The sequence below is a fragment of the Hyperolius riggenbachi genome, chromosome 11, assembly GCF_040937935.1.
Source record: "Hyperolius riggenbachi isolate aHypRig1 chromosome 11, aHypRig1.pri, whole genome shotgun sequence".
NCBI lineage: Eukaryota > Metazoa > Chordata > Amphibia > Anura > Hyperoliidae > Hyperolius > Hyperolius riggenbachi.
The window spans coordinates 102,714,326-102,786,414 of record NC_090656.1 but is presented as its reverse complement, the minus strand read 5'-3'; the positions used below and the strand labels follow the sequence as shown (position 1 = coordinate 102,786,414).

Genomic DNA, 72,089 nt, shown 5'->3' with positions numbered 1-72,089 from the left:
TGCATGGCGGTACAAAGCATGCTATCCGCACGCTTCTTGTCCTCATGCAAGGCCTGGGTTGTTGTGTCTCACAAAGCGTGGCCTTCTCCTCCTGCGCCACCCTCCTCCTGTTCCATCACATGTGCTGCTGCTGGGTTAGCGTTACCGGTCCCTTTTCCTGGAACCTCTTATATGTATTACATTTATGACTGCATGCCGACAAAAAGCATGTTACCTGTGCAAAGAAAACAGACATTTCCCGCATTTAAAAGACAGTTTTCCCTTTGAAACTTTAAAATCGATTTTCTCAAAAACTATAAGCTCTTTTTGCTAAAAATTTTTTCCTCTTGTACCCACTCCAAAGGTGCACATACCCTGTAAATTTGGGGTATGTAGCATGTAAGGAGGCTTTACAAAGCACAAAAGTTCGGGTCCCCATTGACTTCCATTATGTTCGGAGTTCGGGTCGAACACCCGAACATCGTGGCCATGTTCGGCCTGTTCGGCCCGAACCCGAACATCTAGATGTTCGCCCAACACTAGTAAAGGCCTCCAGAATGGAGAAAGGAGTAAGATGGGGCGCATGCGCAACAGATGGGCCGTGGAAGTACGATAAAAAAGGGGAGACAGTTTACCATCACCAAAGAAATAATAATAGATCAATAAAAATTAGAGTCTAGGTTGACGAGATTGCCCTATTGAACGAAAAGAGAGGATAGATTATATATGTATATGTATAATGTACGAACATTCTAAAAGGGATTAGCCTTTGGTAGCAATATAAGATTTCCTGCAGGAAGGACATCTAGTGGACATATATATAATACATACAGAGAACTTGAAAACCAAAAAACAAAGCTACTGAACACACAAAAATGAATAAGTAAACATCATAATGTGTACAGATCCCAGACAGCTTCCTCTTAATCCAGACTCTCTCTTGAGACCAATTTTAGTGGCTACAATGTGCCTGCTGACTGTGATGTAGAGGGTCAACGTTGACCCTAATGATACACTATGGGGGAGAATCGAACTTCAGGAAAAGTTTGCAGTTCTCCGTGAACGCGAACCACCGAAGTTCACAGGAGAACCGTTCGGGCCATCTCTAACCCTCTTGTGATCCTCCTCTGTCCAATTGTGTCCCTCTCTGCCACTTGTCCTCTTCTATCCCTGCTGTGTAAGCCGACAGAGGCGCCAAAAAAATACAATTTTCTAAAAATTTTAAAATGAGATGAGGCAGAGGTGGACCTACCTCCTCCAAGCAGACATAAAAGACTGTTGTATTTATTCAAAACAACAAAGGTTTATTTGTATACTCCAGGAAGTGCAAGTGCAACACGCTTCGCAGGCATCTCCCGCCCCACTAGGCAATACAAATGGAGCATATACCCATACAGGTCTGGTGCAAAGCTCAGTGCCTCTGCTGATATTGTGGTTACCTGGATGGTAACCCTTGTTTGTGAGTAGATCTACATACTTACCTTTACATATTCATCCTACCAGTGCATACTACACTATAATGGGCTCTCGGTTTCTCTATCTCTCTATCCCTGCTGTGTTCTCCCTAGCCACTCTTAATACTTCTAACAGTTGTCCTCCAACCTTGTATCCAACATTGGAAGTATTGTCTCGCACTCACTAATGGCTCAAACCCATAGTCTTTAAGGGGAGTGCGACAGCTGAAAAGAGGGATGATGCCCTCTATGCAGTATTCAACAAGGAAGAAAGCTGGCACTTCCAAAATCAATCTTTTAGTTCCATGTAAAAATATGGCCATATTTTTACATGGAACTAATAAAGATAGATTTTGGATGTGCCAGCTTCCAACCATGTGTCTAGCTGCTGCTCTAAGCAGCGTACACATGCTAGTACTCCATCTTCATTCTCCAGTTAGCAGGGATAAAAGAGGACATGGGGACACAAATGGACTGGTGCAGGGCCGGTTCTTTTGCTGCCTGAGGCAAACTTGTGAGGATGCCGCCGCCCCGCCTCCCCCCATAGTTACTTTGACCCCAGTATCTCTGGAGGGGGTAGCAGCCAGGACATGAGAGCAGCAGGCACAGTGGTGAGAAGGGGTGTCAGACCCTCTGGTCCAGACTGCATTCCACCACCGCATCACTAGGGAGCCCCAGGTGTGAGAGGGTCTGACCCCCTCCCCGCCACTGTGCCCGCTGCCCCCACATCCTGGCTGCCTCACCTTATGGGTGGCCCGGGCCCTGGTATGGTGGCTGCAGCAGGGCACTTGTCAGGGAAACCTTTAAGCTGGACCATAAGGCACACCGACTTTCCCCCCCACTTTTGAGGGAGAAAAGGTGCTTCTTATGGTCAAAAAAATACGGTAATCTACTTGCATCCCTACAGATTTTCTGTGTTTATTCCAATGGCACATTCATTTCACAGGGTGGAGGCATCTGCCTCTGTGTACACACTAGTTGTGTGTAATCACTACCATCTCAGTAACAGAGAAGAGTCATGTAAATCTATTTTCCAGTGAAACATGAGTAAAAGTTCACAGCATTGGCTAAAGTGAACACAAGAGTAAAAAATAGGTATGTCTTTATAAAAAGCTTGTTAAATAATTTAAAATGATGATAGTTTTTGGTCCGTGACTGCTCTGGAACTGCTTGCTCATGTTTCTCAGTCCAATAAGTCCATGCTCTGCTTGAAACTCTATCAGTTTCTCCTATCCATAAACAGCATTCGAGAAGTTTATCCTTTTTCATGTTTATCAACTTTATTTGCATTTCTCTATCCATGCACAGTAGTCCCCCTCCTCCCCATATGTAGCCATCTGCTTGCAGAAATCTGGCCCTGATTAGCAGGAAGGACATATGAGAAAGGACATTTTTATTTTGTAAAATAACAAAAACAAACACAATGTATGGATATTGTCAGTGTACGAAATAAAACTAAAATAATATTAAAGTTAAAGCAAACCTGTCATATGAAATAGTTAGATACTTTAGTATAGGAAAGCTTTTGTATAGTCCAAAGGCTACCCTGTCCACCGCCACTGGGCAGGACCCTCTCCTAGTTCAGAGAGCTTCCCTTTGTGTAAAAGCAAACAAACAAGCGGACGTGTGTGTTTGCACACGCGCACTGACTGGCGGTGGTGGCGGCAGGAAGGCACCTAGAGTCCATTTTTAAACGGGCTTAGGTCAACTAGTAGTAACATAAAGCCACTCGTGAATGGGATGTGTTCAGAGGATCTCTCCACAGCAAAGGTCTATCCATAGGCTTCTCATCTATCTATCTATCTATCTATCTATCTATCTATCTATCTATCTATCTATCTATCTATCTATCTATCTATCTGCAGTACCTAACTACATTATCTATCTATCTACTGTAAATATTGCAGGCTTGCTTCAAATCAGGATTAAACTCTGCTTTTCAAATAATAAAAAAATAATTCTGCATTGATTAAAATGCATAGAAATCGTAGCGCCCCCCCCCCCCCCCAATAATTACACAGTCAGGAGAATTTACCTGTTGGAACTTGCAGTCCCTTATTTCCAAAGCTGAGGGAGAGGAAGTTCTTCTTCAGCTATTGCAATTTTGGGAGCGATTTTTGATACAATTGCAAATTTTTGCTGTTTTTTGGAGCTATTGCATTTTTTATGCAAAATTGAACTCAAGATGGATGCTCACCGAGGATGAATATAAAGAGAAATATTTACCAGGGTGTCAGGCTTTGGACACAGGAAAAGGTGTTACAGGTACAGTAAATCGGGCCAACGCTACAACCCCAGCCCCCCCCCAAGACCGCCAGACCCAGCATCACCTTCTTCCCCCAAGCTGACTTCTAGTTCCTTCCCCAGCAAAATCCCCTAGCTGACCTTCCAATACCCCTGTTCACTACTGTAACTATACCTTGCTGTGTTACTCGATGCCTGTCTATTGTGCTAGTCAATCATCTGTATTACTACCAATGCCTTGCGTACCACAAATATTTCATCAGTATGAAAACAGTCACACTTGACGAATAAATCTGATTCTGATGTTTATTGTGAGGGTGTCAAAACATGTTTGTTTGTTTTGTTATATTTATCATATATGGTGTTTAATCCTGCTTTAAGTTCATTTTTATTTTAAGCATGATAACAAAACTATATGTTAGCGATTTCACCCCTGAAAAGTAATCACAAGCCTACTGTTATTGCACTCTGAGATTGATAAATAGTTCATTAGTCCTTATACTTGTCTATATGTTTTGAAAGAATGTGCAGCTGTCAGACTCTGAGCGCCTTAATGGATCAAACCTAGTGCTTTCTCTGTGGTTAATGAAAATGTAAACATAGCCCACCATCTTCACCTGTCTTTAAAATCGGTGACATGCCTGGATGTGATAATGGCTTCCCATTAGATGGAATATACATTTAATATGATCTCCCTGGATACCTATCAGATAACAGGCTGTGGCAAAAACAAATAGACATCCCACGTCCAGTTATTATTCTTTCAGACGCTATACAGAATGGAATCCATCAAGCAAGTAAACAAGAAAATTCATATTTACTGATAAAGAAGATGTATGAAAATGTAATGCCATCTCGAGCCATGGTTAGCGGTGTAAGTCAATTCTGCCATTATGGTACATTGAAATACCTCTGCGCTGCTAGTGTGCTCAATGTATGGATCTGCCGAATCATTTAATGCTTGAGGAAACAGATGGAGTCATCAATCTCAGGGCTAGCGACTCGATTTAGTTATTATTTCATACAGAACATATTGTAAATGACAAAGGAGTCTGCATTCTAGAGATTTATGCTAGGTTTGCGGTAACATTTAAGTAAGAAGAAAATGACAACTTCCATATGTAAATAAACTGCAGCAGGGTATAGATAAGGAATATGCTGAAAAGGTCACAGCCAAACAATGCGTCTCAGAGTAATGAAACGCCCTCCATAAAATCCAATGACGTTGATTGTTTTAGAAAGGCTTAAAAATCAACTCATGCGTTTTGAGCATCTTAAAAGGATCACTGTCGTGAAAATTTTAAAATTTAAAATACATGTAAACACATGCAAATAAGAAGCATGTTTCTTCCAGAGTGAAATGAGCCATAACTTACTTCTCTCCTATGCTACTGTCACTTACAATAGGTAGTAGAAATCTGACATTACAGACAGGTTTTGGGCTAGTCTATCTCTCCATGGGGAGAGCATGGCCTTTATTCTTTATAAAGACATTCCCTGAAAAAGATTTATAAAAAGATGCTGGTCAGCCTCCCTGCTCACTGCACACTTTTTTGGCAGTTGGACGGAGCAACTGCCATTCACTAAGTGCTTTTGACAATAAAGAGATGGGTTAGTCCAAAACCTGACGGTTCTGTCAGCTCTCTACTACTTACTGTAAGTGACAGCAGCATGGGAGAAAAGTAATTTATGGTGCCTTTTACTCTGAAAGAAATGTACTTTTTATCTTTATGTGTTTACATATAATTTACATTTTAAGATTTTCGTGACAGTGGTCCGTTAAAATAATCCGGCAGTACCATAGTGTATGTAGCATACTTGGAGGCAAACTTTGAAAGCTAGAAAAATGTATGCTGGCCACAAAAGTGATGGAAAAGATGTTTCAAGGGGTCTAACACCTGGAGGGGGGCATGGTGGAGTGGGATACAGGCCAAATGTCCCCGGGAAAAATCCGGATTGATTACAAAGCAGCGTTTTAAGGGAAGAAATCACACTGAATGCTAAATTGCAGGCCTAAAGTGCTTTGAAACATCTTGCATGTGTATACATCATTCAGGGAGTGTAATTGGAGTACTGCTTCACACTGACACACCAAACTCACTGTGTAACACACTGCAAACAGCTGTTTGTGTAGTGACGGCCATGCTGGACTGGTGCGCACCGTGGCCAGAGTGTAGGCCGTGGCGTTTTTCAAGCCCATATGGTCGCCGGGCTGTGGTGGCTCAATGATAGAACAACAGTGACTGTCCAGCTGATCAAATTTGGTCTGTCCACAATGAAGCAATGACCTTATTATCTTTGGTGTGCCACCCCCCGAGACACTCATATAGCCGGCGGTCATTGCTTCATTGTGATACGCAAGCCCCTTCATCGCGGCAAGGTAATGATCACGAAGGCGAATGGGCACATGTACATGCCTTTTGTTTTGTTGTTGCAGCCGCAGTGCAGCCAGAAAAATTAGGCAGGCATGTACACGCACCAGAAAAATTATTATAGCGGCCGCTGCTAGCAGCGGCCTTAAAAATTCAGGAATCCGCCTGAGGTCCTGGACCCTGTTGGTGGCAGAGAAGGCAGTCAAGCGGCCTGCAGGCAGAGATGCTGTGTGGGGAGTGACTTAGTCTTAGGGCAGGCAGAGATGCTGTGTGTGGGGACTGACTTAGTCTTCGGGCGGGCAGTAGCCCTCTGGGATCCATGCCTCATTCATTTTGATAAAGGTGAGGTACTGAACACTTTTGTGACTTAGGCAACTTCTCTTCTCACTGACAATGCCTCCAGCTGCGCTGAAGGTCCTTTCTGACAGGACGCTTGCAGCAGGGCAAGAGAGAAGTTGGATGGCAAATTGGGACAGCTCTGGCCACAGGTCAAGCCTGCGCAACCAGTAGTTCAAGGGTTCATCGTCGCTGCTTGCAGTGTCTACATCCACATTTAAGGCCAGGTAGTCGGCTACCTGCCAGTCCAGGCGTTGGTGGAGGGTGAATCCGGAAGCACTAAGGTGAGGCGTTGGACTAAAGAATGTCCGTATGTCTGACATCACCATGAGATCGCTGGAGCGTTCTGTCTAGGGATGGGACGGCGAATCCACGAATCCCTCGAATATTGGGAAATATTCGAGATTCGTGAATTCGAATCCCAATGTCATTTACCGCTATCCACATCCGCCGAATCTCGACGCTGCATCCCCACGCATCCGCCGCTCGCACTCGTCCTCCTACTACCTCCCTGCGCCTCCTCCGCTCGCCCACCTGCATAGTTAGTTCAACTCACCTATCCAGAGCGGAGCGCAGAGCGGCAGACCTCTCACTGACTTCCTGGTTCCCTCTAGTGACGGCCTTTACAATGACGTCATCAGTAAAAGCCGGTCCGGCCACTAGGGTGAACAGGGAAGTAACGAAGAGGTCTGCCGCTTTGCGCTCCACGGGAAAGGTGAGTAGATACTTATTTATGCAGGGAGGGTGAGCGGAGGAGGCACAGGGACGGAGGAGGCCGTGGGGGGTTGGGGGGGCTACCTACCTAAAGGCCCCTATACATACCTACCTAAAGGCCCCTATACCTACCTACATACCTACCTATACTTAAGGCCCTATACCCTGCTACCTATACTGAAAGTCCCTTTACCTACCTACCTAAAGGCCCCTATACCTACCTACATACCTACACTTAAGGCCCTATACCCTGCTACCTATACTGAAGGTCCCTTTACCTACCTACCTACCTAAAGGCCCCTATTGCAGTTTGTGCCTTTTCTCCATGTGCCTTCGTAAGGTGTGTGTTGGCCTTTCCAGGGCTCAATTATTGGAGGCAGAGAGAACAGATGGCTTTGCTCCGATCTGAGGCAGACACATTAAAAATTTTCCAAACCGCGTAGCCCCCCCAGGGGTGATGGCACTATGGTGGCAGCTGACGTTGAAGGGCATGTTGGCTGGCTGTGCACAGGGCTGATCAGAACAGCTGAATTCTGATTTCGTCAAAATTCCGTGTACCGCATGCGAAAACCGAATTTCGTGTTCCGAATTTTCATGTTCCGAGTACATTTTTATTGAAGTCAATAGTGCCAACTTCTGTGGTTAATTGTAAAGCCCCTGTACATGCTATCATCACCAAATTTGACATGTATGTTAAGCAGATGGGTAGGAACATTGTACAGAAACAAATTTGTGAAAAGACCTTATAGTTTTTGAGCAAATCGATTTCACAGTTTTATAGGAAAAATGGATTTTAAACGGTGTAAAATGACACTGCTGCAATACAGGTTACTGCATTCCGAGTAGTGATGGGCGAACACCTGGATGTTCGGGTTCGGGAAAGTTCGCCGAACATGGCCGAGATGTTCGGCATGTTCGGGCCGAACCCCGAACTTCCCGAACATCCCGCTTTTGGGGGCCCTATGGGGTCGCAGGCATAAGGGGGGAGCATGCCCCGATCGCGGGGGGGGGGGGTCGGAAATTCCCCCCACCCCCTCCGCTAGCGCTAGGAGTCCGGAGAGTGACGTGTTGAGGGAGGCCGGGCAGCGGGCGGTTCAGCGGTAGTACCCTTGCGGTACTTCCGCCCTTTCTCTGACCTCACGCCCGCTGCCCGGCCTCCCTCAATGCGTCACTCTCCGGACTCCTCCTCCTCACTCCACAGTGCCACTGCCAGGCCATCCACTACCGCAGGTACTTTCCTTAAACTTTTGTATGGGGAAGCGGGCAGAGGGGGGAGCGCTAGCGGAGGGGGTGGGGGGAATTTCCGACCCCCCCCCCGCGATCGGGGCATGCTCCCCCCTTATGCCTGCGACCCCATAGGGGGGCCGTATTGCGGCATGTTCGGGCGAACAGGGCCCTGTTCGGCCGAACAGGGGCCCTGTTCGGCCCTGTCGGCGGCCATTCAATAGTTCGGGCCGAACCCGAACTTAAAAGGCCGAACACCATCAGGTGTTCGGCCGAACTCGAACATCACCCGAACAGGGTGATGTTCTGCAGAACCCGAACAGTGGCGAACACTGTTCGCCCAACACTAATTCCGAGTTCTGTATACATATTGTATACATTTCATGAAAACAGACAGGGTGGGGTCCCCCCTCCCAAGCCTCCTTAACCCCTTGTCCCCCATGCAGGCTGGGATAGCCAGAATGCGGAGTGCCGGCCACGTGGGGCTTCGCACCCTGAGCTATACCAGCCCGCATGGTGCATGGTATGGGGGGGCTCTGGAGGAGAGGGGCAGCCAAGCCTCCCCCTCTCCCCCCCGAGCCCTTGTCCAATCCATGGACAAGGGGCTCTTCCTTACCTCCGGTGCCCCAGGAGGAGGTGGGGGCCGCTGATGTCCTGGGGGGTTCATGGTGCCATCCGGGGGTCCCCTTTAACAAGCAGACTCCGGAAGCCACACCCTCCCCAGGAGAAATGAGTATAGGGGTACACGGTACCCCTTACCCATTTCAGCAGAGTTAAAAAAAAAGAAATAAAAACACGACAACGAAAAAAGTCCTTTATTATTCTAAATTAAGCAGGGATACTTAACTTGCGAAAATCCCGCGCCAGTATTCTTAGGAGTGGTCCCACGCCAGTATCCTCTTAGGACATCTCACCACCCTCCCACACCGACGAACTCCCACCACTGAATGGTCACAGTCAGCCTCTGCATCTGTATAGCAGAGGCTATGAACACGAAAATGTTGCCTTTGAAACAAGAAATTTCGGCAAACAGTGATGTGATCAAAATGGCCACTGGGAAATCCCGGAACGCTGGAGGCCACACTAGAGTGGCGAAACCAGCCATTTTTCACATAGATGGTGGGTTCAGGTGACCAGAGCAGGAGGTGCCCTGGTCCCCTGGACCCACCTATTTATGTAAAATAACGCTCAATCTGACACTCTGAGGTGGCCTCCGGGGAACGGGGATTCCCCAGCAGCCATTTTGTTTATGACACTGTTTGCCGAAAATTCTTGTTTTAGCAAACAGTTTTTCGTGTTTCTAGCTTATGCAATACAGATTGCAGAGGCTGTCTATAGCCATTCAGCCCCAGGAGTTGGGCGGGTGCGTGGGACCACTCCTGAGGATACTGCCGTGGGACCACTCCTGAGGATACTGCAGTGGGATTATTGCAAGGCAAGTATCCCTGGTTAATTTAGAATAATAAAGGACTTTTTTTCGTTGTCGTGTTTTTATTTCTTTTTTTAACTCTCTGCTGAAATGGGTAACTCATTTCTCCTGGGGAGGGTGCGGCTTCCGGAGTCTGCGTGTTAAAGGGGACCCCCGGATGGCACCATGAACCCCCCAGGACGTCGGCGGCTCCCACCACCTCTTGGGGCACCGGAGGTGGGGAGGAGCCCCTTGTCCATGGATTGGACAAGGGCTCGTAGGGAGAGGGGGAGGCTTGGCTGCCCCTCTCCTCCGGAGCACCCCCCCATACCATGGACCATGCGGGCTATTATAGCTCAGGGTGCGAAGCCCCAGGTGGCCGGGACTCCGCATTCTGGCTATCCCAGCCTGCATGGGAGGAGGACCCCACGCTGTCTGTTTTCATGAAATGTATACAATATGTATAGAAAACTCGGAATGCAGTAACCTGTACTGCAGCAGTGTCATTTTACACAGTTTAAAAACCATTTTTTCTATGAAACTTTAAAATCATTTATTACAAAAACTATAAGGTCTTTTTACAAAACATGTTTTACCATGTTCCTACACATCTGCTTCATATACATGCCAAATTTGGTGATGATAGCATGTAAGGGGGCTTCACAATTAACCACGGAATTTGGCACTATTGACTTCAATGTAAACGCGAATTCGGTACTCGGAATTGCTGAATTTTCGAGTGCTTGCCAAATTCCGATGGCAAACTCGAAATTCGGAATCCGAGAGCTGAGCCCTACCTGTACATAGGTGGTGATACATGGCGCCGGACACTGCCACCAGCTGTTTCTGATGACGAGCTCCCCCTGCTTCTTTCAGGAACTTGTCTCCTCCTACTCCTCTCTGACTCCCCCTCTGAACTGTCCCCTTGGTCATCTTGTCTAATAGGAACCCATTTGGGATTCGTATCATCATAATCATCCTGCCCAGCTTCACTTGCCTCAGACACCTCCAAAACTGCACCAACAGCAGGTACTTCATCATCCTCATCCTCACACATTACGTCCATTGTGTCGACGCCTAACTCAGACATATGAGGTGGTGTAACTTGCTTAGCGCCTTCATCTGGTTGTAAGAATAATGGCTGTGAATCAGTTAATTCCCCACCACTTAACTCCTGCGACACATCAAATGCAACAGATGTGGTGCTTGTAGTAGCGCTGGTGGCTGTGGAAGATGAGGTGTTCTGTGTTAAATAGTCAACCATGTCCTGACAATCTTGGGAGTTGATGGGACGTGCCTTCTTTTGAGCACTGTACTTTGGGCCAGGGCCGCACAAAATAACATCAACATGACCTCGCACAGACCTGCCGGGTGGCCTTCCTCTGGGTCTGCCTCTACCTCTGCCTGTTTTGTCCGTTGTGTCCATATTGGGGGGAATGAAGTGAAAGGTGTGCACTGACTTGACTAATACAATGTGCAGTCACACAGGTGCAGTTAACAGGTATGCACGGAGTGGTATATCACACTGTGTGCACTCAACAGGTAGGTATATGCAGTGATGAGGTGGGTACACTGAACACAACAGGTAGGTATATGCAGTGAAGGGTATTATAATGTGCACCTGTCACACACAGAAAGGTACCGGACAGGCACAGTGACACTGTGTGCGCCTAAATCACGTAGGTAGGTGGGTGGGTGCACTGTGAACAACAGGTAGGTAGTTATATGCAGTAATGGGTATTACAATGTGCACCTGTCACACACAGACAGGTAGCGGACAGGCACAGTGACACTGCGTGCGCTCAACTCACGTTGGTAGGTGGGTGCACTGTGAACAACAGGTAGGTATATGCAGTGATGGGAATTACAATGTGCACTTGTCACACACACAGGTAGTCACTGAATGTGCAGAGCCTGGCAGTGGCACACACACAGTATGAATTATCAAGGCTGTCTATGCAACACAAGTGTCAGTGGGACACACAGAAAAAAAATAGATCACAAGTACAAGATTATCTCTCAAAAGAGCTGTTGTGGGGTGCTATTTTAGCAATAAGAATCAGCAAGGAGCAAGCTAAGAAGCCTACAAAAACCTAACTAATCTTTCCCTATGAGAGTCTGCAGCAGCAGCAGCAGGTGTCCCTTCTCTATTTACTTCAGGCACACGAGTGAGTAAAATTGCCGGTGATGCCTGCCTTTTATAAGGGGGGGAGTGGCTCCAGGAGGGAGTATAGCCTAATTGGCTACAATGTGCCTGCTGACTGTGATGTAGAGGGTCAAAGTTGACCCTAATGGTGCATTATGGGGGCGAACCGAACTTCCGCAAAAGTTTGCGGTTCTTTGCGATCGCAAACCCCCAGAAGTTCGCCGGTGAACCGTTCGGGCCAGTCACTGCATACCTGTTTAGTGCACGTACGTGACCATACGCAGTGTTATATTATATACCAGTCATTGCATACCTGTTCAGGATACCTGTGTGTGTGACAGCTGCACATTTGTAATACCAGTCACTGCATACCTGTTAACTGCACCTGTGTAACCGCACATTGTTATACCAGCAGTCACTGCAACCTCTTCACTCCACCTGTGTAACCGCACATTGTATTAGTCAAGTCAGTGCATACCTTTCACTTCATCCCCCCAATATGGACAAAACAAGAGGCAGGCCACCTGGTAGGTCTCTTTTCGAAGTCGCACTTTCGTGCAGCCCTCGTCGACCAAAGTACAGTGTTCAGAAGAAGGCATGTGCCTTCAACTCCCAATATTGTCAGGACGTAGTTGACTATTTAACACAAACCACCTCATCTTCCTCAGCTTCTGCATGGAAGCATGACATATCTTCCTCCTCCTGCTCTGAATCTGGCACCCCACTTAACACTCCGTTGGCAGCCATCACCAAAGTGCCATCATCCCAGGGCTCAGTCGTGTGGAAATATTTTTATGTGTCTGCCTCAGATGAGAGCAATGCCCTCTGTACTCTCTACCACCAAAAAATGAGCCGTGGAAAGACCAAGCCCCGCGCAGGGACAACTACCTTATGAAGGCACATGATTACAAAGCACAAACTGCAATGGGATGACCACCTGAGGAAAAGCATCACACAAAAGCAAAGCCACACACCGCAGTGTAAGATACCATCATGCAATTATTTCTCAAAAAAGGCGATACCCAAACTGTACCGTGATGTTGGGCAAGTGGTGTTGTCTCTGGCACACAGCGTTGGGTAAAGGGTCCATCTGACCACAGATGCCTGGTCTGCAAAGCACGGTCAGGCCTGCTTGAAGACTAAGTCAGTCCCCAAACACAGCATCTCTGTCTGCCTGCCCAAAGACTAAGTCGGTCCCCACACAGCATCTCTGCCTGCAGGCCACTTGACTGCTTTCTCTGCCACCACCAATAGGGTCCAGGACTCCAGGCGGATTCCTACATTTTTAAAGCCGCTGCTGCTAGCAGCGGCTACTATAATAATTTTTCTGGTGCGTGTACATATCTGCCTAATTTTTCTGGCTGCACTGCGGCTGCAACAACAAAACAAAAGGCATGTACATGTGTTAATTCCCCTTTCTGATCGTTACCTTGATGATGGGTGATGGGGCTTGCGTATCACGATGAAGCAATAACCGGCTAAATGAGTGTGTTGGGGTTGGGGGAAACACCTGACCCAAGAAGATACATAATAAGGTCATTGCTTCATTGTGGACAGACCAAATTCGATCAGCTGGACACTCAGTCACTGTTGTTCTTTAATTCACAGCTACCTCAGGATGACCATATGGGCTTGAAAACCGCCATCGCCTGCACTCTTGTCATGGTGCGCACCAGTCTGGCACGGCCGTCACTACACAAATAGCTGTTTGAGGTGCGTTACAGTGAGTTGTCAGTGTGAAGCAGTACATTAATTACACTGATTGATGTATACACATGCAAGATGTTTTTAAAGCACTTTAGGCCTTCAATTTAGCAATAAAATGTAATTTCTGCCCTTAAACCCTGCTGTGCGTAAAATCCAGATTTTTCCCCGGGACTTTTGGAGTGTATCCCACTCTGCCATGCCCCCCTCTAGGTGTTAGACCCCTTGAAACATCTTTTCCATCACTTTTGTGGCCAGCATATATTTTCAAAGTTCGCCTCCCCATTGAAGTCTATTAGCGGTTCGCAAGTTCGCACGAACACGAACTTTTGCGGAAGTTCGCGTTCGAGGTTCATGAACCTGATATCGGAGGTTCGAGCCATCTCTATCAGACAAGCTGGTGTATTTTCAAAGTGGAATCGTCTACCTTTACTAAAAAAAAAAAAAAAATCAAAATCCTTGTACCCATTTAGCAGTGATAATACCTGGTCTCCCTGCTTTCTGTAAGCTAAACTTAGGTTCTGTAAATACGTCTGGTAAATCATCATAGTAGCTTTGACCGTGGGAAGGATACTGGGATATCATCTTTAATTAATCCCTACCAATACCTATATTATTACCATTATTTAACAAAGGATCAAATATCAAGATAATATAAGAATACGATATAAATCTATGTGAAGAAAAACCTTAATATTAGCTAACTATCATTTCTCTTCACTTCTATCACTACTCATATATATGTAAATTAGCGTGTGTATATGAAATCACACAAAATAGCTATAGAAAGCATGTCATGCTATGGAATTAAATGCAATTTAACTGCTAGCTGACCATGTAAGGCCAATTGCCATGAACGCGGTGGCAGCCCCTGGACTGCTCCACGCCAATTGGCGTGAATTCCTGTGGTGAGGCTTTGCAGGCGATCGCGGGCGCTAATGCGCACCCATCTCCGCTTGAATGACGGAGCTCCTCTCCATCATCAGTCTCCCAGTGGCGATTGCCACTAGGAGACTGTTAGATGGTGAAACCTCCGTCTATTTACACAGTACAGTGATGTGATCTACGGCAGAGCTCTACTGGGGACAGCCGTCAGCCGTGTGACACGGCTGTCCCCCTGGGGGAGACAGAAGCGATCGGCTCTCATAGGCTATTGCCTATGAGAGCCAATCGCTGTCATAGGCTGGCAGGGGGAGGGAGGGGGAGAAAAAAAATATGAATAAAATAGCTATATTTATTTAAAAAAATAAATAAAAAAATACAAATAAATAAACAAACATTGGGGGAGTAATCATATCCTACCAACAGAAAGCTCTGTTGGTAGGGAGAAAAGGGGGGGTAATCACTTGTGTGCTGAGTTGTACGGCCCTGCAGTGAGGCCTTAAAGAAAACCTGAACTGAAAATGAAAAGTCAAAATAAACATACACAAGTCATACTTACCCCCCATGTAGTCTACTTCTCAATCTCTTTCTCCTTTCCCGCATCCTATTTGTCCACTGGGATCAAGGTAATTCTCTGTCCTCCATTTTGAAAATGGCCATTACCCCATAACAGCTTCCTGGTCAGCACACTGTTAAACCGTAACATCGCCCACTTGAACCATAGGGAAACTGAAACATCTGCACTTGCGGGCAAGCAGGGTGTCTACGCAGCCACCTCAGTTCCCTGCTCGGAGGTTTTTTCCGTTCCGCCGGCATCTAGCGGGGACGGAATTGTCATAAGCACATAGGGTTGCTTTATCGCGCAGCCGTAGACAGGACCTTTATGCTGGGAGGAGGCGCGTCAGCTGACCCGCTGGTCGGCTGATGTCAGAGGGGACTCACGCCACTCAGGATTGGCTCATTGGTAGTGGGCGCGGCCGTGGGGTCTCCTCTGCTTCAAAAGCCTTCAGTCTTCAGTCGCAACCTGTCTGCTGTTGCAAATACATACGTGTTAGCACTCAGACCTTAGACTAGTATCCGGTGTGCTTTGATCTGGGGGGAAACCAGGGATTTCATACAAGACTAGGACTATTGCTTTATTGTATATTATTGATATTCTGTGTATGACTCTGGCTTATCTCTGACTCTGCTATTGCTTTACATTTCTGTACTTCTGCCCATCTGATCTAGTTGCTAGACCTCTGCCTGAATACCTACTACTCTTTTGCTTACTGATTCTGTACTGTATCTGCCTCTCAGTTGCCGAACCTAGCCTGTCTGACCTCTCTGCTCACCAGTGGGCTCTTGCCACTGGTGAGGTGCTCTTCTGATAGTACCCACCAGCTCCTCTGGTGAGGTTTAGTTAAAGCTACTCAGCTACTGTTTCTGATAGTACCCACCAGCTCCTCTGGTGAGGTCTCATTAAACTAATCCGTTACTGTTGCACCAAGCACTATGCACCTTGCTATCCTGTATGCTATATTTGCATTATTGGTGATACTGAAGATCGCCACATAATCAGGTATAGCGTCTGTATTATTGGTGATTCTGCAGATCACCACATAATCAGACGTCTGTGTTGCTACACCAATCGTTGCACAATCATTACAGAAACATGGACATTACTTGGCACATCAGTTGTCCTCTCAGCTATAACTGACAGCAACTGATATATTTCAGTTCTGACAAAATGTTGTCAGAACTGGAAGGGATCATTGTCAGAAAAAAATGGTGAGCTTCTGAGAGGAACTGATGGCAAGGTAACTATGTAATGTTCATTTGAAGTTACATCATGTGTTTATTTTAAATCATTTTACACAGTACAGATTCCCTTCAAAGCTGCAGTGGCCTAATTTGGAAAAAATAGCCTGGTCACTAAGGGGGTGTAAGCCTACAGTCCTTAAGTGGTTAAAATCTCAGACTAGTGATAAGTGGAGCTAAATGATTGAACATACAAATGCATACTAAATAAAAATATATTTACCCATACAAGCATGCAGGGGCATAACTACAAATTATGCCCCCCCCCCCCCCCAGCAAAACTTTGATGGGGGTCCCTTAAAGTTTACAGTCCTACCTTTGCCTACCCTTGGTGATCCTCACAGTCTGGGGGGCCCATCTTACAAGACTCACAAAACAGGTGTGGCCATCAGAATCTAGCTGAATGGCTTTACAGGTGTAGCCACGAGCACTTTTTACCCACATGACTACAAACCAGCCTCTTCACAAGGCCAGCTTATGGTCCGATGGGAAGCATACAGTTGCTTCCATAGGCAAAGGCTCAGACAAAGCATGATCCAAGGGTAGGCTTGTTTATTGAAATTAATGCTGAGCAGCATTGCTCTGCAAATTGTCTCCAAGTTAATTTTTGCATCGAAAATGCTAATTTCAATTTGAAGGAGATATTTGCAAAAAAAAAAAAAAAAAAAACTTTGTATTTTCCAAATATAGTAAAAGAAAACCATTTTATTCTTTCTAATGCGAAAATATGTTATATTCACTGTGAAAATTTGCGATAATCGCTTATTGTAGCTTGAAAATTAGTATAAAATGCATAACATTATAAAATCACATACTTATTACAAAGTGATTTTTGATGGCATTTTAACTAGAATGTCAAATATTTCATTATATTTGCGAACATTAATGCAAAAAGAATACTGTCGTTTTCTGATGCTGAGGAGGGTTGTAAGGCTGCACGTACTTCATTTTCACCTTTTAACACTGTGTCAGAACAGCCACTGATTCACTTTAAATACAAATGTCTCCTTTAATTAAAATGTGCTTTTGATATTAAATTAGTTTGGCTCTATCTTGCTTAATTATTTTGTGCTAAGTTCTTGCTACGCACACCATCCACTGTGTAATTCTCAACAGTAAGAAATATGTATCTGCAAGATGGCTTGTGACATCTGACATCTGCTGTTAGTTATCGTTGTTGGATGAATATTGTGACAGATGAACTATGAGCCTGATCCAGCACGATCCATCTTCCTGTGTGATTCATAGCAGCGGGACAGTCTGCCCATTGGCTTTATTTTATCTTCCGTCTGTAACTTGCATTTTTAATTTCATCACTTTTCTGCTTTCTTCAGCCCAGTCAGTTCAGTATGGCTAACAGTGTTGCGAATTAATCATTTCATCTAAAGTTGACGACTTTTGCACTTTGAAAGGTTTTTTGATTTATTTTTATTTTTTGGGACGGAAAAATCTGCATATTATACAAATAAATGCTTATAGCTCGGTGCTCAGTGCAGCTCGACAGAAGTGTGCAATTGGAACCTATTTTCCAGACGAGATTATGAGCATGGCATTTTTTTAAAGCAAACCTGAAGTGTAAAAGACCTTATAACATAATGAATTGTATGTGTGGTACAGATAACGAATAGAGATGGCCCGAACGGTTCGCTGGCAAACGGTTCCCGGCGAACTTCCGTGGTTCACGTTCGCGGAGGACCGCAAACTTTTCCGATTCGCCCCCATAGTCTATCATTAGGGTCAACTTTGACCCTCTACATCACAGTCAGCAGGCACATTTTAGACAATCAGGCTACGCTCCCTCCTGGAGGCCCTCCACCCCTTTTAAAAGGCAGGCAGCGTCAGGCATTGGACTCACTCGTGTGCCTGCAGTAATTAGGGAAGGGAGAGCTGCTGAAGACATAGGCAAAGCTTAGTTAGGCTCTTGTAGGCTTGTTAGCTTGCTCCTTGCTGATTCTTATTGCTAAAAAAGCACCCCTCGACAGCTCTTTTGAGAGCTAATCTTGTTCTTGTGATCTATTTTTTTTTTTTTGTGAGTGTGTCCCACAGACACTTGTGTTGCATGCACAGCCTTGGTAATTATAACTGTGCCACTGCCAGGCCCAGCACATTCAGTGACTACCTGTGTTTGTGGCAGGCAGCTGCATATTTGTAATCCCAATCACTGCACATGTTCACTGTTTAGTCCACCTACCTACCTACTTACGTTAGCGCATGCATTGTTAATACCACCAGTCATTGCACCTGTTCACGGTACATGTGTGTGTGTGTGTGTGTGTGACAGGTGTACATTTGTAATACCCAGCAGCACTGCATATACCTACCTACCTGTCGTTCAGTGCACCCACCTACCCACATGAGCGCATGCAGTGTGTTATTTAATACCACCATTCACTGTACCTGTTCACGGTACGTGTGTGTGACAGGTGCACATTTGTACTACCCAGCAGCACTGCATATACCTACCTGTCATTCAGTGCACCCACCTACTCACGTGAGTGCATGCAGTGTTTTATTTAATACCACTAGTCACTGTACCTGTTCACGGTACGTGTGTGTGACAGGTGCACATTTGTACTACCCAGCAGCACTGCATATACCTACCTGTTGTTCAGTGCACCCACCTACCTACGTGAGCGCACGCAGTGTGATGTACCAATCCATGCATACCTGTTCACAGAACCTGTGTAACCGTACATTTTATTAGTCAAGTCAGTGCATACCTTTCACTTCATCCCCCCCCCCCAATATGGACAAAACAAAAGGCAGAACCAGAGGCAGGCTACCTGGCAGATCTGTTCGAGGTCGCACTGTTATGATTTTGTGCGGCCCTTGACCAAAGTACAGTGTTCAGAAGAAGGCACATACCATCAACCCCCAATATTGTCAGGACGTAGTTGACTATTTAACACACACCACCTCATCTTTCTCAGCTTCCGCACGGAAGCGTGACATATCTTTCTCCTCCTGCTCTGATTCCGGCACCCCACTTAACACTCAGTCAGCCACCACCACCAAAGTGCCATCACTGCAGGACTCAGCCTTGTGGACATTTTTTTTGTGTGTCTGCCTCAGATGAGAGCAATGCCATCTGTACTCTCTGCCACCAAAAATTGAGCCGTGAAAAGACCAAGACCCGCGTAGGGACACCTTACGAAGGCACATGATTACAAAGCACAAACTGCAATGGGATGACCACCTGAGGAAAAGCAGCATACAAAAGCAAAGCCACACACTGCAGTGGAAGATACCAGGCCGCAATTTTTTCTCAAAAAAGGCGATACCTAAACTGTACCGTGATGTTGAAAGGCAAGTGGTGACATCTCAGGCACACAGCGTGGGGTCAAGGGTCCATCTGACCACGGATGCCTGGTCTGCAAAGCACGCTCAGGCCTGCCCGAAGACTAAGTCAGTTCCCACACACAGCATCTCTGTCTGCAGGCCACTTGACTGCCTTCTCCGCCACTACCAACAGGGTCCACCAGGACTCCAGGCGGATTCCTGAATTTTTAAGGCCGCTGCTAGCAGCGGCCGTTATGATACATTTTCTGGCTGCACTGCGGCTGCAACAACAAAACAAAAGGCAAAACAAAAGGTGCGCACCAGTCCAGCACGGACGTCACAACACAAATAGCTGTTTGCGCTGCGTTACACAGTGAGTTTGGTGTGTCAGTGTGAAGCAGTACTCTAATTACACTCCCTGATTGATGTATATACAGGATCTTCTCAAAAAATTAGCATATTGTGATAAAGTTCATCATTTTCTGTAATGTACTGATAAACATTAGACTTTCATATATTTTAGATTCAAATACACACAACTGAAGTAGTTCAAGCCTTTTATTGTTTTAATATCGATGATTTTGGCATACAGCTCATGAAAACCCAAATTTCCCATCTCAAAAAATTAGCATATTTCATCCGACCAATAAAAGAAAAGTGTTTTTTAAACAGAAAAAGTCAACCTTCAAATAATTATGTTCAGTTATGCACTCAATACTTTGTCGGGAATCCTTTTGCAGAAATGACTGCTTCAATGCAGTGTGGCATGGAGGCAATCATCCTGTGGCACTGCTTTTTTGGAAGATTTTTATGGAGTTTTATGGAGATGAAGATTTCATTTTTCAGCATGACCTGGCACCTGCTCACAGTGCCAAAACCACTGGTAAATGGTTTACTGACCATGGTATTACTGTGCTCAATTGCAGGGCCGGATTTAGGGAAAGGCACCCGAGGCTGGTTCCTAGGGCGCCAGAATGTTTGGGGCGGGTGGGGAGCCGCCTCTGCCATTTCCCATCCCCACAGTTTCCACAGACCGTTCACAGTTTCAACCACAGCCGCCCGCTGTGCACACTGCTGCCTGTCCGTGTGTGTTTGCAGCCAGCGGGCGGCTACAGAGAGGAGTCTGGGGAGGAGTGGCAGCGCTGTTACAGTGGCCAGTCAGTCTGCAAGGAGGGACACAGCAGCTGCGCCTGCACGGAGATCTCTCACGCCGCTGGGGCTACACAGATAGCAAGCCAGAAACCCCCCGGGCTCAGTCAGGCAGAGAGATCTCCGTGCACAAATCCGCAGGGCCACAGCAGCTGTTTGTCCATCTCACCTCCCTTCCGAGTCCCGACACAGCCACACAGGAAGTCAGTGGGGAGGAAGTGATCAGCTGCTCGGATGTTGTGTGTGGAGCTCACATGGTGGGAAGAGCCGAGGCAGAGAAGCATGGCTCTGGGTGCAGCTTTCACCATACACAGAGAAGAGAAGAGGCACCTCAGTGCAGGAAGCTGGAGGATCGGATTACTGGCTGGGAATACATCCTGTGACTACTGCAGCAGCTGCCAGCTTGTGAGTTCCTGCTATGCTTGTAGCTTCTGTGACTGCATGCTTGTCCCCCATACCCCTCTAACCTCTCCCCCAGCACCACTCCATATCATGCTCCCATCATGCCCCCCCTCCCACTCCACAGAGGCACCACTGTTCCCAGCATGCCCCCCAACTCCTTAGAGGCTACACTGTGGTTCAAGCATGCCCACCCCCACTCCATAGAGGCACCACTGCTCCCATCATGCTCCCCCTCCCACTCCACAGAGGCACCACTGTTCCCAGCATGCCCACCCCCACTACATAGAGGCTCCAGTGCTCCTATCATGCTCCCCCATACTCCATAGAGGCACTACTGTGCCCAGAAAGCCCCCCCCCCTACTCCACAAAGGCACCACTGCTCCCAGCATGTCCCCCCACTCCACAGAGGCACCAGTCCTCCCAGCATGCCCACCCCCACTCCACAGAGGCCCCACTGCGTCTAGCATGTCCCCCCGCTCCACAGAGGCACCAGTCCTCCCAGCATGCCCACCCCCACTCCATAGAGGCACCACTGCTCCCAGCATGCCCCCCCCCCACTCCATAGAGGCACCACTGCTCCCAGCATGCCCCCCTTCCCCACTCCATAGAGACACCAGTGCTCCCAGCATACCCACCCCCACTCCATAGAGGCACCACTGCTCCCAGCATGTCCCCCCACTCCACAGAGGCACCAGTCCTCCCAGCATGCCCACCCCCACTCCACAGAGGCACCACTGCTCCCAGCATGCCCCCCTCCCCACTCCACAGAGGCACCAGTCCTCCCAGCATGCCCACCCCTACTCCATAGAGGCACCATTGCTCCCAGCATGCCCCCCTCTCCACTCCAGAGGCACCAGTGCTCCCAGCATACCCACCCCCACTCCACAGAGGCACCACTGCTCCCAGCATGTCCCCCCACTCCACAGAGGCACCACTGCTCCCAGCATGTCCCCCCACTCCACAGAGGCACCATTGCTCCCAGCATGTCCCCCCCACTCCACAGAGGCACCACTGCTCCCAGTATGTCCCCCCACTCCACAGAGGCACCAGTCCTCCCAGCATGCCCACCCCCACTCCATAGAGGCACCACTACTCCCAGCATGCCCCCACTCCATAGAGGCACCAGTGGTTCCAGCATACCCACCCCCACTCCATAGAGGCACCACTGCTCCCAGCATGCCCCCTCCCCACATCATACAGGCACCAGTGGTTCCAGCATGCCCCCCACTCCATAGCGGCACCACTGCTACCAGCATGTCCACCCCCCCCTTGTAGAGGTACCCTTGCACCCAGCATGCTCCTCCTCTCCAAAGAGGTACCACTCCTCCCATCATGCTTCACCCTTCACTCCATAGAGGCACCACTGTGCTCCCCCCCCCCCCAATAGAGGTACTGCAGTTCCAAGCATGCTCCTCCTCCATGTAGTATTGGCATGTCCCCTAGAGCTGACTGGCATAACCCCCTGGTCTCAATTCACATTGTAGGAGGTCTGGCAGCCAGCTCCGGGGCCCTGGGGGACAACACGATACTATAAGGAGACGGAGGGGCATGCTAGGAACTGTGGTGCCTCTGGAAGGGGAGGAGCATGCTGGGAGCTGTAGTGCCTATGTGGACGGGGGGCCTATGATGAGAACGGTAATGCCTTTATGGAGGGGTAGGGGCATGCTGGGAGTTGTGGTACTTCTATAGAGGAGGGGGCATGCTGGAAGCTAAAGTGTCTCTATAGAGGGGGGCATGCTGGGGGCTGTTTGCAGTTTGCCCCTATGGAGACACTGACCCTGGCTAGACCATATATTCTTACCCTACCCTGGCAGATACCCCTTAGTAGTGGGGAGCCTCTGGACATTCTCTAGAGCCATACCTCCCTATACCCCACTATTCTAGTGCTGTATCCCTCTCTGGACGAATAGGTATCTTCAGTACACAAGCGAGACCGTATCTGTACTGGGCATGTGCAAATAAGGTCCGCACATGCCCAGCAAAATGAAATGCATGGAGGAAAACAGCTACGTGCCTTAGTTCTACTGGGCATGCACCAAACTCACTTACGCATACCCAGTGTGGACATACTTGTCCTCAGCCACGCTTGCACAATAAAGAAACCTATTCGATCAGAGAGGGACCCACTGCTAAATGGTGGGATATAAGAGGGGGGTTATTGTGTTTTGCATTTGTGTATTGATATGGTTGGGGGGGGGGGGCGGCTGGTGGCAATGGGCCTAGGGCGGTAAAAAGTACAAATCCGGCCCTGCTCAATTGGCCTGCCAACTCTCTTGACCTGAACCCCATAGAGAATCTGTGGGATATTGTGAAGAGAAAGTTAAGAGACGCAAGACCCAACACTCTGGATGAGCTTAAGGCTGCTATCGAAGCATCCTGGGCCTCCATAACACCTGAGCAGTGCCACAGGCTGATTGCCTCCATGCCACACCGCATTGAAGCAGTCATTTCTGCAAAAAGATTCCCGACCAAGTATTGAGTGCATAACTGAACATAATTATTTGAAGGTTGACTTTTTTTGTTTTAAAAACACTTTCTTTTATTGGTCGGATGAAATATGCAAATTTTTTGAGATAGGAAATTTGGGTTTTCATGAGCTGTATGCCAAAATCCTCAATATTAAAACAATAAAAGGCTTGAACTACTTCAGTTGTGTGTATTTGAATCTAAAATATATGAAAGTCTAATGTTTATCAGTACATTACAGAAAATAATGAACTTTATCACAATATGCTAATTTTTGGAGAAGATCCTGTACATGCAAGATGTTTTAAAGCACTTTAGGCCTGCAATTTAGCATTCAATGTGATTTATGCCCTTAAAACGCTGCTTTTGGCGTGTATCTAACTCATCCATGCAAAAACTCAGATGTTGGACCCCTTGAAACCTCATTTCCATCACTTTTCTGGCCAGCATAAGTGTTTCTAGTTTTCAAAGTTCGCCTCCCCATTGAAGTCTATTGCGGTTCGCGAAAGTTCGTGCTAACCGAACTTTTGTGGAACTTCGCGTTCGCGATTCGCGAACCGATAATCGGAGTTTCGGGCCATCTCTAATAACGAATAGAGCATTAGTAGCAAATAAGTCTCATCTTTTTATTTTCAGTTATATAGGGTTTTTTTGTTGTTGTTTTTTTAACATTGCATTAACTCTCACAATTTTAACCACTTCCGGATACCGGGTGGTTTGGCTGATCTGTGCTGCGGGGGCTCTTCAGCCCGCAGCACAGATCAGAAATCGTGCAGGGCGATCAGACTTCCCCCCTTTTTTCCCCACTAGGGGGATGTCCTGCTGGGGGGGTCTGATCGCCGTCGCGCTGCTGTGCCTAGCGGGGGGGGGGGGCTCCTCAAAGCCCCCCTCCGCAGCGCTAGTCCTCCCTCTGCCGCCTTCCCTCCCTCTCCCGTCCCCTGTATGCGGCGCAGGACGGAAAGCCGTCCTGCGCCGGATAGGATAGGCTTTAGCCTATCAGATGCCGGCGATCCCCGGCCAATCAGAGGCCGGGGATCGCCGATCTCCGTCACGGCGCTGCTGCGCAGCAGCGCCGTATGTATGTAAACAGCGGGGAAGATCTTCCCCGCCTGTTTACATTTACCCTGCGAGCCACGATCGGAGGCTCGCAGGGTGTTCACGGAGACACCCTCCGTGAACTGACATGGAATGGCCGCTCATTCGAGCGGCCGTTTCCATGGAAACCGCTTCAGGATTCAGGGGCGTACATATGCGTACGCAGAATCCTGAAGTGGTTAAAACTACACTTTGTCTTTTAAGCTATAAAACAAAGCAGAAATAATTACCCTTAGAACTTTCCTGCAGTGAAACCTTGTCTCAAGTTGTCTCTCACTGTTTCTTTACTGTTTAAGTGCTTCAGAAAGCAGGACTTTACTTGATTCAGTGGGTCAAATAGCTCAGAGAAGCTCTTTTGCATAAATAACAACTTAAGTTTTTTTTTTTTACTCTTCCTGTACTGGAAACAACATGAGACTTGTTTCTTTTCTACTAATGCTCTATTTCTTAGCTGCACTACACATACAATTCATATATCATAAGTTTATTTTCACTAAGGACATACATAACATTTTAGCATATTATCTAGGTTATTTGACTTTTACATGAAAAACATATATTTTATACCAAGAAATTGATTGTTTCTTGGACAGGTTGTCCTGTGATTGTACAATGGAAGTATTCACTTTCAATCAACAGGCAATCTATCAGTTTTGATTGGCATGGTTGTTGATTAAATATTGGCTCAAGTCTTACAGCCCTAACATTGTAAGAGCTAAGTCAGTCAGCAGCACTGGGTCCTCGGTTCGAGTCCCAGCCAGGTCTACATCTGCAAGGAGTCTGTATGTTCTCCCTGTGTCTGCGTGGGTTTTCTCCAGGCACTCACGTTTCCTCCTACATCCCAAAAGCATACAGATAAGTTAATTGGTTTCCCCCTAAAATGGGCCCTAGACTACGATACATACACTACACGATACATATATAAACATAGGACTAAGGTAGAGATTAAACTGTGAGCTCCTCTGAGGGACAAGACAATATACTCTGTACAGCGCTGCCGAAGATGTTGGTGCTACATAATTACTAAATAATAATAAAGTACCAACCCAGACTCAAGGACTAGCTTTGTTGTTCCCTTTGGACCAATCTAGTAGCATGTAAAGCTTTCTTAGACTGACAAAGCTCTAAATGAATATCTTTTTTAGATAGGATGTTTAACATTTATCTGATAAAATAAATACATTAAAAAATGCTGCTTCATACTAAGTCTAACAAATACCATATTTTTTGCTCTATAAGACACACTTTTTCTCCCTCAAAAGTGAGGAGGAAAAGTATCTGCATCTTATGGAGAGAATGCTGCATCTCTGTAAGCCCTGGCAGGTCAGCGGCACTATCTTTCAGTGTGGCTGTACCATGTGTCACCTCAGAGGGGGTGACACCAAGCCGGAGCTAACAAAACTAAAGCTCTGCAAATAGGCTGATGCCTGATGCAACCCCCCTTCTCCCTTCTGCTTTTAAAAAAAGAGATGAAAGTGAGAGAGGGAGAGAGGCTCTTCCAGCCCCCCCCCCCCCCCCCACTGTGGAGCAGTTAGCAGAAAGGAGTGGACAGGTGTGTGTGTGTTGTATGCACATTTATGCAGTGTGTGTATATCTGTATTGTGTGTGTGTGTGTGTGTGTGTGTGTGTGTGTGTGTGTGTGTGTGTGTGTGTGTGTGTGTGTGTGTGTGTGTGTATGCCAAGCGTACGATGTGTGAATATGTATGGAGTGCGTGTGTATGTATATATATATATGTATGTATGCTGTGTGTGCATATATGTATGGTGTATGCATGTAAGTAGGCTGTGTGTAAGATATGTGCATATGTATGCAGTATTTGTGTGTCATGAGCGATGTGATCGGGCGTCGCCCCTTTCGTGCTACTCTAGAAGACACCCCTGTACCTTGAAGACACACCTGGTTAAGAATATTTTTTTCTGGAGTTCCTCCTCTAACCCTAGGTGCGTATAATGGCCCAGAGCGTCTTACGGAGCGAAAAATCAAAACTGAAGAAAAATCACTATATTTAGCTTCAACTCTTTCACTGCCAGAGACTGCATCGTACCACTAGACATTGTTACGAACAAGTTAGAGCTGAAATAGCAAATAACAGGTTTTGTTTTTTTTTAATCAAGTAATTTGTTTTTTTTCCCGCTATTTGTGGAAGTAGTTTTGACAATCCACTCTATAGCTACACATCGATAAAACTGTTCAATTTTGTTTTTTCAAAACATTTTTTATTATTAGTGGTAAATTGTTCTGTGTAGTTTTACTTTCAGTTGTTTGGAATTTTGTACTGGCTTTTTTCTTTTAAGCATTATTAAGACCCTGTACAGAGTCACTTGTTGACTAAACACTGAGAGTACTTAAACATAGTTTTTAATATCTTTTGTGCAAGAACAGAAATACTTTCATGGAGACAATATATCATGCTCCTTGAAATAGAATGTAAATCCACTCCCTGAATTCACCCTTATTCCTGTGGACCAGCTCCACCTGCTGGTTTGCCTGACAAGTTTTCAATCTATAAAAAAATCTTGTCTTACTGCGCTAATAAATGAGTTATAAGCTAAGTCTCCTGACATGGTGGCTGGCACTCAGTGTTTTTCAGTCTAGACATCTATAAGTCTATCTTTTAGGCAATAAAACCTAAACTCTTTCTAGATACTAAGCCTGGCTGCCATTCATTACCGCAGTTAGAGCTCCCAAGTCCCGAAGTGTACAGATATGTTGATGTTATTTTGTAATATTTGGTGGTGTTCTCGTACTTTCTCTATATGCCATCTGTCTCTTTTGGCTTTCTTCCTCTGTGTTCTCTGTTTTCATTGCATTTGCTCTTACTCTCTCTTTTCTATGTTGCAGTATATCTCCTTCTTTCTCTATACATCACTTGCTGTACATTATTTCATTTGTACCCCCAATGGTAAAACTTTTGAAAAACTACACACTAAAAGCAGACAGTAAAGAAACTCGAAGATTAGAAACAGATAGATTTTACCAACCAAGATGCTTGCAATAATATCATTAACATTGGAGGTGCTCATACCTGGTCTGGATCTTTACAAGCTCCATATACTGCCTGATGAAGCGGGATGTAATCCGTAAAACGGGTTGCTATTACTCTGGAGTCTATTTGAATATTTTTCAGTGAATAACTGATCCTGTGTCTACTGGTGGGAGGGAAGTCCACCCCTACTTCCCCCTTTTTAAACAGTTTTTAACAATTTTATCCTTATCTGGCACCTCCGTTTTGAGCAATTGTTTATTCTATCTTTTGAGGGTGCCCACATCACTCACTGAGTGCTGCTATAGCTGTAATTTCTATTATGGCCTATGGTGGCACCAGCTGCACTTAAATCTCCTGCTCTGATTTTACAGCGCTCGCTAGTGGGGCCAGGCCTGACAGATTAAAGCAAAGTGAAATTAATGAGACTGAAGCTGCTGGTGGTTTTTAATTGCATTTTCCCTCCAAATGTAATAATCAATTTTCTCAAAAACTGTAAGGTCATTTTTAGAATTTTTTTTTAATAGGTTCCATGGATTTACTTTCATACACATAACCTTTGGTGTCCATGTCATGTGTGGAGGCTTTGCAGGGCCCATCAGTGAATAATGGCGCAGAGCGCCTATGCATAAAAATGGCGCTGCATTAAAAAGATACGCTTATCGCTATTTATCGTCAGTACTGCATAATAATGGCGCACAGGGAAAAAAGAAGAAAAATAGTGCTGTTCATATGCCAAACAGCAGACGTTATTGTGCACAGTAACGTTATTTATCAATAGCGCCCTACATAAGCCAAACTGCAGACGTTATTTAACTGCAAAACAGTGAATGGATTTAATGTAACACTGTCAAGGTTAGGGTTAGGCACCACCAGGGGAGATTTAGGGTTAGGCACCTCCAGGGGGGGTCTTAGGGTTAGGCACCACCAGGGGAGATTTAGGGTTAGGCACCACCAGGGAGGTCTTAGGGTTAGGCACCACCAGGAGGGTGCTTAAGGTTAGGCACCACCAGGGGGGTGGTTAGGGTTAGGCACCACCAGGGAGGTCTTAGGGTTAGGCACCACCAGGAGGGTGCTTAGGGTTAGGCACCACCAGGAGGGTGGTTAAGGTTAGGCACCACCAGGGGGGTGGTTAGGGTTAGGCACCACCAGGGGGGTCTTAGGGTTAGGGATAGGTACAGAGAGGGTTCTGTGTGTTAACGCTAAATAACATTAAGGCTTAAACGTTAAATAGCGATAAGGCTTTAACGTTAAATATCGATAAGCGTCAAAAGGATTAGCGGCAACACCATGTGCCATTATTTGCAGGCGCCATTTTCAGATGGACCCTTGCAATCAGCTGCAAATATTAGCCAAATAGACTTAAATGCAAATGTGTAAAATTGGCAAATTTTGACGGCACTTTTATAAAATTGTTGAGAAATGAAAATAAGCCAAATTTGCAACAAAATCAAGTTAGGGATTTTTTTTGGTCTGCTCATCCCTAATCATGAGCAATGCTGGTGGCATCTGCACTTTGGCTTCAGTTCATGAAGGGCTCCAGCCCACTAGCAGCTTTTTCTAAGCGCAAGTGATTTGACAAAACTCTTGCTAATGCAATGCTATGGGGATTTTATAAAATTGTATCCGTTAAGTGGGTTCACACCCATAGCATTACATTACCAAAAATGTTCAAGTCACAAAGCACTCAGAAAAGCACTCCTAGTGGGCTCCAGGCCTAAGGCTAGGTTTACAGTTCTGTGGTGCAGCATAAGGCCTGGAACCCACTAGCAGCGCTTTTCTGAGAGCTTTGTGACTTGAAATGCTCTTGCTAATGTAATGCTGTGGGTGTGATCCCACTTGATTTATAAAAATCCCCCATAGCAGTGCATTAGCAAGAGCTTTTTTCAAATCACTAGCACTTAGAAAAGGCTGCTAGGGGTTTGAGCCCTAACGGCCATTTTGAAATGCAGTTTTGCCACACTGCAATGCACCACCTATTCATAGTGCGGCGGGTTTGTTATGGTATGATGGCATACAGTGCATTACAATGCCGCATGCCTTTCATTACCATAAAATGTGCACAGTGACCATGAAACATACTTTTTAAAGGTCACATCAAAGTCTTTTAAAGGTCAAATCAAAGTCTGGATCTGACTTTGTTCAACACACTGCAGAAATATGAAATCATCTGTGCTTGAAAAGAAAAGAAAATCCTCAGACATTGCACAGTCACAATACATTTTGCAGAGAGGAGTGAGAAACAAAATGTCTAATTCTCAGATGACCACCATACAATGTTGTAGACCCTGCATAAGGTACACATTTTTTTCCTGCCCATATCCTAATCATTACTTCCCCATGAAGACACTTTCCTCCAAAAACAAAACAAAAAAAACAAACAACTTATACAATTCTTACTAAATATCCAGCTAAGGCATCACTATTTCTGGCCCCTGCTCCCCACACATTTCAGGAGGAGATCCTCTATGACACCATCATGTCAACACCTTAGCCTCCCAGATAATCATTTGAAAGAAGGTAGTAGTACATGGACCAATGACCCTATCTCTCTCCTGCTCTTGGCAATGGAAGGGGGGATGGTTTCTGCCCTGGATTCAATGGGATAAGCCAAGGACAGTTATGGGATGAAGCACACAAGGGTTTACAGTTGTAGTTGAGGTCAGTCTTATTTGCCATTCTTCTTACTACTATTGTTCCCTATAGGAGGGAAGCATGGCTTGGGGTTGGAAATGGTGATTGGACAAACAATATGGTACTGGGTTAGCAGTGCAGTTCACTTATATTGACAATCTTCTTGGCGAATGTAAGGAAGATTTTGGCAAGTGAGGGACCTATTTTATTCTAGGTGGGAATGACAATTGACAATTCTGTATGCTCTCTAAACCGAAGCAGGAAATGTGTGCACCGCGTAGCGCCTTGTGATTTGGGTGCTATTGTACACCACATTGCTAATTGCTGCTCTAATGGCACCCAGTGTGTAATTAAAGCTTGGGGTTGTAGCCACCAGCCAGTGGGGACTAACATGCAGGCAGGAGGGTTCATTTTAGAAGTATTCGGGGGGGGGGGGGGGGGGGGGGGGGGGTGGGGGTTATGGTTAGTAATAGGTACAGAGAGAGGTGAAGCCTTTGTGGCATATCGGAAGTCTTTGCAATATCCTTCTATCTGCTTCATCCTGTGCCTAATTTCCCGGTGGCCTTTTCCGATGTACAACCCCAAACTCCACACAATGCATATGTAATATGGTGCTGCCAAGACTCCACTTAAACAGAAACTGTAGTAAAAATTACATCATGAATAAAATTACTTATTTTTTACAATATTAATTTATAGATTAATTAGTCAGTGTTTGCCCATTGTAAAAACTTCCTCATTTTGATTTATTTTCCGATATTTATCACTGGTGGTGGCATACTTAGTTCTGCCAAGTGATCTGTACGGAATGTTCGTTACTGAGGAATTTTATGCACAGAGGGAGATATTGCTTGTGAAATAATCTTACCTGTGGGATCCAGTGATGCATCTGTCCCGCCGGCAGATTTCCGCGCCCTGGCTCTTCCGAGTTTGCACAGCTCTCACGTGCGCACTGCTTCTCCTGCGTACATAGGAACAGGGGCAGGTGCACGCATCCTGTTTCTTCTAAGGGACAGATGCGGCTGGTAAAGCGTCCATACTGTTTTTGCTAGGAGATGGGGTGTATGTGTCCCACGCGCCAGTCCTATGCTCTCAGATGCCTATGTGTTAGTGTCAGCTGACACTTAGGCAGGGCTGTTGTTGCAGCTACTGATTGATGCTTGTGTGTGTGGCCGGCCACTGATTAGAGGATGCCTGATATATTTATACCTTCTGTGTCAGCTGTGCAAGTGGCCTGTGATAGTGTTAGCAATAGCTAGTCTAGCTGCTGGGTGTGTGATCCTCTTTGGAAACTGCTACTTTTTGGATTCTTGGATATTGACCTCTGCCTTATTGTTTGACCATCCCTGTTTGCTGCCTAGACCGACATACTGCCTGTTTCTTGTTTTTGCCTATTTGCTGCCTGGACTGACCTTGGAAACCCTTTGACCTTGCTTCTGCCTAATCCTTCTGTACTGTGACTCTCTGATTACTGTGTATGACCTCAGATTGTTCCTGGACTTGCTTGCTCTGTTTGGTCTTGATCTATTTTACCCACCCTGCATTCAGCTCCAATACCTTGCCCCCTAAAGATCTTGGTTTAACTGAGGGAACGTGCTACACAATGCGAAGACATTGGTGATAGATTGATGCATTGAGCGGATTCATGGGTGAATGGGTTGCCAGGCCTTTTTATTTCCACAATGCAACAAGGTTCACAGACAGCAAACTGTCAGGACCGTGGTCATGACATCATGCTTTGGGAGAGGTTTCACCACAATATCAGCCATAGAGACCCCCCCCCCCCCCCCCCCCCCCCATGATCTATTTGAGAAAGGGAAAGATTTCTCGTGGAGGAGGGGGTATCGGCTATTGAATGGAATGAGATTGAATCCTTGGATAAAGTTTGTCTGCAGAGAGTGTGCAGATTTGGCTTGTGCAAAATGTAAAAACAACTTTCAGGCCTGGTTCACAGTGTCTGATCAGCTGGTCAGCTGCATTGCAGAATAATTCTGCATGTTAACTCACTGCCTATACAGTTCTATTGGCGCCTTTTCACAGTAACGGACACATTTTTCTAACCCACTGACATTCAGGCTTTGTATTAAAGTCTATGTCCAGTCTCCTTTGCAGTTTACACACATTTTAATTTGTGCGTTACGCAACTGACCACTGTGAACCTAGCCTCAAACATTAATAAAGCATTTCTCCATACACCTGGATCAACCATATGGGTATCTTTAGGAATGCCTGTACCACATGTTCTACATTTGAGACTAAAAGAACACTACAGTTAAAATCTGTCAAGTGATAATACTATTAATTACTTTTCTGCTTCTTGATGGAAGAAAATATGCATAAATTCATAATAATGGGATGCTTGTGACTTAAGCAGACATAAATCAAGTAAATTTGAAGAGATAATAGTCCAAGCTTTCACAGCCCATCAGCATCTTCCTACAAAAGATCTTGTCAGGCTGCCACAATAATTGTTTTAAATGTGATTTGCTACAACATCTTTGCTGCTTTCTGATCAGTCCTGCTGTGCTGGGGAAAAATGAAGTAAAATAATAAACATCTTAACAGTAAATTGTTTGCTGTAATAAAAGTACCAAAAACAACTTAAAGAGAACCCGAGGTGTGTTTAAAGAATGTTATCTGCATACAGAGGCTGGATCTGCCTATACAGCCCAGCCTCTGTTGCTATCCCAAACCCCACTAAGGTCCCCCTGCACTCTGCAATCCCTTTATAAATCACAGCCGTGCTGTGAGTCTGTGTTTACCATCTGTAGTGTCAGTCTCAGCTGCTCCCCCGCCTCCTGCATAGCTCCGGTCCCTGCCCCTGTCCCTTCCCTCCAATCAGCAGGGAGGGAAGGGATGCAGGCGGGGACCGGAGTTCTGCAGGAGGAGGGGAGAGCAGCAGACTGACACTATAGAGATAAACACAGCCAGCTCTGACAAGCTGTTTGTCAGCAGCGTGGCTGTGATTTATGAGGGATTGCAGAGTGCAGGGGGACCTTAGGGGGGTTTGGGATAGCAACAGAGGCTGGGCTGTATAGGCAGATCCAGCCTCTGTATGCAGATAATATTCTTCAAACCCACCTCGGGTTCTCTTTAAATTGGTTTGTACAAAATAACTTTTCTTGTTCACATTGCGTTCGGCTCGCATGTCCGTCCACGATGGACTTTTATTCTGTGTTTTTTTAAAGTGTTTTCTGGTGATTTTCTTGCGCGGTCGCTCTTTTTTGTGGGCGTTTTTGTAAGCGCTTTTGCAGAGTGCTTCCGTCTTTTGATCCGGAAAAATAAATACAATGTATTTTTTTTTTTAACTATCCCGCAAACCGCTTGCCAAAGCGATTTTGTGAGCATTTAGCATTTTTCCTATACCTTCCATTGAGGCAAATCACCTCAAAAATGGCCCAAGCACCGCTTTTCAAAGCGAATCGCAAACAAATTGCTCTGATATGAATTTTCTCATAGAGAATCATGGCACAGGGGTTTTCAGGGTGATTTTGAAATTCGACCATGCTTAAAATTTTACAAAAACGCCTATAATGTGAACAAGGCCTCAGTAAGGTAGTTAGGGTAGAAGTGTGGCCACAGCCTAGCCTTACACAGTACAGAAATGGGAGATTCCACTTCCCTGTCAATGTAAGGTGAACACTTTTGTGACACATGTAAGTTTAATACTGAGAGCTTCCTTACTATTAGAGATGGTCCAAACCTCCGATTTTTGGTTCGCGCAAACTCTCACCAAACGTTTGATTTGCGCAAACTTGCACGAACCGCAATAGACTTCAATAGGCAGGCAAACTTTGAAAACTAGAAACACTTATGCTGGCCACAAAAGTGATGGAAAAGATGTTTCAAGGGGTCTAACACCTGGAAGGGGGCATGGCGGAGAGGGATAGACGTCAAAAGTCCCGGGGAAAAATCTGGATTGGACGCAAAGCAGCGTTTTAAGGGCCAAAATCACATTGAATGCTAAATTACAGCCTAAAGTGCTTTAAAACATCTTGCATGTGTATACATCAATCAGGGAGTGTAATTAGAGTTCTGCTTCACATTGACACACCAAATTCACTGTGTAACGCACCGCAAACAGCTGTTTGTGTTGTGACGGCCGTGCTGGACTGGTGCACACCATGGCGATATCAGTGATATCAGGTAATGTCTGACTGCCTTATCAACTTTCAATGGTTCTTTCTCTACCATTGTTAAAGCTTACATCTATTTTTTTAAATACTTGTTCTGCTTGCTGTTCAGTACCTGCAACGAGAATCTGTTATGGAGGGCAAGTCTACCATTGTGAGTGAGTGACCACGGGTAATGGCCGGGGGAATCCTGGTTTGACTGCGGTCCGAAGTGGGAGCCTAAGAAATGGCTACCACCCCCACACATCCAAGGAAGGCAGCAGGCATGGCATGCACGTCCTGAGGTAGTGACCAAAAACAACAATACAGGAGTACTTTTGAGGCCCTGCTATATATCAGATGAATCAACTTTAAATCCTTTAACAAGAATCTGTTATGGAGGGCAAGTCTGCCATCCATTCAAGTGAAAGGTATGCACTGACTGCCAGGTATAATGCAATGTGCAGTCAAAGATGCAGTGAAAGGTATGCAGTGACTGCAAACAGCTGTTTGTGTAGTGACGGCTGTGCTGGACTGGTGCGCACCATGATGAGAGTGCAGGGGATGGCGGCTTTCCAGCCCATATAGTTGGGCTGAGGTAGCTGAATGACAGAATAGTGACTGTCCAGCTGATCAAATTTGGTCTGTCCACAATGAAGCAACAACCTTATTATCTTTGGTGTGCTACCCTCCGAGACACTCACATAGCCGGTGGTCATTGCTTCATTGTGATACGCAAGTCCCTTCTCCGCAGCAAGGTAATGATCACAAAGTGGAATGGGCACGTATACATGCCTTTTGTTTTGTTGTTGCAGCAGCACTGCAGCCAGAAAAATTAGGCAGGCCTGCACACGCACCAGAAAAATTATTAAAGCGGCCGCTGCTAGCAGCGGCCTTAAAAATTCAGGAATCCACCTGGAGTCCTGGACCCTGTTGGTGGTGGTGGAGAAGGCAGTTAAGTGGCCTGCGGGCAGAGGTGCTGTGTGGGGAGTGACTTGGTCTTGGGGCAGGCAGCCAGTCACATGGCGTGCAGGCAGAGATGCTGTGTGCGGGGACTGACTTAGTCTTCGGGTGGGCAGTAGCCCTCCGGGATCTATGCCTCATTCATTTTGATAAAGGTGAGGTACTGAACACTTTTGTGACTTAGGCGACTTCTCTCCCGAGTGACAATGCCTCCAGCTGCGCTGAAGGTCCTTTCTGACAAGACGCTTGAGGCAGGGCAAGACAGAAGTTGAATGGCAAATTGTGACAGCTCTGGCCACAGGTCAAGCCTGCGCACCCAGTAGTCCAAGGGTTCATCACTGCTCACAGTGTCTACATCCACAATTAACCTTCCTGGCGGTAAGCCTGAGCTGAGCTCGGTCTATGCCACGCATGAAGAGATCTCAGCCCCTGGTGGGGCGATTTTCGCCATTTAAAGTGCTGTTTGCGCAGCGCACAGCTTGATCACCGCCGCTCTGCGGCGATCGCCTGCACGCAGTGGCAGAAGAGGGCCCTCCCCCCCGCCAGAGCCCTGCGCTGTTTGGACCAATGAGTTTCGGGCAGCGCTATGGGCTGGATCGGAGGCGTCTGACGTCAGGACGTCGGCTGACGTCCATGACGTCATTCCAATCATTGCCATGGCGACAGGAGAAGCCAAACAGGGGAGCGCGTTATATACGCGTTCCCCTGTTTGCTATTGATGCCAGCGACGATCGCACTAGAGGGACACATGCGCCCTCTAGTGGTGTTTCATGTAGCTACCACTCTGGTAGCTTTACATGAAACAAATTTTTTTTTTAAAAAAAAAGGATTTTTGCCTATTTGGCAAAAAAAAAAAATAACCGCCAGGGAGGTTAAAGCAGATCCGAGATAAAAAACTATAACAAGTAACCTGTCTATATATCTTATCTAAAGTTTAGACAGTTTACACTGCAAGCAGCTTTAATAGAATATGATTATTTCTTCCTGTGATACAATGATAGCAGCCATGTTGTTTGTAAACATTACACAGAGGCAGGCTTATCTGCATCTTGAGCAAGAAAACCTAATCCCCCCTCCTCCTCCATCCTCCCCTCTGCCTCTGAAATCTCTGGCTAGTAATACCTCCCCCTCCTCCTGCCCAGACTGAGCTCCCATGAGCCCTTGCTAGTGTCTGAAAGTGCCTTGGCTCTATGAAAACCTGTGGGCGTGGCTTGTTTAGTTTATAGGGAATTAGAGTATTAAAACAAAAACAAAAAAGTATTTGGCTTGAGGTATGCCCTATAAACTATAGGAAAGGAACACAATTATGCAATGAGTAAAAATTCATCTTGGATCCACTTTAAGGCCAGGTAGTCGGCTACCTGCCAGTCAAGGCGTTGGTGGAGGGTGGATCCGGAAGCGCTAAGCTGAGGCGTTGGACTAAAGATTGTCCGCATGTCCGACATCACCATGAGATCGCTGGAGCGTCCTGTCCTTGCCTGCGTGGACATGGGAGGAAGATTACTGGCAGTGGTACCTTTATTGCGTTGTGCTGTGACATCACCCTTAAACGCATTGTAAAGCATAGTTGCCAGCTTGTTCTGTGTGTGCTGCATCTTTTCTGCCTTCAGGTGAGTTGGTAACATGTCCGACACTTTGTGCCTATACTTAGGGTCAGGCTGGACAGCATGAAAGTTGCCATCTGCACAAAGTTGGATCCAGACGTACTATCCATCTCCTCTTGCTCTTCCTCAGTGACGTCAGGTAAGTCCTCCTCCTCCCCCTAGCCACAAACAACACCACAGGAATGTCATGCAGCACAAGCCCCCTGCAACGCCTGCTGCGGTTGTTCTTCTTCCGCCGCCTCCTCCTCCAAAGAAACACCTTCCTCATCATCCGAGTCTGACTCCTCTTCCCCACATGACTCTTCCTCCTCTTCTCCCCTCTGTGCTGCTGCAGATGTTGAGGAAGCATCTGGTTCTGATAAAAATTGCTCCCACAACTGTTCCTCCCATAACTGTGACTCACCAGGTTGGTCACCTCCACAAACAGTCGCATGAGCCTGCATGCATTTTGCATAAGTGTCCAGTTGTTGGGCCAGAACATCCCCATCTCCCCAGATTGTGTCCTTTTACTGTAATTGTACAGGTACTGGGTGACAGCTTTCTCCTTTTCTAGCAGGCGAGAGAACATGACCAGTGTCGAATTCCAGCGAGTCAGGCTATCACATATCAAGCATCTCACCGGCAAGTTGTTTCTCCGCTGAATGTCCGCAAAGCGTGCCATGGCCGTTTAAGACTGGCTGAAATGCCCACACAACTTCCTGGCCTGCTTTAGAACGTCCTCTAAGCTTGGGTACTTTGACACAAAACTTTGAATGACTAGATTCAGCACATGTGTCATGCAGGATAAATGTGTCAGCTTTCCCAAATTCAAAGCGGTAAGGAGATTGCTGCCGTTGTCACACACCACGTTGCCGATCTCCAGCTGGTGCGGGATACACCTGTTGGTTAAGAGCAGCCAGGAGAGCTGCTCCAGTGTGACTCTCCACTTTGAGGCAAGACATTTCTAAGATGGCATGACACTGTCGTACCTGGCATGCAGCATAGACCATGGGGAGATGGGGCTGTGTAGCTAGAGAGGAGATTGCAGCACCAGTAGAGTTGAACTGCCACTCAGCCAAGGAGGAGGAGGATGATGACAGCGAAGAGGATGTAGTAGGAGGAGAGGAGGTGGCAGCAGGCCTGTCTGCAAGCCGTGGAGATGTCACAAGTTGGTCCGCTGCACAGCCACGTACTCCCTGCTTGCCATCGGTCATCAGGTTGACCCAATGGGCTTTGTAAGTAATGTAGCTGCCCTGACCATGCTTGGCAGACCAGGCATCTGTGGTCAGGTGGACTCTTGACCCAATGCTGTGTGCCAGAGATGGCACTACTTGCCTCTCAACTTCACGGTACGGTTTGGGTATCGCCTTTTTAGAAAAATAATTGCGGCCTGGTATCTTCTGCTGCAGTGTCCCAATGGCCACAAATTTACGGAAGGCCTCAGAGTCTACCAGCTGGTATGGTAACAGATGGCGAGCTAACAGTTTCACCAAGCCAGCTGTCAGACGCCGGGCAAGGAGGTGACTGGCAGAAATTGGCTTCTTCCGCTCAAAGATTTCCTTCACGGACACCTGGCTGCTGTGGGCAGAGGAGCAGGAACCGCTCAAGGGCAGAGGCGGAGTGGAGGAGGGTGGCTGCAAGGGAGAAAGCGGCTGAAGATGCTGCACCTGAAGGAGGAAGAGGAGAAGGATGGTGGCTTTTCCTTTGTGTGCTGCTTTTGTTCAGGTGTTCTTCCCATTGCAGTTTGTGCTTTTTCTGCAGGTGCCTTCGTAAGGCAGTTGTCCCTACGTGGGTGGTGGCCTCTCCACAGTAAAATTTTTGGAGGCAGAGAGAAGAAATTGCATTACTCTGATCTACGGACGAAACACTAAAAAATGTCCAAACCGCTGAGCCCCCCTGGGGTGATGGCACTATGGTGGCATCAGCAGCTGACGTTGAAGGGCATGTTGGCTGGCGCCGGACACTGCCACCAGCTGTTTCTGACGACGAGCTCCCCCTGCTTCTTTCAGTAACTCGTCTCCTCCTACTCCTCTCTGTCTCCCCCTCTGAACTGTCCCCTTGGTCATCTTGACTTATAGGATCCCACGTGGTATCCGTATCATTGTCATCATCATAATCATCCTGCCCAGCTTGAGTTGCCTTAGACACGTCCAAAACTGCACCAATAGCAGGTACTTCATCATCCTCATCCTCACACGTTACGTCCATAGTGTCGCCGCCTATCTCACACATATGAGGTGGTGTAACTTGCTTAGCGCCTTCATCTGGTTGTAACAATAATGGCTGTGAATCAGTTAATTCCCCACTAATTAACTCCTGCGAAGTGTCAAATGCAGCGGCTGTGGTGCTTGTAGAAGCGCTGGTGGCTGCGGAAGATAAGATGTTCTGTGTTAAATAGTCAACTACGTCCTGATAATCTTGGGAGTTGATGGGACCAATCAAGGTCGTGTTGATGTGATTTCATGCGGCTCCTTCTGAGCACTGTACTTTGGGCCAGGGCCGCACGAAATCACATCAACATGACTTTGTACAGACCTGCCGGGTGGCCTTCCTCTGCCTCTACCTGTTTTGTCCATATCGGGGGGTATGAAGTGAAAGGTATGCACTGACTTGACAAATACAATGTGCAGTCACACAGGTGCAGTTAACAGGTTTGCACAGAGTGGTATATCACACTGTGTGCACTCACGTAGGTAGGTGGGTGCACTGAAGTGAACAACAGCAGGTAGGTACATGCAGTGGGTATTACAATGTGCACCTGTCACACACAGACAGCTACCGGACAGGCACAGTGACACTGCATGCTCTCACGTAGGTGGTTGGGTGCACAGGGAACAAAAGGTAGGTATATGCAGTGATGGGTATTATAATGTGCAGCTGTCACACACAGACGGGCACAGTGAAACTGTGTGCGCTCACGTAGGTGGGTGGGTTCACAGTGAACAACAGGTAGGTATATGCAGTGGGTATTACAATGTTCACCTGTCACACACAGACAGGTACAGGACAGGCACAGTGACACTGTCTGCGCTCACGTAGGTGGGTGGGTGCACAGTGAACAACATGTAGGTATATGCAGTGGGTATTACAATTAAAGATGGCCCGAACGGTTCGCTGGCGAACTGTTCCAGGCGAACTTTGGGTGGTTCGCGTTCGCCGGCGAAGGCGAACTTTTGCGGAAATTCGATTCGCCCCATAATGCTCCATTGAGCACAACTTTGACCCTCTACAACACAGTCAGCAGGCACATTGACATCAATCAGACTACACTCACTGCTGGAGCCCCACCCTCCCTTATAAAAGGCAAGGTTCTCCTGCCGTTTTACTCACTTGTCTGCCTACAGTTATTAGTTAAGGGACAGCTGCTGACAGACTCTGCTAGAGAGAGCTTAGTTAGGCTCTTGTAGGTTTGTTCCTAGCTCATTGTTATTCCTTATATCACTCCCTCACTCACCCCTCACACCCTCCTCCCAACACCGGAGGGAGGAGGGTCTTGTCTTCCAGGGAATTGTAGCATTTCAAAAGCCAGCTTACATACCTTGGCCAGGAATTGAACCCAGGTCTGAGTGCTTGGTAGGTAGCTCTCTTCACCACTATACCACCACCAATACTACAGGCTGAAGCCAGCCTAGCATGTACCATTATGATATATCCAAGAGAAAAATGAGCTTGCTTTAGGATTTGTAGTATGTCAAAAGCCAACTCACATTGGCCAGGAGTAGAACCCAGGCCTACCGCTCTGTAGGCTGCTATCCTAACCATTATACCACCAACACAACACACTGCAATGCTACATGCTGAAGCCAGCCTAGCATGTACCATTATGATATATCTAAGAGAAAAATGAGCTTGCTTAAGAATTTTTAGTATGTCAAAAGGCAACTTACATTGGCTGGGAATAGAACCCAGGCCTACCGCTCTGTAGGTTGCTATCCTAACCATTATACCACAAACACAACACACTACAATGCTACATGCTGAAGCAAGCCTAGCATGTACCATTATGATATATCCAAGAGAAAAATTAGCTTGCTTAAGGATTTGTAGTATCTCAAAAGCCAACTCACATTGGCCAGGAATAGAACCCAGGCCTATCGCTCTGTAGGCTGCTATCCACACCATTATACCACCAACACTACATGCTGAAACTTCTTGGAGCAGACTTACTTCCTCACTCCAAAAGACACACATACATCCCCATAAAATCATTCAACAGCAATTGCGTGCACAGTCTTTATGGTACACAGTCTCTGTGGCACAATTGGTTAGCGTGTTTAAGGGCTGGTGCACACCAAAAACCGCAAGCAGATCCGCAAAACGCTAGCGTTTTTTGAACCGCTTATTGTCATTTTGATAGCGCGGTTTTGGGGCGTTTTGGGGGCGTTTTGCGTTTTTTGCGTGCGTTTTTGCAAGCGTTTTTGGAAGCGTTTTGCGTTTTTCAGGAAAAGAGGTAGAAAGACCTTAAACAAAGGGTTAAAGTGCGATATATTGATGACACATGTGAAGCACATTGAGCAATTGAAGTAAAAAACCCAATATAAAAAGGGTGGGGTCCTTAACAACATTGTGGGTTAGTTCAGGAGAGGTGACACTGTGGTTTGTAGAGAAGAGTGACTTTTTTTGGAAAATGTTTCCTGATGTGCTGTTATTGCTCTGTGTAGCAGCATATATGAGACGTAGGCCAAGGACAAGGAGATACTGGGTGCATCCCATGCTACAAGAGCGGCGCCGGAAGGGTCAATTTAGGACCCTATATAGAGATTTGAGGCACCATCCAGAAAAGTTTTTTGGCTACACCCGCATGTCTGTGTCCAGGTAAGAATACTTGTCACTTATTTTTATAATGGGGCTAAGTATTTTGGGGAGGAATGAAATTGTAAGCACTTTTTGGCCCTTAGTTAACTGTGTTTGACTGTAAACAGAAAAACAACACAATAATCAATCCGCTGTATACATAAGCTAACCAAATAACTGTGATACTTGATCCTGGTGTGTTATGTATTCAATGCCTAAGGCCTCCATCTAATTTTTCTATAGGAGTAACTACTATATTATATATCCATAGTTTACCCAAAACATTTGGAGTATATTATGACCTTACATACTCCTGGTGCATACTTCATTAAGTATATGGCAACAATAAGCATATGGGACACAGTAATGAAGCAATGTTTGAACAAAATCTTTCGTTTTAATGTTTTGTTCTTCTGTGCAAAGAATATTTTGGACATGTGTTGTCCATACTTTGCTTTCAGCAGCAAAAGTAATATGTCACAAATGAAAAATGTTTCTGCAACAAACAACAGTAGATCTAAAGATAAGCATGCTCTTTTTTCCTAGTTTTGATGGCCTTTTAGCCAAACTGAAGGATGCCCTTCGCTGACAAGACACTAACTTTCGCCTAGCAATCACACCAACTGAGCGACTCCTCATAACATTGAGGTAATGTAAACTAAGATCCAAATCTGAGCATTGAACAATAAAATAAAATGTAAAACTACAAAAAACTAGTCATGTTGTGATAGCAAATCACACATACTACCAGGGCCCTGATTGTAAGCATGTGTACCTGATTCAGCATTTGTATGAGGCTGGCTGTGCGATGTTAAATCAGTGTACACTGTAGAGTCACTGTGCATAGATGATGTTTGAAATCGCATACCTTGATCAGGGCGCTGAGGTGGAGGCATAGAGTAATGAGGCTGTTGACCATATGGCATGTTATGCATATGCATTGGTGGGTAGTGGGGTGGGTCATAAATGCGTTGCATATGGTAAGAGAGTTGTGGGTGTGCATTATATTGTTGGCTGGAAGCAGGCAGGTGTGGTTGCTGCAAGTAGTTGTGCACATTGTCATCTGCACGGGTCTCAGGTAGTAAGAATCTCCCCAGGGTCTCAGAGATGGCATGTCTGGCTGCCCATTGCTTATCAGGAGGCACTTTTTGTAATAGTGGCACCAAACTTAAAAGATACTGTGTGCATGGCTCTTTAAGTTGTTTCATTTCATCCTCTCGCTTCTCCATATGATCAACAGCCTTTTCTATTGAACTAATCAGCTTCTGGTCGTATTCAGCCCTGCTCATACCTCTTCCTATTCTCCTGCCTTGTGTAGCTACCCTCACACCTCTACTAGACCTGACAGTTGTGCGTGTCCGACTACTCGCTGGGCTGTGTGGTGTGTGATCTGGGGTAGTAGAGTCACTGTCTTCCACTGTAGCAGTGTCAACATCCTGTGTAGTGTCTTCTTCAACTTCCACATCACTGGTGGTGGTAGGTGGCACCTCTACATCGTCCTCCTCAGGATCTGGTGGTAGGCTATCTTCAGTCCTTTGGAAAGGGGAAAGCACAACTTTAGTTCATGGAATAGTGACCATGGATGTCACAGCAAATATATGGGCACAATGCGATGCATCTTTCATTGCAAAACAATAGCAGTAGCCTGTCTATTTTTCCCATTATTTGTGTACATAGCTTTTAGGCACAGCCCCTGAGCAAGCATAGAGCAAAACTGGCCTGAGTAAACTAGCACTGATTTTGGTAGATGTGTGTTACAGATGTGTGATGCAGACACTACTGCAGCCAAACATATAACCAGCACTGTCAGGCAACTGTTATGTTGGGTAACGAACAGTCCACATTCCTGTCATGTAATCATTTTAAACTGGACCTATGCCATCCTTACATTAAGCTACGTCCCCCAATATATTTGGTAGAGTGATGGCAGATTATTCGTTCCACACTACTGAATTGCATTGTGGGCCTACTCCTTCCTTCACTGTTCTATTGGCGAAGTTGACAAACATTGCAATAGGTTAACATTTACGCCATACTTACTCAGCCGGTTCATGATGTTTTCTTAGAAATTCTAATATGCCACAATATTTATATTTTGTTCGCTGCGAACTTCCAGACCCACTTTTGGATTCATGGTATTGCTTTTCAATCTCCTTTTTGTAACTGTCTCTGACCGACTTCCATCTTGTCCGCAGGAGGGCAACTAGGAATAAAAATAAACATACATGTTATTTCTTTTCTTTTGCAGATTTCTGGCAACAGGGCATTCATATGCAGCACTTCACTACCAATTCCTCATGGGAAGAAGTACAATCCGATACTTAGTTTTGGACACCTGCACATTGATCTGGAAAGTACTTCAACCGGAATTTATGCCAACTCCTGACGTACCTATGTGGGAGGCTAACATGCAGCTTTTTTGGGAGAAACATGATTTCCCTAACTGCCTTGGAGCAGTGGATGGGAAACATGTCAGACTGGTTATGCCTGCATTCACTGGCAGTCTCTATTACAATTATAAAAAATTCTTTTCACTAGTGCTCATGGCTGTTGTGGATCCTAATTTGAAATTTATCTATGTGGATGTTGGGGCTTACGGAAGTTCCCATGATTCCTCAGTCTTCCAGCACAGTCGATTTGGCGTGAAGCTTCGCACAGGCCAGATGACTTTACCACCACCACGCCCCTGGCCTGACACTGTAGAACCACCTTACCCCTGTGTGTTTGTGGCTGATGAGGCCTTTGCACTGTCTGAGCATGTTATGAGACCGTATGCACAGAGAGATATGACTCATAAGAAAGTAGTCTTTAATAACCGCCTGACCAAAGCCAGACAAGTAGTAGAATGTGCATTTGGAATTCTGGCAAACAAATGGCGCATTTATCACACTGCTATAAAAATGCAACCAAAGTATGCTATAATAGTGGTGAAGGCAACATGTATTTTGCATAATTATGTGAGAACACTAGATAGCATGACCATAGAGGAGGAAGAGGGGGATCTTTCAAACAGTGCTCTTGTCACTTTACCACCAGCTACTTTACGTGGTCCCATTTCTGCCATTCGCAACAGAGACAAATTAGCTGATTATTTTGTGCCATAACTGTAAGAAATAAAAAACCTGCAGGCTGCTATTTACTTACATGACGAGATCAGTATTATTGTGCAAATAAACATTCTTGAAACCGTGTTGTATGTCTATATCATTCATGACACTCTAAAGTGGCAAATAGCGCCCTAATAATACATGTGAGTACATACACACACATGTACCTGCTGTTTATAAGGAGAGATGGCTATAGAGAGAACAGCTTTGCCAGAGACCTGTGATAATGACATTTCTAATTGTTTAATTACTCATTTAGTGGAGGGGTGATGATATATTGTCTGCAAAGTGCTGCATGAAATCAATAAAATACAACAATTCTGTACACATATACTTACTCTTAGAATCCTTGCCCTTTTGGCTCAAAGTATTCCATTTTTCTCCAAGAAAATCTTTTGCAATGTTGCTCCAGATTTCATGAGCCCTTTGGTGATCTTTATATCCAGGCAAAGACTTGTCATAAAGTTCTGGGCTGTTTTCAATCTTAATTATCAGGTTTTCTGTGGTAAACCACTTTGCTGCCATCTTCCTCCTGCGCAGTCTAAAATCCCTCATGCAAATCTGCCACACAGGAAGCACACTTTGACCTGGAAGTGCGCATTCTTGAAAAAACGCATCCGCATCCGCATCAAAATCCGCTTGATCAAGCGGTTTTACAGGCGTTTTGCGTTTTTCCTATACTTAACATTGGAGGCAGAAACGCATCCGAAATCCAAAAAATGCCTCACCCAGGCATTTTTCGTTTCTGCAAAACGCCTGCCGCTCTGGTGTGCACCACCCCATTGAGATACATTGACCAAGCAGATCCGCAGCCGCAAGCGGATCTGAAAACGCCCAAAAAGCCGCCCGGTGTGCACCAGCCCTAACTGTTAACTGAAAGGTTGGTGGTTCAAGCCCACCCAGGCATGGCCTTGCCTTTTGTGTTCAACAGTTGTCCGAAGAGAACCCCAGATTGCCATGTAGATTCATCTCTCTGTCTCTCTCTCTAGTAGGGATGGTCACCGCTTTCCGCAGGATTTTATTTTCCGCAATTGTGGGCGGAAATTGGTTATTCCATTCCGTTTGGTCAGAACGGAATTGCTTTTTCAATCCGGCGGAATTCCAAAAATTGCCTGTGAAATTCTGCCGGTATCCGTTGATGGTTTTAAGCTGAAAATTCAGTTCAATGGCATCAAGTCCTAGAGAGAGAGAGAGAGAGAGATAACTCATTTTTTTCTTGGGTATATCACAATGGTACATGCTAGGCTGGCTTCAGTATGTAGCATTGTAGTGTGTTGTGTTGGTGGTATAATGGTTAGGATAGCAGCCTCCCGAGCACTAGACCTGGGTTCGATTCCCAGCCAATGTATGTAAGCTGGCTTTTGAAATCCTACATTTCCTTACGCAAGCTAATTTTTCTCTTGGATATATCACAATGGTACATGCTAGGCTGGCTTCAGCATGTAGCATTGTAGTGTGTTGTGTTGGTGGTATAATGGTTAGGATAGCAGCCTACAGATAGGCCTGGGTTCTAGTCCTGGCCAATGTGAGTTGGCTTTTGACATACTACAAATCCTTAAGCAAGCTCATTTTCTCTTGGATATATCATAATGGTACATGCTAGGCTGGCTTCAGCATGTAGTATTGGTGGTGGTATAGTGGTGAAGAGAGCTACCTACCAAGCACTCAGACCTGGGTTTAATTCCTGGCCAAGGTATGTAAACTGGCTTTTGAAATGCTACAATTCCCTGGAAGACAAGACCCTCCTCCCTCTTTCCCTCCGGGAGGAGGGAAGGAGGAAGGAGGAATACACTGCCTGATGTTGTGAAGCAGTGTAGGCCTGCAATTGAACATTCAATGAGATTTCTGACCTTAAAACACTGCTTTGTGTCAAATTCAGATTTTTTTTCTGAGACTTTTGATGTGTATTTCACTCAACCATGTCTTCCTCCAGGTATTAGACCCCTTGAAACATCTTTTCTATCATTTTTCTAGCCAGCAAAAATGTTTCTACATTTTTAAGTTCGCTTCCCCATTGACGTCTATTGCGGTTCGCGAAAGTTCGTGCGAACCGAAACTTCCGCGAAAGTTCACGAACCGAAAATCGGAGGTTTCGCGACATCTATAATTACAATGTGCACCTGTCACGCACAGACAGGTACCAGACAGGCACAGTGACGCTGCGTGCACTCACGTAGGTGGGCGGGTGCACAGTGAACAACAGGTAGGTATATGCAGTGGGTATTACAATGTGCACCTGTCACACACAGACAGGTACCGGACAAGCACAGTGACACTGCGTGCGCTCAGCTCACGTAGGTAGGTGGGTGCACTGTGAACAACAGGAAGGTAGGTATATGCAGTGATGGGTATTACAATGTGCACCTGTCACACACACAGGTAGTCACTGAATGTGCTGTGCCTGGCAGTGGCACACACAGTAGGAATTACCAAGGATGTCTATGCAACAAAAGTGTCAGTGGGACACACACACAAAAAAAAAATAGATCACAAGGACAAGATTAGCTCTCAAAAGAGCTGTTGAGGGGTGCTTTTTTTTAGCAATAAGAATCAGCAAGGAGCAAGCTAACAAGCCTACAAGAGCCTAACTTACCTTTCCCTATGAGAGTCTGCAGCAGCTTTCCCTTCTCTGATTACTGCAGGTAGTGAGTAAAATCGCTGACACTGCCTGCCTTTTATAAGGGGGGAGTGGCTCCAGGAGGGAGTATAGCCTGATTGGCTACAATGTGCCTGTTGACTGTGATGTAGAGGGTCAAAGTTGACCCTCATGATGCACTATGAGGGCAAATCAAATTTCCGGTAAAGTTTGCGGTTCTCCGGAAATTCACCTGGAACCGTTCGCCGGTGAACCGTTCGGGTCATCTCTACTTATTATTGATTTTGCATCTACCTCTCATCATCAGGCATTGACACCTCAGCCGGTGATTCCAGTGCTGGTGATCTGCAGACATCCCCTCTTCCACGCAACTTCTTTTAGTGAAGACTTCTGTTGATCGTGTGGTTAGCAACTTAGCAGGCATGGTGTAGGGGTTAAATTGTAGCCCACGTCAAAACTGACACACCCTTTGGCTTTTTACTATTATTTAGTTTAAATGGTTACAAATGAACCCTTTCTAAGGCTATAGCTTTTTCCTCCTGTGTCAATTCTACTGCAAGCTAGAAGGTGCAAATTACATTTTGTGATGTCCAAACTAATTGTGTTGCAATTTAACCGGTTCAGTCCCACAGTGTCGAAAACCTCATGCATCCGAGTAACGTTCACGTCCCATTCATTTGCCAATAACTTTATCACTACTTATCACAATTAATTGATCTATATCTCGTTTTTCCCGCCACTAATTCGGCTTTCTTTAGGTGGTACATTTTACTAAGAATTATTTTTTTTCTAAATCCATTTTAACAGGAAGTTTAAGAAAGAAATGAAAAAAATTCATTATTTCTCAGGTTTTGGCCAGTATAGTTTGAAATTAATATACGCTATTGTAATGAAAACTCATGTATTTTATTTGCCTATTTGTCCCGGGTTACTACTCCATTTAAATGATGTCCCTATCACAATTTATGGCGCCAATATTTTATTTAGAAATAAAGGTGCATTTTTTCAATTTGCGTCCATCACTATTTAAAAGCTTATAATTTAAAATAATCTAATATTATACTCTCTTGACATGCTAGCAGCAGCGGCCATAAAAATTCAGGAGTCCACCTGGAGTCTTGGACCCTGTTGGTGGTGGGGGAGAAGGCAGTCAAGTGGCCTGCAGGCAGAGATGCTGTGTGGGGACTGACTTAGTCTTGGGGCAGGCAGTCACACGGTGTGCAGGCAGAGTTGCTGTGTGTGGGGACTGACTTAGTCTTCGGGCAGGCAGTAACCCTACAGGATCCATGCCTCATTCATTTTGATAAAGGTGAGATACTGAACACTTTTTTTGACCAGACTGCTGGTGGTATAATACAAAGTGCAGTCACACAGAGGCAGTGAAAGGTATGCACTGAATGTGCTGGGCCTGGCACAGTACAGCAATTAGCATGGGCCAGCTGTGACAGACAGGGCTGTATATGCAGTGTCAGTGGCACACACAAAAAAAACACATCAGAAGAACATTAGCTCTCAAAAAAGCAGTTTTGGAGTGCTTTTCATCAACAAATATCAGCAAGGAGCAAGCTAACAGACCTCCTAACTATCGCTTTCCATATCTCTCCAATGTCTCTCCCTTCCCTCACTAATACAGCAGCACACAGAGTGAGAACATTGCCGACGCTGCTGCCTTTTATAAGGGGGGGGAGGGCTCCAGGAGGGAGTGCAGCCTGATTGGCTGCCATGTGTCTGCTGACTGTGATGTAGAAGGTCAAAGTTTAGCCCAATGATGTAGTATAGGGGGCTAAGTGTTCGCGGTTCACTGCAAACTCGAACCAGCTAAGTTTGCACGAACAAGTTCTCTGGTGAACCGTTCGGGCTATCTATACTTACTAAGCACCCTATCGCTGTAATTCACATTACGTCCTATGGTAGCACCCTTTTTACCCGACTTGGCCCCAGGTAAATAAAAATCTTTTTGTATCCTTCATCTCAGGCACACTTTTACTGTCGCTTCCAGACTGTTTAGACTGTACATAGTATAAGTTTAGCCTAGAATTTGAACAGAATGTTTGCCTGTGGATATAACATTATGAGGACATACATTTACCGACACAGCACTTTTCCAAGGCTACTTTCTCCTAGTCGTGCAGCGAAGCAGTTCTTCAGTCTGACCAAGAGAAGGAAAAGAAAAGCAAGTCAGATGGGACGAGATGCAATAATGCACAGTAATCTTTTTGTACCTATGCCAGTGCTCTGCCTGGCAATTTGTAGCAATTAAACCAAGTCGGTGTGAATGGATTTTAGCTGTAATTAATAGGGAAGATTCTGCTTTTAAAACGCAAAGTCAGCTAAGTTAATTGTACCTTTCAAGTTTCTATTGGAACAAGGAACGTGACCTATCTGCTGCTGCGCTGGCCAGACAATAGGCTACTAATGATTTTTCTTCCAATATTGTGAACTTTTCACAGTTGTCTCATATGATATAATCATAATCAGCTATACGAAGTAAAATCTAAATTGCCTAGATTTTGTACAGTTGAAAATCAACTGAGGGGTGCTAGTTGTAAAGAAGTGGTGACCAGTTAGCCCTTTTTTTGTCTCCCAGCATTAAAAATCACATTTCCATATTCATAAAACTAAAATCTGGGTTTTTTTAGTAATCAGTGCTTTGATTGCCTACTGTAACCACCTAAAGTGTAAAACGGGAACTCCATTTACTTAAATGAAGCTTTTAAATCGCAAATGGCAGACAAAACTTTTGCCAAAAAGAACAGTGGCATTTCATTAACTATTGACTAGTAAAAAAATAAAATAAAAGGTTTTTAAAAGAAACACCCACATTATTTGAGGATGCTCATGGCATTCTCCAATTTCAATGTGGCAAATTACATTTCATCATCTTTAAAGCGAAGCAGTGAATTTGGGCGCATGTGGCAAGTGTACTAATTGGGCGTTGCCGTAGGCGCCAGTGTATTTTAGCGGTATTTCGGTGCTGGAACGGAAATGTTGCCGCCCGGTAAACAGCAATATTTATGGCAGCATCCAAGAATTTGCAGGGTTTTTTTTTTCTTTCTTATTGGAAGTGTTTGTGGGGGGTTAAGTTTAGGAATTAGGGAGGTAGTTTGAAGGAGGGGGGAGTGTTAATGGTTAGGCATCAGGTAGGTAGCAGGGATGCTCGGGTAGTGCTTTTTATTACCCACCCGGATTAGGGTACCCAGATATCCGGATCCGGATCCGGGTATCCGGATCCGGTTAGATAGGTAGCTGCCCCCCAGTGTAGGTTAGATAGGTAGCTGTCCCCCAGTGTAGGTTAGATAGGTAGCTGCCCCCCAGTGTAGGTTAGATAGGTAGCTGCCCCCCAGTGTAGGTTAGATTAGGTAGGTGCCCCCCAGTATAGGTTAGATAGGTAGCTGCCCCCAGTGTAGGTTAGATTAGGTAGCTGCCGCCCAGTGTAGGTTAGATTAGGTAGGTGCCCCCAGTATAGGTTAGATAGGTAGCTGCCCCCCAGTGTAGGTTAGATAGGTAGCTGCCCCCCAGTGTAGGTTAGATAGGTAGCTTCCCCCCCAGTGTATGTTAGATTAGGTAGGTGCCCCCCAGTATAGGTTAGATAGGTAGCTGCCCCCCAGTGTAGGTTAGATTAGGTAGCTGCCCCCCAGTGTAGGTTAGATAGGTAGCTGTCCCCCAGTGTAGGTTAGATAGGTAGCTTCCCCCCAGTGTAGGTTAGATAGGTAGCTGCCCCCCAGTGTAGGTTAGATTAGGTAGGTGCCCCCAGTATAGGTTAGATAGGTAGCTGCCCCCCAGTGTAGGTTAGATAGGTAGCTGCCCCCCAGTGTAGGTTAGATAGGTAGCTTCCCCCCCAGTGTATGTTAGATTAGGTAGGTGCCCCCCAGTATAGTTTAGATAGGTAGCTGCCCCCCAGTGTAGGTTAGATTAGGTAGCTGCCCCCCAGTGTAGGTTAGATAGGTAGCTGTCCCCTATAATGGAGGGGGGAGCCGGAGCCACGGGGAGGGCAGCCCTCCCTCTCCCTCCCTCTCCCGGGCCGCCCTCCGTGCTCCCCCCTCGGATGCAGAGCGAGCAGCCCGGAAGCGCTGTTTATAACTTACCTCCCTGGCTCCAAGCGCTGCTCTCTCGCCGCCGGTCTTCTCCTATCTGCCCACATGCTGATACACACGCTGCTTCCGCCTAAACAGGAAGCAGCGTGTGTATAAGTCTGTATACAGAGAGTAGACAGGCGGCGAGAGAGCAGCGCTTGGAGCCAGCGAGGTGAGTTGTAAACAGTGCTCCCTGCCTGCTCGCTCGCTCTGCATCTGAGGAGGGAGCACGGAGGGTGGCCCAGGAGAGGGAGGGAGAGGTCGGGCTGCCATCCCCGCGGCTCCGGCTCCCCCCTCCATTACAGCGCCCCCCTCCCAACAGCGCCCCGGGCGGCGGCACGCCCCGCACGGCCCTAGAAACGGGCCTGCTTGTGCCCATATTACCAGGTGCCCCATTATAGGTACACATTTACCCCCACTTTATAAATAAGATGACTGCCATGGCTCATTCAGGAAGTGTTGAGTCTAACACAAAGCATTATAGCATCTCTGGTGTCCGCCCTACCTCAGGACTTAAGCAGCCAGCTTGGGCTCATTAATTGGCTCTTCTCAATGGCGTCATGAGTCACTGGGAAGCAATTTGGGACAGGACGCTAAGAGGATCCGAGATGGTAGACTCTTGATAGTGCTGCTGAATTTGTGTGGGGGGTAGGGGGGTTATGGGAGAGTGTTTTTTAGTGGAAGCAATAGAGCACTAGTGTCTGGTGGTGGGGCTTCTGCCCCAGCGATGCTATCTGTTACTAGGGGTCCTTTCACATTGATTCTGTATGTTTTTAGGGGTGCTGTCACTTTGCATACTGTCTGTTACTGGGGCTCTGTCACAGTGGTTGTGTTGCTTAGAGTCCTGTCATGGGGGTGCTGTCTGTTACAAGGGGGTCTATCTGCCATAGAGGTTCACTGAGGATCCAGCCTGTTACTGGGTCCTGTTATTATTATTATTATTATTATTATTATTATTATTATTATTATCAGCTGTTTGAGTATTTGTATAGCTCTGACATGTCTTGCAGTACTTTACGAAGTACATAGTCATGTTTGTGTGCTTAACTCACAATGTGTCACGGGGTGTTGCCTGTTACTGATGGTCCTGTTTGCTACAGGGTTGCTGCCTTAGGATGGGAGGGGACTTTGTCACTGGGGTCTGTCATAGGGTCTGGTCTTTTGCATGCATGTTATTTCATGCATCCTGCCTAACTATATTGTATGGAAGATTTCCTATTGGTTATCACACTGACCAATAGTATCCCTTAAAATAGAGGAATATCATTGGACAGTGTAATGACCAGTAGGAAACTCCAGCAATGAATTCAAAGATGTTATTTTCCCAGGGTTCCCCATTCTGCCACAATACTATAGTATAGGGATCCCATCATAAAACAATTTTTAATCTACTGGCGTAACTCTCCTTTGGTCCTTTGGCTGGACCAATGGTAATCCTCCCTTTTAAAATACCCAGTCATTTGCTAGATTGAGCATGTTCTCCAGTATTCTCTAGTGTTCTCCTGGTTTTGTACTGATTTATTACATTTGCTAGAGCAATTGTACTATAAAGTTGGTTCTGTAACTACCTCAAACATTTGTAAGAGATGTAAGCAGAGAAAGAGAGAGAGAGAGAGGCAGACAGTGGAATTTTTCTGCTTGGGTCTCCTCTACTGGAATCATGGGATGCCAATGCCTTGAAGGCCTTTGTTGCCTGAAGTGATGTTGGAGTCAAGGACATCCTTTCTTGATCCCTTTCAATGGTCCTATAAGCAGCATGTAAAGTACAGAAAATGAAGGGAGAAAAAAAAATCTGACTTCTATGAAACACTTCACATTGCTATCTCTTGCACAGGAAATATAATGCATTAATTCTGAGATGTTCACAGTAAAACAGATTTAACAAGTTAACATGCTCAGCGTTATTCTGTCAGCAGAAGTGCGCCTGTGAACACATCTGTAACCCAGAATGGTTATTTCAGCAAGTCTGTGCCTTTTCCGGCTGCATAGCAATCCAATCCCAAACCCCAAAGCATTTTATTAAAACAATTTTTTAAGTAATACTATGAGACAGCAAAGCAATGTTGTTTCCTCCCCATTGTACAGCGAAGCCATACTGTATATATGATTTTCCTAAACAAAGGCAAGCTTTCTATAAAGAACTCTTCCATCCCTTTCAAATGTCTTTTCTTATCTTGAAGCAAACATGCCATTTGAATTGTATACAGATCAATCTACTCTGATCAGCCAATGACAGGTTAACACTAATAATATAAAAGATCTTGCTACAACTGGGCCTGCCAAGGGGTGTAATCAGGCCCGGATTTACAGCTCAGGAGCCTATAGGGACATAAGCTCTGGCGCCCTAAGCCCCCCATAACAGGCCACACCTACTAATACCACGCCCCTTTTCTTTATTTAATAAAACTATACAAGGTCATACAAATATTACAAGTAGTGAACACCAACAATGCACAGATATTAAAGCCAATGGGTACCGCTATCAAAATAAAAAAGTCAGATACTCGCCTAAGGAGAGGGAAGGCTCGGTCCTAATGAGCCTTCCCTCTCCTCTCCCAGTGCCTTCAGTGCTGCGCTGGCTCCCCCGTTCGCGTCCGCCGCCGCAGGGACATCGGAGGTCTTTGGGAGCACTCGGGCTTCCGAAGACGGGCCGCTCCATACTACGCACGCGCAATTGCGTCATAGAGGACGCTCGCACATGCGTAGTATGGAGCAGCCCGTCTTCGGGAGCCCGAGTGCTCCCAAAGGCTTCCGAAACATCCCTTCGGCAGTGGAAGTATTTGACCGAACTGGTCAAATACTGCTACGGGGGATCCTGCGCGGGACCGAGCCTTCCCTCTCCTTAGGTGAGTATCTGACTTTTTTATTTTGATAGCGGTAAACATTCACTTTAACAACTTACCAAATTTAGGCTGATATTACTAACAGTAAGTGGTAGTAGGTGGGTGGAAGAGCACAGCAGGTAGGTATAAAGAACGTGAGTAGTCAGTGGGGATACAGTGGGTTGCAAAAGTATTCGGCCCCCTTGAAGTTTTCCACATTTTGTCATACTACTGCCACAAACATGAATCAATTTTATTGGAATTCCACATGAAAGACTAACACAAAGTGGTGTACACATGAGAAGTGCAACAAAAATCATACATGATTCCAAACATTTTGTACAAATAAATAACTGCAAAGTGGTGTGTGCATAATTATTCGGTCCCCTTTGATCAGAGTGCAGTCAGTTGCCTATAGACATTGTCTGATGAGTGCTAATGACTAAATAGAGTGCACCTGTGTGTAATCTAATGTCAGTACAAATACAGCTGTTCTGTGAGGGCCTCAGAGGTTTTCTAAGAGAATATTGGGAGCAACAACACAGTGAAGTCCAAAGAACACACAAGACAGGTCAGGGATCAAGTTATTGAGAAATTTAAAGCAGGCTTAGGCTACAAAAAAGATTTCCAAAGCCTTGAACATCCCACGGAGCACTGTTCAAGCGATCATTAAGAAATGGAAGGAGTATGGCACAACTGTAAACCTACCAAGACAAGGCCATCCACCTAAACTCGCAGGCCGAACAAGGACAGCGCTGATCAGAAATGCAGTCAAGAGGCCCATGGTGACTCTGGACGAGCTGCAGAGATCTACAGCTCAGGTGGGAGACACTGTCCATAGGACAACTATTAGTCATGCACTGTACAAAGTTGGCCTTTATGGAAGAGTGGCAAGAAGAAAGGCATTGTTAACAGAAAGCATAAAAAGGCCCGTTTGCAGTTTGCCACAAGCCATGTCGGGGACACAGCAACCATGTGGAAGAAGGTGCTCTGGTCAGATGAGACCAAAATTGAACTTTTTGGCCAAAATGCAAAACGCTATGTGTGGTGGAAAACTAACACTGCACATCACTCTGAACACACCACATCCCCACTGTCAAATATGGTGGTGGCAGCATCATGTCAAATATGGTGGTGGCAGCATCAGGCAGCATCATGCCCTCTTCAGCAGGGACAGGGAAGCTGGTCAGAGTTGATGGGAAGATGGATGGAGCCAAATACAGGGCAAACTTGGAAGAAAACCTCTTGGAGACTGCAAAAGACTTGAGACTGGGGCGGAGGTTCACCTTCCAGCAGGACAATGACCCTAAACATAAAGCCAGAGCAACAATGGAATGGTTTAAAACAAAACATGTGTTAGAATGGCCAAGTGAAAGTCCAGATCTAAATCCAATCGAGAATCTGTGGCAAGATCTTAAAATTGCTGTTCACAAACGCTGTCCATCTAATCTGACTGAGCTGGAGCTGTTTTGCAAAGAAGAATGGGCAAGGATTTCAGTATCTAGATGTGCAAAGCTGGTAGAGACATACCCTAAAAGACTGGCAGCTGTAATTGCAGCAAAAGGTGGTTCTACAAAGTATTGACTCAGGGGGCAGAATAATTACGCACACCCCACTTTGCAGTTATTGAATTGTAAAAAATGTTTGGAATGATGTATGATTTTCGATCCACTTCTCACATGTACACCACTTTGTATTAGTCTTTCACATGGAATTCCAATAAAATTGATGCGTTTGTGGCAGTAATGTGACAAAATGTGGAAAACTTCAAGGGGGCTGAATACTTTTGCAACTCACTGTAGTAGGTGGGAGAGCTCAGCAGGTAGGTGTAGAGAGTAGAGATGGGCTGAACGGTTCGCCGGCGAACTTCGGGTTGTTCGCGTTCACCTGCGAAGGCAAACTTTCCCGGAAGTTCGATTCGCCCCATAATGCTCTATTGAGCAGAACTTTCACCCTCTACATCACAGTCAGCAGGCACATTGTTGCCAATCAGACTGCACTCACTCCTAGAGCCCCCCCCCCTTATAAAAGGCAAGGTCCTTGTGCTGTTTTACTCACTAGTCTGCCTACACTAATTAGTTAAGGGACAGCTGCTGACAGACCCTGCTAGGGAGAGTTTAGGCTTGTTCCTAGCTAATTGTTGTTTCTTATATTCCCTCACTCCCTCACTCCCTCCTCATCTTCCAGGGAATTGTAGAATTTCAAAAGCCAGCTTATATACCTTGGCCGGGAATTGAACCCAGCTCTTGGCCGGGAATTGAACCCAGGTCTGAGTGCATAGTAGAAAGCTCTCTTAACCGCTATACCACCACCAACACTACATGCTGAAGGCAGCCTAGCATGTACCATTATGATATATACAGCGCACGGAGCCTCAGAGGAAGCTCTTTGGAGCGAAACGGTCGTCAGGCGGGCCGCTGCCACCCCCACATTGCCCCACAGCCAGGATTTCAACAGGGTATGTCAGCTATGCTTACTTCTTTATGAAAAACATGTATGTTTTATGGATGAAGATTGAAACTGACTAAAACCACAATAAAGAAAAGCCTTGGAGCAGTGCAGGATTGCCTTTCTTCTCTTGTTTATCAACCATTATGATATATCCTAGAGAAAAATGAGCTTGCTTAAAGATTTGTAGGCTTTCAAAAGCCAGCTTACATACCTTGGCCGGGAATTGAAGCCAGCCTAGCATGTACCATTGTGATATACCCAAGAGAAAAATGAGCTTGCTCTCTCTCTCTCTCTCCAGGACTTGATGGTCTGTTGTAAAGTAGCGTAGGCCTGTAATTGAAAATTGAATGAGATTTGTGACTTTAAAGTAGGGGTTTATGTGAAATCTAGATTTTTGCCTGGGACTTTTGATTTGTATTTCACTCAATCATGTCTTCCTCCAGGTATTAGAACCCTTGAAACATGTTGTATATCCTTTTTCCAGCCGGTAGAAATTTTTCTAAAATTTTAAGTTTGCCTCCCCATTGAAGTCTATTGCGGTTTGCGAAAGTTCGCGCGAACTGAACCTTCCGCGGAAGTTCGCAAACCAAAAATCGGAGGCTCGGCTCATCTCTAGTAGAGAGCACAGAGAGGAGTCAGTGAGGGTAGGTAGATCAGAGAGTGCAGCAGGTAGGTGTAGAGAACACAGAGAGGAGTCAGTGGGGGTAGGTCGTTTCGTGAGTGCAGCATGTAGGTATAGAGAACACAGAGAGGATTCAGTGGGGGTAGGTAGGTGGGAGAAATCAAATTACAACTTGTGATTAGACACAGGTGAGGGGCAATTAGATTAGACACAAGTGAGGGGGCAATTCGATTACACACAGGTGAGGGGCAATTAGATTAGACACAGGTGAGGGGCAATTACATTAGACACAGGTCAGGGGCAATTAGATTAGACACAGGTGAAGGACAATTAGATTAGACACAGGTGAGGGGCAATTAGATTACACACAGGTGAGGGGCAATTAGATTACACACAGGTGAGGGGGCAATTAGGCTAAACTCTCTAAATACATACTGGGTGCATGTCTCTATGTTTTTATACTGTCCAGTGAGTTCCCATCCATCCTAAGTGTGGGAGTAGGCAGGACTCTGGGTGGAGGGGGCAGAAATGGAGCAAGTTCAAGTGTGGGGGATTGTGTGTCAAGGCTGTTGGGGACTCGGGGGGCAGAAGGACTCTTAAGGCGGAGGAGACCCTCCCTCCCTTCATACCAGCAGCAGCGGAGGAGACCCGAATCTAGAAGAGCGGCGGCAGGCTGTCATGCTTACTATTAGCGGCATCCTCCATTCCTTCTGCAGCAGCGAGCGGCTCCATGACGTCACTCAGCAGCGCCCCCTGCATCCTCTCCATGGTTACATGCAGAGTCAGGCACTGTATCCATGGAGAGAACGTAGGGGCACTGGAGGATACCGCCGCTAATAGTAACCGTGACAGCCTGCCACCGCTGCTTTTTTAGATCCGGGTCTCCTCCAGTCAATGCTGCCCGTATGCAGGGAGGGAGGGAGAAAGTGAATGCCCGCCTCTCACAAACATGTCGCCTGTAGGCACGGGCCTAGTTTATTTAATGGTAAATCCAGCCCTGGGTATAATATATAATAATATGCAGCAAATGAATAGTCTGTTCTTGTAGGTGATGTGTTGTAACTTGAAAGCAGGAAAAATGGGCAAACATAAGGATCTGATCAACTTTGACAAGAATCACACTGCTATGGCTAGACAAATGGCTCAGATCATCTCCAAAAACCACAGGACTTATGGGATGTTTCTAGTATGCAGTGGTTAGTATCAGGGGTGTAACTTAAAGGACCACTATAGCAAAAAAGTAAGCAGTTAAAATCTGACAGAACTAACAGGTTTTGGACTAGTCAATCTCCTCATGGGGGCTTCTTAGGGTTTTCTTTGTTTTCAAAAGCATTCCCTGAATGACAGTCACTAAACTTAGCTGCCAAAATAGTAAGATGCCAGCCAGCTTCCCTACTCACTTGCACACTATTTTGGCAGTTAGACTTAGCAACTGCCATACAGGAAAAGCTTTTGGAAACAACGAAAACCATGAGAAACCCTCATGAGGAGTTGAACTAGTCCAAAACCTATTGGTTTTATCAGATTTTGCTTACTTCTTTTTGTTTTGCTGTAGTGGCCCTTTAATTGCCCCCTCCATTCCCCAGAGATCTTTTGGCTGGACATTCCTCTTCCCCCCCCCCCCCTAATTGTCACAGTATTTAGCAAAACATGGGCTCACTGTGTGCGCGGGGTGGGGGTTTCTCCTCCTTTCGGAAACCCAAATTATGCCAAACACACACTTCAGCTCCCAAGCTAGTGGACAGAGGTCATAGGGAGGTCATTCATGCATCACTTGATGTGAGGCCTGGAACCCACTGTCTTTATGAGTGTTTGAGTGTTTAGGGAGCGCTTTCAATCGCAATGATTTCCCTAAACGCTCTTCCAATGTAAATGGATGGGACAAATTCCACTAGAGTGATTACGATTATGTAAATCGCAATCGAAATATATGCAGCATTTTGGGAGCGTTTTCATTCTAATGAATTCTATAGGAGCAGGGAAATCGCTCACAAGATAGCTTGCAAAGCACTACCACAATTCGCTAGCGATTGCGATAGCGCTTTGCGCTTCCTAGTGGGTTCCAGGCCTGACTCTGAGGTTTCCTTCTTCGAGCTTGAAGGAGGAAGCATAGAGTCACATGAAGCAGGACGTAGACCGCAACCCCATCCACTAGGTTGGGTGCTGAAGTGCGGTGTTTAGCATGATTCACCAGTTGCCCCACGGTGCACTAATAACACCATACAACCATTCACATGCGGCATCTGGAGATACTAGATTATGACCTCAGTGAAAGTACAGAAGTGCTAATCCAGCAAACACTTTATATTTTTCACAAGTTTCTCTTTAACCACCCTGGCGTTCTATTAAGATCGTCAGGGTGGCTGCGCAGCAGTAATTTTTTTTTTTTTAAAATCACGTAACTAACCTAGCGCTAGCTACAAGAATCCCTCCCACCCCTCCGATCGCCGCCGGTGATCCAACCCACCAGGAAATCCCGTTCTGAACGGGATTTCCTTTAGGGCTTCCCCCATCGCCATGGCGACAAACGGAATGACGTCATCGACGTTGTGACATCACAGGGAGTCCCGATCCACCCCTCAGCGCTGCCTGGCACTGAATGGCCAGGCTGCGCACGGGGTCTCGGGGGGGGGGCAGCTACGCGGCGGGCAGGGGCGCATCGGCGGCGAGTGGCGGCGAACGTCCTCAACAAAAGAAAATTTAAGAAAATTGGCCAACCAGGGCCTGAGCGGTGCCCTGCGGCGGTTATGGACAAGCTGAGCTCGTCCATGCTGCCAAGGAGGTTAAGGGCCCATTTCCACTAACACAAATTCGCATGCATTTTCTGCATGCAGATTTGCATGACAGTGCAAGTCAATGGGCCTGTTTCCACTATAAACAAAATCTGCGCGCAAGTCTGTGCAGAAAAATTCTGCACAGCAGAGCTATCAGAATTTGCACACCACAGGCGTTGTGTGCGATTCGCATGTAATGCAATGGATAGGAAATTTGCCTGTGTTTTCGCCATGCGGTTTACCAGGCGAATTTACATGCATTTTGTGATAAATTTATGTGAAAAAGCACAAAGGCAATGACATGGTTAAAAACAAAATTCATGTTGACATTGGCATAAATGCGCATGCAAATTTGCATTTGCATGCAAATTCGTTTGCGGGTCTTCTGCAACTAAATAGCAACGCACTAGTGGAAACGTAGCCTCAACCAGAAAATATCCTGGTGTGTGACACAACTCAAATAGCAGTATATCTCTGGATAACTTGAGCTTCCGTGTTGTGTGAACCTTTGGTAACCAATGGTGACTGTGAGCTGGCTGGCTAATTTCCAGATGGAGCAGCTACTCATGCTCAGTTCACACATCTCCTGCTTCTCTTATATGAAGGGGATCCAAGGACATAACAATCCCTTTGCGACCCCCGAAGTTGTGGCAAGGCCTGAGGGCTGATGGCCGGGACCTGGTCCTGGAGTGCAAAGTAACAAGGCAGCGGCACTTTATACTGTACCTTGTTCCAGGGGTGGGACAGAACCTTTTCACTTCCTCTTCAGTTTAGCCATCATTCAGCCAATCACCTACCTACTTGCAGTTTCGGGAGCCACTAGGCGAATGGCTGCTCTTCTGCAACACTGACGAGGAAGTGGAGAGGATCTGTCCGGCCACCGAAGAGACAGTAAAAGAGTTACAGTGTGCTTCTCCACTGCTGCGTTACTCTGCAAGATTTTGCAAGCTGCACACAAGTGTGTGTGTGTGTGTGTGTATCAGAAATGAGCGAAAATGCTGATATTCTTTTCAAATTAATTTTGACGAAAATAATGTAAAATTCCACTTACAAGCTAAAATGCCATCAAAAATCATTTTGTAATAAGTTTGTGATTTCTGTGAATTTTCATACTAAAATAAAAAAATGTTTGTGCTTCTTGAGAATTCTTGTGGTAAATATAACGATTTTGTGTGTTCTTTTGCAAATTTTCGCATTAGAAAAAACATTTTCTTTGACCATATTGTGAAAATACAAGGTAGTTTTGCAAATATTTTCTCAATCGAAAATAGCATTTTCAATGCGAAAATGACTTTGGCAAAAACTCGAAAGCAATACTGGTGTGGTTGTGGGTGTGGGGTATGTATTGGGGGAAGGCAGCGCACACATAGCAACAGGGTGGGGGCCTGACTGCCATTTTTTTTGGGGGGGGGGGGCGCTGGGAGAGGTAAATTAAGCCTCTAGTAGAATATTGGTCATTTTATGTCTCTCTGCTGCTATCTGCACCATTATTCACAGCTGTTTCTGCTGCTGCACCACTATCTGCTCCATTTCTGAGACTTCAGCTACATCCAGCACCTCCACTGGATGCAGCTATAGCTGCAATTAGCAGTGTAAGCGATAGCAGTGCCTAAATTTCCAGCCACGCCGGGTGCCCAAATTTTGCGCTTCCATGCCAGAGAGTATAGTGGTGTTCACCGAATGATGCTCTGCCTTTGCCATAAGAGATGGTCCCCTAGGCAGGCTGCTGGTTTGTGTGTAACGCATATGGCACGTGTGGTTCCTCAGAGGCAATAGCCATTTTTAAATGATGCATTTGTCATCAGCTAATGAAGACGATCCCATACAGATAAAACAAGCTTTGCCAGTGATTGCCAACATAAAAATTTGCCTGGTGTTAGTTAGGCTCCTTCTGTCACTTGACACAATGTTAAAGATATCTGGTTGCAATGTTAAAGCTTCACCTCTTTTTAAAGTGCTTGAAGAGCTACTCATTCACCCTGCCAAAGTCCACATTTTCCACTGAGTGATCTGAAGCCATTAAGCCCCAGGCTGCCTTCCACAAACTGTTCTGCTGAACTGTAGAAGCATCTGCCCTCAGCCAGCATCAGCACCGTTTGTTCTGGTAGCAGACTCCAATAACAGCACTGTCCTCATTACCAGTTCTGTTTAATGATGGTAAATGTAGTTATATATTTCCTTTCTGGAGTGCATTGTCTTTTGGAGGAGATCGTTTTACCTTCACACAGCTGTCACCTGCTTTCTGTTCCCAATGTCACAGGTAACACCTTGAAGACACAAAGGAGAAAAACAAACTCACATGCTGTTTTGTTAGCATATTCTTGAGATTTGTGTTGACAATACAGTTTTATTTACTTGCCAAAGAAAAAAAAAAAAAGACCGGTTTACAGCTGCGACTATAGAATTGCAATTTCTTAGTTATCTGCATAGGGTGTATCTATCAAGAAGTGATGTATCTGTCATGGACTGTTGTGATTTGTTAACAGTACAGCTTGTGCAAGAAAAAATAACTCAAAGATAGCTCACTGAAAAACAAAGGCTAACTATCTAATCAGTGCAGACAGTGGCATAACTACAAATTCAGATAATATTCCATAGATGATCAAAGTCCATCAAATGCTCAGTGCCACAAGATCAAAAATTGGTTATAAAACTGAAGCAATATGGTAGACACAAGTTAACAACATCATATGTCCCCATATTCAGACAGTCACCGGCCTAGATCTTACATCACCGCTGGAGAGATATATCGAGAGAGCACTTCCTCTTACGCAGACTGGCCGGGATTGGCAGAACTAACAAGACCCGATACCGGAGCTGCAGGCAGCCGAAGACAGCGAAGAGGGAGGGATCTGTGCACATGGGGCTGAAGGAAGCTCCAGGTATGTAGGTTTTTTTTTTTATTTGGTCTCTGGTACACTTTCAGCTGTGGGGAAGAGCAGCCTGAAAACCACATACCAATGTATTGGTTTAATTATAGTATTTTATGACTGTAATTCTTTATCAGAGAGGGATGTTATGGTGCGAATGGGTCCCGACTGAAGAGAAACTGTCAGTTGCATAGCATACTAACTCTTTCAGACAGAGAAAGAAGAAAAGCATTAGGCATATTTATTTATTTGCTTGGCACTGTACATACACATGTCTATCATGTTATATGTCACCTAAGTTTCCATTTAATACTTGGATGTGTCAAGTATTGGCCACTCCAGCAGAGATAGTGGCCTGTGTTGTCTAGGGCTGATCGATAAAACATAGAAGTGTGGATGGAATATGGTTTCAGCTGCCGATTTGGACATGACACCACTAGGGATGATCAAAGATATGCAAATGCTTCCGAGTTGATGCAAATGTATGCAAATATACAGCTTGAAAATGGATGAATTAATTTAAACTTGGGTTTAACCTCTTGCCGACTGCACCACGCCAATTGGAGTGAATGTGGCGGCAGCCCCAGGACCACTCCACGCCAATTGGCGTGAATGGCTTCTTATGGGGTCTGTAGGAGAACACTTGTGCCGATGTGCGCGCATCTCTGCTCTGATGACGGAGCTCCTCTCCGCCTTCAGTCTCCCAGTGGCGATCGCTGCTTGGAGATAGTCTAATAACCATGTACAGCACTGCGATCTAAGGCAGCGCTGTACTGGGGACAGCCGTATACAGCCTGTAGCCAGGAAAGTGATCATCTACCATAAGCTGAAGCCTATGACAGCAGATCACGCTGATTGGCTGGCGGGGGGAGGGAGGAATAAAAAAATAATTTAAAAAATATAGACACATTTATTAAAAAATAAAAAAATGTAAAAAAAACAATAAACAAACAAACAGCTGGGAAGCAATCAGACCCCACCAACAGAGAGCTCTGTTGGTGAGGGAAAAAAGGAGGGGGGGTACAATCACTTGTGTGCTGAGTTGTGCGGCCCTGCAGCGAGCCCTTAAAGCTGCAGTGGCCTATTTAGTAAAAAATAGCCTGGTCACTAGGGGGGTTTAACACCGCGGTATGTAAGATAGGTCCATTTTCAAACTGCATATATTTGCATAAAAATTTGCAAAATTTCAGAAGAATCTGCATCTCATTGATCATCCCTAGACACAACTGAAGATGTAGGTGGAATGGGTCTGGTGATTGGGGGGGGCGCACAGCTGTGGCTGATGTTAGTACACAAACTGTATGTACAGTGCTCGGCTGCTTAAAGTGATACTGTAGGGGGGTCAGAGGAAAATGAGTTGAACATACCTAGGGCTTCTAATGGTCTTCCGCAGACATCCTGTGCCTGCGCAGCCACTCACCGATGCTTCGGCCCCGCGTCCGGTTCACTTCTGGAATTTCAGACTTTAAAGTCTGAAAACCACTGCGCTTGCGTTGCTGTGTCCTCGCCCCCCCCCCTGATGTCACCAGGAACGTACGGCGCAGGCACAGACCATACTGGGCATGTGCAGTACCCTCCTGGTGACATCAGCGGCAGTGAGGACACGGCAACGCAGGCGCAGTGGTTTTCAGAATTTAAAGTCTGAAATTTCAGAGGTGAACCAGAGGCAGGGCCGGAGCATCGGTGAGTGGCTGCGCGGGCACAGGATGTCTGTGGAGGACCATTAGAAGCCCCGGGTAACTTTAACTCATTTTCCCCCGACCCCCCTACAGTATCCCTTTAAAGTACATGCAGCATATGCCATTAAGCCTACAGATGAGTTTCACAAGATTTGTGTTGAATGTACATAAGAAACTTGCAAACTGGTTTTGCAAAAACGATAAATCAATTCTAAATAGAAGTAAAAGCCATATTATGGGCTACAAATATATTTGAAGATAGTAACATTTTCGGCTTGATTTAGACTACAAAGATCAAAATAGTCTTCCTCCAACCATCTCCAAGGTTTCAGACACAATATAGTGAAAAGAACATGGAGACGGCCCTGTTTATTTCCTTTTAAATAATACCAGCTGCCTGGCAGCCCTGTTGATCTCTTTGGCTGCAGTAATGTCTGAATAAAATCAGAAACAAGCATGCAGCTTAAATACGGTGACCATACGTCCCGCTTTACCCGGGACGCGTCCCGCCTTTGGGGTCCGCTGTCCCAGGCTGCATGAGGTCCCGGGAAATGTCCCGCTTTTTAGCCTTGGGACGTCCCGGAAAGATGGCTGTCGAAGCCCTGTACTGGAGACTATTTGTGTCTCCAGTACAGGGCTTCAGGCACCATCTTGCCGTAGTCCTGTTCTGCCTGTCAGCACGGAAGACTGCAGTGCAGGAGCAAGATGGTCCCGGGAGCAGCGCGGCAGAGGCCGGAGACTTCTGTCAGGTGAGTAAATGCTTTTTTTTTTACAGGTGAAATGTTGCACACATTGCGTTTTTGTGCTGACATGTTGCCCACATTGCGTTTATTTTGTGCTGAAATGTTGCTCACATTGCGTTTATTTTGTGCTGAAATGTTGCTCACATTGCATTTATTTTGTGCTGAAATGTTGCTCACATTGCGTTTATTTTGTGCTGAAATGTTGCTCACATTGCTTTTATTTTGTGCTGAAATGTTGCACACATTGCGTTTATTTTCTGGTGTCTGGGGTAACTGTTGCTGCATTTATTATTTAATGGTCATGGTTGGCTATGTTTGCTGCTTTGGAGTTACGGTATACTATTAAATAGCATCACACATTTTCTGCACACCCATGATGCGAATCCTGGTTTGACCACATCATGGCGTAAACACTGCTTTCTTATGCCTCGCTGTTACATCATTATGCGGCGCCGCAGCCCCCCCACCCTATTTGCCACCAACCCACCCCCACCCCGTTCCAGGTTGAACCGACAAAAATCTGGTCACTCTAGCTTAAACTACCTTCCTTGCATTTCAGCAGAGATAATAGTGTTGGATATTACTATAATGTATGATAGCTTATCTGCTGCCCTATAGTGGTTGGTTGTTTTTTGTTATCAGTCTTTTGCATAATATATTCTTGCCAACAACAGGAAGTGATGTAGTTTTAGGCCTAGTGCACACCAAAACCGCTAGCAGATCCACAAACCGCTAGCGGTTTTGGGTGCGGATGAATGAGTTTAGTCCCAGTGCACACTGGGCGGATCTTGATGCGATCCGCCGGGTGTTCACCGGCCGCATCCGCGTGGCTAATGTATCTCTATGGGCTGGTGCACACCGGCGGTTTGAGGTTTTAAGCAAACCGCAAACGTGTAGCAAGAGGCACATCACTTCCATACATTTCAGGCGGATTCGGCCGGCGGATCCGCCCGGTGTGCACTGGGCCTTACAGGATGCTTTAGGCCAGGGCTTTTCAATCCTGTCCTCAAGTACCACCAACAGTGCATGTTTTGTGGAAATCCACAGAGGCAGATAATCAGCTCTGCTGAGACACTAATTACTTCACCTGTGAATGTTTGTGGTTTTCTGCAAAACATGCATGGTTGGTGGTACTTGAGGACAGGGTTGAAAAGCCCTGCTTTAGGCCATGCCCAGTCTCCAGCTTAGTTTTTACCTGTGAAGCATGTATCCTTTTCATCAAGCCTGGCAAACAAATTGTCTGTACTTACTAAGTAGGCCTCTATATTAGCACTTTGTGAGTTTGAAATCATGTAGAAACGTTTTGCATTGTATTGCATTGCAGTTTCACAAAAAAAAAAGTAAATAAGGAAAGACAATAAAGTACAGAGAATTTCAGTCATGAAGCAGATTCCTCCACTAATTGAACTTATTTACAGTGTTTAGCTGACTGTCTGGCTGCATTACATAGGACAGTGTCATGAGGGCAATACACAGCTAATTTTGTCAGATCTGACAATGTCAGAAACACCTGATCTGCATAGGCTTGTTCAGGGTCTATGGCTAAGGCCCCGTTCACACTTGCGGTTTTGTAAAAACCGCACCGGATGTCCGGACCGCACCGGATCCGGACCGGACCTGATCCGTACAGTTCCGGTCCGGATCTTCCATTTGCATCCGTTTTCCGTGCAGTGTGAACACGGTTGCGGTCCGGATCCGGTTTCTTAAAGAGATAACAACCTGTATAAATACCTGGGGTTCTGGGAGGTCAGCAGAAGCTCTGGGGTCATTGTTGGAGACAGGTGGACGTGTGGAGACCATCCTTGGATACAGAGACTGCAGTTGGGACCATGGATCCAGTCATTTTTTACTCTTATTATCTGGGAATTCTCTCCTTCCTGTTGTTCACCTACTACTATGTGGGGAGAAGGTGTGCTCCTCGCAGGAGATGGTGGGTGCACCCTCTACTAGCCAGGAGGCAGAGGAAGGGAGAGTTCCAGGCCCTCTACTGTGACCTCAGACGACACCCACAGAAGTTCTACAGCTACACTCGGATGTCTATTACCCTGTAAGTATTTAGGCCTAAATACACCAACCCCCACCATCCCTAAAACACCCCACCCTCACCCCCACAACACCTCATCCCTGTATACCTAGCTAAACACACCACCCTGACCCCCACACCCCTGTATACCTAGCTATACACTACACCCCCACCCTCCACAACACTCCCAAACCTCTGTAAACACACCTCCCCCATCCTCCACCCAACACCTTGTCCCACAACAGACTTGACAGCTTCTTCCTTTCCATCTCCTGACAGGTTTGATACCCTCTTGGAGATGGTGAAGGATGACCTAAGGAAGAAGGATACCACGTTCAGGAGAGCAGTCACACCACAAGAACAACTACTCATCACACTGAGGTATGTAAAAACATTTTTTTTTTATTTTAAAAAACAATTATTAACCTTTTCAACATGAAAATATTCTTCCAACATGGAAGACAAAACATTTCTATGGTAAAGCCCGGTCAGTGTTGAGGAACACCAACCACCAACTTTGTGTGGGAAGAGTTGCAGGGCATAGCTGCCCAAGTGTCTTTCGGGGACACCAGTCCCTAAAATTAAAGTGCTGTAAAAACCTAACCACCAGCACATGACCCTCGGAGCCATGGATCAAGGACACAGGTCAGTGAAAAGGCTAGGCCTCTCACCGACCAGTCAAGGTGTCCTTCATCCATGGTTCCAAGGGTCTTGTGCAAGTGGTTAGGAACAACAACAAAGTGAGGAGCAAGAGGAACCGACGGCAGAGGTGCAGGACTACAGGTCTAGTGCAACAGGCACAAGGTTGTGACCCAGGTAGTGTCTTTCGGGGACACCAGGCCCTAAATTAGTGCTTCCAAAACCTAACCACCGGCACATGACCCTGTGAGCCATGGATCAAGGACACAGGTCAGTGAAAAGGCTAGGCCTCTCACCGACCAGTCAAGGTGTCCTTCATCCATGGTTCCAAGTGTCTTGTGCAAGTGGTTAGGAACAACAACAAAGTGAGGAGCAAGAGGAACCGACGGCAGAGGTGCAGGACTACAGGTAGTGTCTTTAGGGGACACCAGGCCCTAAATTAGTGCTTTCAAAACCTAACCACTGGCACATGACCCTCTGAGCCATGGATGAAGGACACAGGTCAGTGAAAAGGCTTGGCCTCTCACCGACCAGTCAAGGTGTCCTTCATCCATGGTTCCAAGGGTCTTGTGGAAGTGGTTAGGGACAAGAACAAAGTGAGGAGCAAGAGGAACCGAAGGCAGAGGTGCAGGACTACAGGTAGTGTCTTTAGTGGACACCAGGCCCTAAATTAGTGCTTTCAAAACCTAACCACTGGCACATGACCCTCTGAGCCATGGATCAAGGACACAGGTCAGTGAAAAGGCTAGGCCTCTCACCGACCAGTCAAGGTGTCCTTTATCCATGGTTCCAAGGGTCTTGTGTAGTGTTGGGCGAACAGTGTTCGCCACTGTCCGGGTTCTGCAGAACATCACCCTGTTCGGGTGATGTTCGAGTTCGGCCGAACACCTGACGGTGCTCGGCCAAACCGTTCGGCCATATGGCCGAACTAAGAGCGCATGGCCGAACGTTACCCGAACGTTCGGCTAGCGCTGTGATTGGCCGAACGGGTCACGTGGTTCGGACCCGAACGCGCTCTGATTGGCCGAACTGTCACGTGGTTCGGGTAAATAAATACCCGAACCACGTCATATCTCCGCCATTTGTCTGTGGGTTTAGCTTTGGGTAGGCAGGCAGGGTAGTTCGCGCTCCAGCCACGCTAGCCAGGGTCCCCCCCAGTCATTGTGTGTCACTGCTGGGAACAGTAGTACACCGCTCGTTCAGCCACACTATATAGCATTCTGTGTACTGTTCTGTGTCTGCTGGGAACAGTGGTACACCGCTCGTTCAGCCACACTATATAGCATTCTGTGTACTGTTCTGTGTCTGCTGGGAACAGTGGTACACCGCTCGTTCAGCCACACTATATAGCATTCTGTGTACTGTTCTGTGTCTGCTGGGAACAGTAGTACACCGCTCGTTCAGCCACACTATATAGCATTCTGTGTACTGTTCTGTGTCTGCTGGGAACAGTAGTACACCGCTCGTTCAGCCACACTATATAGCATTCTGTGTACTGTTCTGTGTCTGCTGGGAACAGTAGTACACCGCTCGTTCAGCCACACTATATAGCATTCTGTGTACTGTTCTGTGTCTGCTGGGAATAGTGGTACACCGCTCGTTCAGCCACACTATATAGCATTCTGTGTACTGTTCTGTGTCTGCTGGGAACAGTAGTACACCGCTCGTTCAGCCACACTATATAGCATTCTGTGTACTGTTCTGTGTCTGCTGGGAACAGTAGTACACCGCTCGTTCAGCCACACTATATAGCATTCTGTGTACTGTTCTGTGTCTGCTGGGAACAGTAGTACACCGCTCGTTCAGCCACACTATATAGCATTCTGTGTACTGTTCTGTGTCTGCTGGGAACAGTAGTACACCGCTCGTTCAGCCACACTATATAGCATTCTGTGTACTGTTCTGTGTCTGCTGGGAATAGTGGTACACCGCTCGTTCAGCCACACTATATAGCATTCTGTGTACTGTTCTGTGTCTGCTGGGAACAGTAGTACACCGCTCGTTCAGCCACACTATATAGCATTCTGTGTACTGTTCTGTGTCTGCTGGGAACAGTAGTACACCGCTCGTTCAGCCACACTATATAGCATTCTGTGTACTGTTCTGTGTCTGCTGGGAATAGTGGTACACCGCTCGTTCAGCCACACTATATAGCATTCTGTGTACTGTTCTGTGTCTGCTGGGAACAGTGGTACACCGCTCGTTCAGCCACACTATATAGCATTCTGTGTACTGTTCTGTGTCTGCTGGGAACAGTGGTACACCGCTCGTTCAGCCACACTATATAGCATTCTGTGTACTGTTCTGTGTCTGCTGGGAACAGTAGTACACCGCTCGTTCAGCCACACTATATAGCATTCTGTGTACTGTTCTGTGTCTGCTGGGAACAGTAGTACACCGCTCGTTCAGCCACACTATATAGCATTCTGTGTACTGTTCTGTGTCTGCTGGGAACAGTAGTACACCGCTCGTTCAGCCACACTATATAGCATTCTGTGTACTGTTCTGTGTCTGCTGGGAATAGTGGTACACCGCTCGTTCAGCCACACTATATAGCATTCTGTGTACTGTTCTGTGTCTGCTGGGAATAGTGGTACACCGCTCGTTCGCCACTGTATAGCATTGTGCTCTGTGTCGCTGCTGGGAATAGTGGTACACCGCTCACCCGTCACTGTATAGCATTGTGCTCTGTGTCGCTGCTGGGAATAGTGGTACACCGCTCACCCGTCACTGTATAGCATTGTGCTCTGTGTCGCTGCTGGGAATAGTGGTACTGTATAGCATTTCTGTACTGCCACTGTACTGCTGCCAGTCAGCGTGTACTGTAAGGATAAGTGAAATGAGGAAGAAATCCGGTGAAAGAGGGAGGGGCAAGGGAAGAGGTGTTTCCCCTGACGGTTCACGTACAGGCCACAGGGGAGCACCCAAGAAAACCCACTCAATACCGCCCATGTTGTCCAGGACAACAACCCTCACAAATCCAAAAGAACAGGACCAGATAATTACTTGGATGACCTCTCAAGCGTCCAGCAGTGGGTTAAGCAGCACCAGCACATCACGCACGAGGTCCGAGTCCTCAGCCAGTTACAAGGAGCCAGTGGGCACAAAGCTGACACAACCGGCAGCGACACCACGCACACAACTGCCAGATAACCAGTCCGATGAATTACCTCAGGACACAATGGGGTATTCGCAGGAGCTATTCCCAGCCCAACAAACTTCCACCTTTCAAAGGTCAATGGAGGAACAGCCAGAAATGTTGTGCCTGGATTCACAACCGTTAACTGTGGGAAATGCACCGCGCACTGAAATACAAGGCGAGTCCGAAGAGGACTCGGAAACCCAAATCCCAGAGCAATTTGGGCAGGAGGGGTTGCAATTGCAGGAGGTCGGCCGACAAGATCTGGAAGACGACGTTGGAGTGTGCTGCGCAGAGGTTGTTGTGGGGAGCTCTACTCCACGGCGGTGGCCCACAATGACATATGACGAGTTTGAGGAGATGGAAGAGGAGGGTATGGACAATGTGGACAGAGACCCAGATTTTGTTTGTGAACGAGAACATCGCCGTCGTAGCAGCAGCACAGATGAGTCTGTTGAAGAACACACTGCTGCACGAGTTCGCCTTGTGCCACAAGGTAGGCGGCGCGCAATTTCAGGCACCACAAGCGTGGAAGTTCAAGTGAGAGGCAAAAGAGGAGCAAACAGAAATCGCCAGCAAGGAGGCAGGTGCTCCAAAGTCTGGGCTTTCTTTGAAGACTGCACTGAGGATGTTACCATGGCGATTTGCAAGGTGTGCAAGACCCGCCTGAGCAGGGGGAAAAATATTAACAACCTCTCCACCACCAGCATGAGCCGTCACATGCTATCCAAACATCCCACTCTTTGGGCAAACGCGTCAGGACAGGGTACCAGAAACAACACTGCCTCCCTTGGGTTCACCAGACTCACCACCAGACCCGCCTCAGC

General features: G+C 46.2%; 1 protein-coding gene across 2 annotated transcripts; it reads right to left on the bottom strand.

Moving 5' to 3' along the window:
* Positions 1-42,131: 42,131 nt before the first annotated feature.
* On the bottom strand, positions 42,132-45,372 carry LOC137538255 (uncharacterized). 2 transcript variants are annotated; one of them, XM_068260312.1, is made up of 3 exons: positions 45,170-45,372; positions 43,765-43,927; positions 42,132-43,257 (listed from the first exon to the last, which is right to left on the bottom strand). In XM_068260312.1, the coding sequence occupies exons 1-3, from the start codon at positions 45,354-45,356 to the stop codon at positions 42,438-42,440; spliced, it is 1,170 nt and encodes a 389-aa protein (XP_068116413.1). In that variant the 5' UTR covers positions 45,357-45,372; the 3' UTR covers positions 42,132-42,437. The 2 variants fall into 2 exon arrangements, with proteins under 2 accessions (XP_068116413.1, XP_068116414.1); XM_068260313.1 differs by lacking the exon at positions 45,170-45,372 and adding an exon at positions 44,116-44,770 and having other exon boundaries at positions 42,135-43,257.
* Positions 45,373-72,089: the final 26,717 nt, after the last annotated feature.

Bases quoted from the DNA above. Each gene is read 5' to 3' on its own strand.
- LOC137538255 (XM_068260312.1), bottom strand. From the start codon at position 45,356: ATGGCAGCAAAGTGGTTTACCACAGAAAACCTGATAATTAAGATTGAA. The intron at 43,928-45,169 runs GTAAGTATATGT...TTTTATTCCTAG, and splicing joins AAAGGGCAAGGATTCTAAGA to TTGCCCTCCTGCGGACAAGA. The intron at 43,258-43,764 runs GTAAGTATGGCG...CCCTTTCCAAAG, and splicing joins AAACATCATGAACCGGCTGA to GACTGAAGATAGCCTACCAC.